The 71,622-nt window shown below is 42.1% G+C and overlaps 1 protein-coding gene and 3 long non-coding RNA genes across 7 annotated transcripts; 2 read left to right on the top strand and 2 right to left on the bottom strand.

Moving 5' to 3' along the window:
- The first annotated feature begins 30,912 nt into the window (after positions 1–30,912).
- Positions 30,913–49,908, top strand: LOC111927635 (uncharacterized). Its single transcript, XR_002863672.2, has 4 exons — positions 30,913–31,176; positions 33,914–34,048; positions 37,442–37,551; positions 49,837–49,908. It is a non-coding gene; the product is annotated as an uncharacterized LOC111927635 (long non-coding RNA).
- LOC147654987 (uncharacterized) lies at positions 39,993–40,391 on the bottom strand. Its single transcript, XR_015281187.1, has 2 exons — positions 40,313–40,391; positions 39,993–40,138 (listed from the first exon to the last, which is right to left on the bottom strand). It is a non-coding gene; the product is annotated as an uncharacterized LOC147654987 (long non-coding RNA).
- LOC147654986 (uncharacterized) lies at positions 46,136–55,121 on the bottom strand. Of its 4 annotated transcripts, none has more exons than XR_015281185.1 (3): positions 54,527–54,781; positions 52,007–52,219; positions 46,136–50,314 (listed from the first exon to the last, which is right to left on the bottom strand). It is a non-coding gene; the product is annotated as an uncharacterized LOC147654986 (long non-coding RNA). The 4 variants fall into 4 exon arrangements; XR_015281183.1 differs by lacking the exon at positions 54,527–54,781 and adding an exon at positions 55,031–55,121 and having other exon boundaries at positions 48,239–50,314; positions 52,007–52,216; XR_015281186.1 differs by having other exon boundaries at positions 48,239–50,314; positions 52,007–52,216; positions 54,527–54,807.
- A 51-nt stretch (positions 55,122–55,172) lies between these two features.
- Positions 55,173–68,057, top strand: CALM2 (calmodulin 2). The gene is made up of 6 exons (XM_086869856.1): positions 55,173–55,333; positions 59,634–59,664; positions 64,446–64,589; positions 64,661–64,767; positions 65,609–65,744; positions 67,152–68,057. The coding sequence occupies exons 1-6, from the start codon at positions 55,331–55,333 to the stop codon at positions 67,178–67,180; spliced, it is 450 nt and encodes a 149-aa protein (XP_086725982.1). The 5' UTR covers positions 55,173–55,330; the 3' UTR covers positions 67,181–68,057.
- Positions 68,058–71,622: the final 3,565 nt, after the last annotated feature.

The raw sequence follows: 71,622 nt of genomic DNA, 5'->3' as shown, positions 1-71,622 counted from the left end.
AAGTAGGCAGCTCGATTGAAAACCTGGAGGACAATGGTGATGATGCTATAATAAGACTGTGAACAAAAGCCATTTACTCTTGCTAGCACCAGTAAATGGGGGAAGAGGTTCTTGGGAGTTGGGTTTTTTTTTTAAGTCTTTTTTACAGTGAAAGAATATAAAGGTTAAGAAGAATGAGGCCCTGGAGCAAAGACAAATATGAGAATGAGTCAGAGCTTTCAGCAGGACCTGTCTCTGGCTGGGGTTTTCATTTTTGTGCTCAAAAAGGAATGCAGCATACAGAACAACTAATGAAATCAAACTTACATGCAAAGCAACTGAAGTGAGTGAATTTGATACATAGGATGTCTTAATTTTTTGATCTGCAAAATAAAATGTGACAAACTTTTAAAGAAACACAGTCATCCTTGTTTCAGTACTAATTGCTCTGTGGGAGGTGGAGCATAGATTAAATCATAGTCTCTGGATGTCAAGAGTCCATTTTTGAGTGCGACTGAGGTGATAATGAGGTTAAATTCCACATGGAAAATGGGTGATTCAAAGGAACTGAACTACAATGCTGCTTTCTGTACCATGTTCTGTGCCATGCTCAAAGGTCAGCCGGAACAGCAGACCTAGGAGAAAAGCAGCAAATGAAAGCCAGTTTCTCTTTGCCCTGATAGAGTAAGAAAGGAAACTTTGCCCTCTTCATCTCAGTTTGTCCACAGTGGCACTGTTTTAGCAAGAAAGATACAGGTACATAGAAATTTGGTGATTTACGTTTTTTTGTAACATGTAAAATTTTATTGTTGGTTTGCTGATGTGGACTCCATGTGCAGTGAGCTCCACATCTTTGCTAAGCCACAGTGAAGTCAGGAAGCTCTATAGTAATGTGGAAGTATCCTATACAGAGATATGTCACTATAGGGTTTTAAACACTGCATGACATATTTGCTGAACAACAAGCAGTTTTGTGTTTCAACATGTTTCAACAATATGACAAAGACTTCAAAAAATTACCCCCAACTTTAATTGCAAAGTAAGCGGTAATTGCTAAGAAGAGAAAAATTGAATTACTGCTTTCCTTCACTCCCATCAGCCACCAGCAGCTTCAACTTCCTCTCCCTCCAAGCTGTCTTAAAGGTAAAGCTACCCCATGACACTTGTGTGTTACCTTCTTAGTTGGCACGTCTCCAAAATCTGCTGATATAATGATAAATCTGAATTTTTAGAGAAAGCCATAAGTAAATCTAAATAATCTGCTTGGCTCAGCATTCCCACTCCAGTCAAATTCCATTCTGAAATGATGTATATAGAAGTAACTTGCATAGAGTGCAGCAAAGTGCTGCAACAATTTAAAAGGGGGAGGAAAACCCACAAGGCATGCTGAGCTGCTCTTTTCCAAATTACTGGTTAGTTGTTTGGGGTTTTTTTTCTGAAGCTGTTGGATTGGTTTCCTCTGTCGTTCCTTTCTCTGCCTGCTGGAGGATGAAATGAGCCCTGGTAAAGAGAGAGGTCTGTGGCTTTAAATCCTATTCTGTGGATCGAAGTGGATCTTCATTTGTGCTTAGAGTTTGTGCCAACCATCTCCCAAGAGAATTTCATTCATTAAAAAAAATACAGGTTTATTTCTCTGTTTTATGCATATTATATAATGTTCAGTCCCAACTATTGTTTAGTTTGAAAAAAAAACTTTTAGAAAAGTTTTGTTCTTCATTAACACCCAGAACTTAATTAGTGTTTGTGGATATATCATCTTTTATTTCCTCTTTAGCTCTATTTTATCCAATCCATATTATTTGGATGATTTTGCCATTTCCGTTCTTAAATTCTTGTTTTTCCACCAGGCACTGTGGTGTATGTGTGCGACCAAGCAGGATGGAGTTGCCAGGCACAGCCTCATGGGAAAAAAAATCCAATTTCCTGCCTTTTTCTTAACCAGTATGATGTTTGTAATAAAGAATTGGGTGAATAAAAATTCGGAAGAAAAGGTTTAAATAAAGTATGTGTAATTATAACTAATGAAAATATGGAATAAGGAATTCTCCTCCAGGTCGAGGTAGAATTCCTTTTCCAATGTCACGGATTGCAAAAGAACCCCCCAGATAACAAACCTCAGCAGGCTCATCAACTCGGAGGAAAGGACAGGACAAAGACCATCATAGAAACAAAAGAACTAGCCTGAAAGTCTACCTCCGGACCAAGACAACGCCCGGCCGATTTCGGCCAGAGACCATCAAGCAAGACAAAAGGGATGAGCCTCAGGAAAATGGTCGTTGCCTGAATTGAACACCACATCCGCCAAACCTATGCTAAAGTAACTCAATCAAGAAGGACAAAGAAGAGACTACTCCTCCGAGATATCCATCGGCACTAGCCCGGATCCCTCGACTCTGCTGTGATGAAATATGTTAAAATACATACAGACTCACTTTGCATTTGAGGAGACTCTGCCCGGACACTTACTGACTCAATGTTCTAGGCCGGGAAATCCATTCACCCGACAATCAGGGACACTTGGTGAATGGAAACTGGTTGGAATTCTAGCCTGGGGACATAAAATCCCTATAAAAACCCAGGCCAAAGAACCCTCAGATGTGGATTTGGGAACACCTATACCTTGCGTATAGACCCTGTCCACCCAGCGCTGCGCTGTCCATTTATTGTGGTTTTTCCTCGCTGTTTTGCTGTTTTGTAAATTTATAATAAATTTATCTTTTTTTATCTTTAATCTGCCGTTGCATTTATAACAGATTGGTGCCGTGACTCGGATCGGAAGAAACTGTGGGAGAATCTCGCTGTCCAGGGGGGTACCCCCACTGATTTCAGCGGCCTGGGGAGCAGAGACCCTCCGCAGTTCGCTCCGATTGCCGAACCAAATTTAGGCTGAGGAAAAAACCATAATAAAGAGGAAACGGATCCGGAGAGCTCGGGAAAGCGAGGAGCCTTCGGGAAAGCCGCCGCTTGGTAGCTCTTAAAAAGTCATACGTGCACGAAGACGCCCTCGCAGGAAATTGCTGTAAGTACTGTGAGGTTGAGCGGGTGATCGGGCGAGTTTGTGAGAGACGTGACCTGGTCACGAAGCGAGTGTGGACTTCAAGGCCACGTTTCCATCCTCCCGCGAGGGAATTGGCCGGCCGCGAAGGAAGCGATTCTGTGTGAAAAAAGAGTCTCTCTTTCCTTACTCGTAAAGCCTGAGGCTAAAGGGAGTCTCAGGGGACCGATCAAAGAGGGGCTGAGAGAGGAAGGGACGTCCAGTCGAGCTCTGGAACTGGTAAACTCTCTCAGCCAAAAGATTTAGAAAGTCGGAACACTGAGAAAACCCCGGTACAGCAAACCGAGAGGTAAGTATTGGTGCGATCTAGGACTTTCGGAAGCGAAAAAGAAAGACGAACACAACGCAGAGCAGGTAAGAATCGTAAGAAAATGGGGCAGAGAAAAAGTAGAGTGCAAAAACTAGATAACGAGAAAAGCCCATCAGAGGAACCAAAACAAATGCTAGACATCCCACCAGAGAGTCCTTTAGGGTGGATGTTGAGAAATTGGGAAAGTTGTCCCGAAAAACGAGGGAAATCCAAAGCAAAAATGATTTATTACTGTGCCGAGATTTGGGGAGGACAGGAATTAAGGAACTGTCTCACTTAGCCAGTATTGGGAACATTTGATAGATGGATGTGCAGAGAATTACTCGCACACGTAGAGAAAAAGGTCTCGTCAGACGCTGAGGAGAAAGAATATGCCAAACTCTGGTTAAATACCAGAGTGCGGCTGTTTCCAGTGAAACAGAAAAACGAACATAAAACAGAGACCTGGGAACCCCTGGATCACTTACCCCCTCCGTACCGCGGGCCAGTAGAGCCTCCGGTGATGGACCAAGTAGTACCGTCAGCACCCGAGGGTTCCATGGGGCAACTGGCAGAAGCACGCTCCCCTCAACCACTGGGAGTGGTGCCGGAAACCCTCACTACCCCCCCACCTGCAGAAAACCCAGCCACCGCACCCTCTCTGGAGTCGGTGTTGGCGCAAGGATGGGGTTTACCCCCTCCACAAATCCCGGTCCGGCCACCACAGCTGGGACCACCGAAAGTATCAGAAGAAAACCCTCTGAGTCACCTAGCTGCGGCAGACATTCCGCCAGCAATGAGGGGAAAACCTCCCGCAAACTCCAGTTCCCCTCCTGCAAGCAGGACTCGGTGGAAATCAAAAATAGGGAATGGAGAATGGGGAGAGACAGAAAATGGGCATCGAATGTTCCCTCTCAGGGAAGTGCCAACCGCCCCCGGAATAACTGGATTTGTAAACGTGCCCCTTAACTCAGGGGATGTACGAGCATTCAAGAAAGAAATGGGGTGACTGCTAGATGACCCATTTGGGGTGGCCGAAAAGTTAGATGATTTTCTAGGAAGTAGTATTTACACCTACGAAGATCTCATGGCCATCCTGAGATCCCTGTTTAGCCAGGAGGAGAGAGAAATGATTAAGCAGGCGGGCATCAGAGATTGGGAAAGGCATCACCCGCAGGGAACACCCGGTGACCAAAAGTGGCCGAGTGTGAGCCCGAGTTGGAGTGCCCAGACCGAGGAAGGAAGAAGAAGCATGATAGATTTAAGGAATATCATCATGCAGGGGATAAGAGAGGCGGTCCCCAGGGGACAGAACATTAGCAAAGTATTTGGGGAATGTCAAGGAAAGGAAGAATCCCCTACCGAATGGTTAGAAAGGTTGCGGAGAAGTCTGCAGATTTACTCCGGGACTGATCCCAGTTCCCCGGTGGGGGAGGTCCTGCTTAAAACGCAGTTTGTGGCTAAATCATGGGAGGACATTAGGAAGAAACTTGAGAAAATTGATGGATGGCAGGAGAAGAGTCTCCAAGAGCTTCTAAGGGAAGCTCAAAAGGTTTATATGAGGAGAGAAGACGAAAAACAGAAACTTCAAGCCAAAATATTAGTGGCTGCAGTAAAAGAAGTTCAAAAACAAGAACAGAAACAGGGTAAACCGATACCTAAGAAACAAAAGGGATCTCAGAAGGAGGAAACTCCTCGAAAGGATCCTCCAGAGTGTTTCTACTGTAAGAAAGTAGGACACATAAAAAGGGATTGCAGGAAACGAATGAAAGATGAACAAATATTTAAAGAAGATTAGGGAAGTCTTGGGCTCTTTCAAATGGGGACAGTAACAGCAAAAGAGCCCTTGATAAAATTGAAGGTAGGTCCCCACCGCCAGGAAGTGAGTTTCCTGGTTGATACCGGGGCTGAGAGAAGCACCCTGCAGAAGTTGCCTATAGGGTGTGAAACGAGTAAAGAAAAAGTAATTGTAATTGGCGCAAAGGGAGATCCATTTAAAGTCTCGGTAATCAAGGAGGTGGAAATCGAGTCGGAAAATAAGATATGTTTAGGAAATTTGTTGCTTGTGGAAGAAGTAGACTACAATCTATTAGGAAGAGATATGATCATAGCTTTAGGAATAAATATCGTTGTGAAAGATTCAGAATTAGTAGTAAAGGTGTTACATTTGACTTCAAAAGATGAAAAAGAAATCGACCCCCGAGTATGGCACTCAAAAGGGGAAGTGGGAAAATTAGATATTGCTCCCATCAAAATTGAAATTGAAAATCCAGAGAATCCGATAAGGATCCGACAATACCCCATCCCAGCCGAAGGGAGGAAGGGTTTGAAATTAATAATTGACGAGCTGCTCAAAGGAGGCACCCTCGAGCCCTGCATGTCCCCACATAACACCCCCATCCTGGCAGTAAAGAAAGCCGATGGGAACTTCCGATTGGTTCAGGACTTAAGAGCTGTAAATGCTAGAACCCGAACCAGGTTTCCGGTGGTAGCAAATCCTTACACTCTACTAAACAGACTCTCACCAGAGGATGTATGGTATAGTGTAATTGATTTAAAAGATGCATTCTGGACATGTCCTTTGGATGAAGGGAGTAGGAATATTTTCGCTTTCCAGTGGGAGGACCCAGATACCAATCGAAATCAGCAATTGCGGTGGACGGTCCTTCCACAAGGATTCGTCGAATCTCCGAACTTGTTCGGACAAGCCTTAGAGCAACTACTCACTCAATTCACTCCAGAAGAAGGAACAAAACTATTACAATATGTAGACGATTTGCTAATCGCCGGAATCACGGAGGAGCAGGTGAAGAAATGTACCATTTCCCTGCTGAGTTTTCTGGGACAAAAAGGGTTGAAAGTATCTAAATCCAAGCTGCAATTCACAGAGCCCGAAGTAAAATATCTTGGACATTGGATATCGCAAGGGAAAAAGAAATTAGATCCCGAGAGGGTGGTGGGAATTCCTGAACTTCCTGCCCCACAAACCAAGAGACAAATTAGGCAATTTTTAGGGCTCATGGGATATTGCAGACAGTGGATTGAAGGATACAGCGAGAAGGTGAAATTTCTGTATGAAAGGCTAAATACAGATCGATTAAAATGGACAGGGCAAGACGAAATTAAATTTCAGGAACTAAAGAATGCCCTCGTCACTGCTCCAGTTCTAACATTACCAGACATAAGTAAAGAGTTTCAACTGTTTGTTGATATAAGTGGACAAACAGCACAGGGAGTTTTGACCCAGGAATGGGCAGAAAAGAAGAAACCCATAGGGTTTTTGTCCAAAATCCTAGATCCAGTCAGTCAGGGCTGGCCTACGTGTCTACAAGCAATTGTGGCAGTAGCACTGTTGGTTGGGGAAGCCAAAAAGGTAACGTTTGGAGCTCCCCTGATAGTTTATACCCCACATGACGTAAGAAACATCTTACAGCAAAAAGCAGAGAAATGGTTGACAGATTCAAGGCTTCTGAAATATGAAGCCATGTTAATCAGCTCGCCAGGACTGGAATTAAGGACGACCTCTGCACAAAACCCTGCGCAATTTTTGTATGGGGAGCCAACGGGAAAGCTACTACACAATTGTATTGAGGCAGTAGAATTACAGACTAAAGTAAGACCCGATCTGGAGGATCAGGAATTGGAAGGAGGAGAAAAATGGTTTATCGATGGTTCCTCGAGAATGATAGAGGGAAAACGTAAATCAGGATATGCCATCATAAACGGCATAACAGGACAGACTGTAGAATCGGGTCCCCTAAAGGCAAATTGGTCAGCACAGGCATGTGAACTCTTTGCTCTCCTAAAAGCCGTTAAAGGCTTGAAGGGAAAAAGGGGAACCATTTATACAGATTCGAGGTATGCATTTGAGATAGTGCATACCTTCGGGAAAATTTGGGAAGAAAAGGGTCTGATCAACACTAAAGGAAAAGGATTGATACATGAGGAAATAATTAAACAAATTTTAGAAGCGGTCAGAGAGCCACAGGAGATATCTGTGGTTCATGTAAAAGGACACCAGACCGGACGACAATTCCATACAAGGGGAAACAATTTAGCGGATAAAGAGGCGAAAAAAGCGGCATTGTTAACCGTAAGTATTTCTGAGCTAGTCTCAAGGGAACCTCCAGAGGTTTCAGTGCTTCCTTCGGAAAAGGAGCAAGAAAACTTCAAAAAGGTAGGTGGACATTTCAAAGAGGGTAAATGGTGGTTACCTGACGGGAGGGAGTTGGTCCCGAAAGGGATAGCAAAAGGAATACTCAAAAGACTACATGCACAAACCCATTGGGGAACCAGGGCATTGGCGGAACAATTTTTAAAATTCTTCGGGTATAAAGGAATCTTCGAGCTCGCAAAGCAAGAGGTACAGGGATGTGTGATATGCCAAAAGGTAAACAGAGCGAATTTTCGGCAAACCAATTGGGGAGGTCGGCCACTCTCATACCGACCATTTGAAAGAATCCAAGTGGATTTCACAGAATTACCAAAGATTGGTAGAAACAAATATTTGTTAGTTATAGTAGATAAATTGACACATTGGGTAGAGGCCTTTCCCAGAGCTAAGGCTACGGCCCAAACAGTGTCTAAAATTCTACTGGAAGAAATAATTCCTAGATATGGTATTGTAGACCATATTGATTCGGACCAGGGCACACATTTTACCTCAAAAACTATCAAACAGTTGTCCGATGCATTAGGGATCAGATGGCAATATCATACTCCTTGGCACCCTCAGAGCTCGGGGCAAGTAGAAAGGATGAATCAGACGTTAAAATCACAAATATCCAAATTGACAATTGAAACAAAAATGTCCTGGATCAAATGTCTCCCCTTGGCATTGCTGAATATAAGAACCATGCCGAACTCAGAAACAGGACTGTCCCCCTTTGAAATGTTGTATGGAATGCCGTACAAGCATGGTATGCCGGTTGAACATCCTCAAACAGAGGATGTGCAACTCCAACCTTATCTCATTTCTATAAATAAAAACTTACAGGAGTTAAGGAGAAGAGGATTGATTCCTCAGAGCAGCACGTTGGGATTTCCGATCCACCAAATTCAACCAGGAGACAAGGTACTGATCAAAGTGTGGAAAGAGCAACCCCTCAGTCCTCACTGGGAAGGACCACTCCTCGTCCTCTTGACTACAGACACCGCGGTTCGCACGGCTGAGAAGGGTTGGACACACTCTTCCCGAGTGAAGAAAGTTTCGGTTCACGATCCCCCCGAGTGGAAAATTGTAACCCCTCCGGGAGAATTGAAAATCAGGCTTCAGCGGAACAGCAAATGAGCAGCGAAGACAGGATAAGTTGCACCAATTTTGAATGTTATTGTTTTCCTTTTGTACATTTTAAGTGTGCATATTGTAAACAAACATGGGTGACTCATTGTTTAGGGGGGCAAAAACCAAGAGGGTTGTGTGCCGCGTGTTACAAAGAGGAATTAGAACAGACCAACCTTTTTCTAGCACTTGCTACCCGGGTGGGCATCTTGGAACTCGACTCTCCGGAGTGGTTCCGATTTTTTTCAAAAGGGACTACGAGGCCATTTGGACTGTAAAGCGGAACCTCTAATAATTAAGTGCCACCGAAACGTAAAAGTACCGTGCAGGAGCGACACGATCAAGGCATCTCGGTGGGCAACCTTTAAAAGGAGGTTTGCCATCAGGACGTCAAGGGCCCCTGAAGACAGTCCTTGCTGCCGAGAAGATGGTTATCCCCGCCGTATGTTCCTGTACGGGTGGAGGGAATGGCAGAGGGATGCGATTGTGGGGAATCCTGACGATCCTGAACCTAGCCATGTGCTGGACTGAGAGAATGGGCCCCGAGGCACCTCCAGGGACGACCTCCCTGGGGAAGTGAGAGCAGTGCCAAACTGCCACAAGAACCGAGCCATTGATCACTTGCCCTCCGGAATTGCACGCAGGGGAATGCTGGGCAAATGATACCCGAATGGACCTGTGTATGCTGGAAAAGAAAATTTGGTGCTCCACCCTGGGGATAAGTACTGGAAAAAGGCAATCCCATATCACAGGGGGAAAAGAGGTCCAAGCGACCCATCTACGAAGTAAGAGAGAAATAGGAGGGGTTTCCCCAATCTCGGTCTGCGGGCAGTGTAATAAAACTGTCTGGATTGGAGGAAAGAAACAGTCGACATTCATTGCGTATCACAGAGTCACCCCCTTGTGTTACAATAAAGCAAACTTAAAATATTGTACCATGGGAGGGAAATTGTACTGGGAAGGGAGGAACCTGAAACACGAAACGAAAGTGTCATTCAGTAATGAACCTATAGTTTTGGATTTACTGAAAAATGACGATGACAGAGTGTGTCTACAGTTTGATCAGGTGATCTGTTTTGCAAAAGACGAGGATGGTTCAGACCCTGAAAATAAAATAAAACAATTGACTCTTGAACTAAAAAGACAGGAAATGGAAAATAAGAGAAAAAGACTCGAACAAGAGAGGTTAAACTCTCTCAGTGAGCAATATGAGCAATTAGAAAAACAATACGATAATTGGAAGCTACCTAGCCCTAATCAGAATCTATTTATAGATCTGATGCAGGAAATAGCTACCGAATTAGGATTAACTAATTGTTGGATATGTGGCGGCCTAAAATCAGCCGAAAGATGGCCATGGAAGGGAGAAGGATTAACCCCGGAACAATTACTTAAGTGGACAGGATTGAAATTATCCAAAACAACCCGGCGACCAGAGGGGTGGGTGATTGACAAAAGAATCATTGGAACTTTTTGCGTCAGTCGGGAAGGAAGGGAATTCACTGAGCTAGTTGGTTACACCCCGTGTGTAAAAACTCTCTCGGTAAATTCAGATAAAAAGACAAAAATCTGGCAGCCGGAATCACCCGAGGGCTATTGGAGCCAATCTCGGGAAAATAATTGCGAATGGGTAGATTTAATTGGTTTATGTTGGAACAAACAGGACGGGGCGAATCCCTTCCATGCCTTTCTCGGCCTGAGGGAATATTGGGAGGACCCGGCAAAACTTAACAGAGATTGGAAGGCACCGGATGGGATTTACTGGATATGCGGAAAGAAAGCATACAGTGAATTACCCAGAAATTGGAAGGGATCATGCACACTCGGAATAATTCGGCCTTTCTTCTTTACATTACCTAAAGATGAAAGTAGGTCTTTAGGTGCTCCCCTCTTTGAAACTCTAGCCCGACAAAAGAGGGAATTGAAACGGGAGCTACCAATAGCCGGAGGTAACCACAAATGGAAGGGGGAGGAATGGCCCGCCGAAAGGATCATACAATATTATGGACCGGCAACATGGGCAAATGATGGCAGTTGGGGATACAGGACCCCAATCTACCTCCTCAATCGGCTCATTAGGTTACAGGCTGTGGTAGAAGTTGTTTCAAACCACACTTCAGAAGCCCTGGAACTCCTAGCAAAACAACATTCTCAGATGAGAGCCTTTGTCTACCAAAACAGACTCGCTCTCGACTATTTGCTAGCTGAGGAGGGAGGAGTGTGTGGCAGATATAACGAGTCAGAGTGTTGCATGGAAATAGATGACTTCGGAGAAACTATAAAGGGTCTAGCTGCTGAAATAAAGAAAGTAGCCCATGTACCCGTCCAGAAATGGAATTCGATTTTACAAGCTTCTTGGTGGGATCAAATTTTTGGGCAAGGGGCATGGTGGAAAAAGCTAGTATTCTTTATAGGATGTTCAATTGCCGGAGTCATCTTCCTACCCTGCCTAATTCCTTGTCTGATCAGACTGATACATTCTGTCGTTCAATGCAGATTGCCTCTCTCCCAATAGACCCAGAAAAGGCACAAGGAAACGCTACCCTTCTTTCAAAAATCATGAAGTTAGAGGAAGAAAAAGAGAGTAGAAATGCGGTTAAAGCATTGAGAGAATTTGAAAACAAACATATGTTGTCCCCAGAAAATATAGAAGAGTCAGACAGAGAGGAAAGCGACATTATCTAAACCGGTATTCCTCTGAAAAAGTATGCAAACACGAATTTTTAATGTGGTCAAATTATTAGGTGGGGGACTGTAATAAAGAATTGGGTGAATAAAAATTCGGAAGAAAAGGTTTAAATAAAGTATGTGTAATTATAACTAATGAAAATATGGAATAAGGAATTCTCCTCCAGGTCGAGGTAGAATTCCTTTTCCAATGTCACGGATTGCAAAAGAACCCCCCAGATAACAAACCTCAGCAGGCTCATCAACTCGGAGGAAAAGACAGGACACAGGCCATCATAGAAACAAAAGAACTAGCCTGAAAGTCTACCTCCGGACCAAGACAACGCCCGGCCGATTTCGGCCAGAGACCATCAAGCAAGACAAAAGGGACGAGCCTCAGGAAAATGGTCGTTGCCTGAATTGAACACCACACCCGCCAAACCTATGCTAAAGTAACTCAATCAAGAAGGACAAAGAAGAGACTACTCCTCCGAGATATCCATCGGGCGCTAGCCCGGATCCCTCGACTCTGCTGTGATGAAATATGTTAAAATACATACAGACTCACTTTGCATTTGAGGAGACTCTGCCCGGACACTTACTGACTCAATGTTCTAGGCCAGGAAATCCATTCACCCGACAATCAGGGACACTTGGTGAATGGAAACTGGTTGGAATTCTAGCCTGGGGACATAAAATCCCTATAAAAACCCAGGCCAAAGAACCCTCAGACGTGGATTTGGGAACACCTATACCTTGCATATAGACCCTGTCCACCCAGCGCTGCGCTGTCCATTTATTGTGGTTTTTCCTCGCTGTTTTGCTGTTTTGTAAATTTATAATAAATTTATCTTTTTTTATCTTTAATCTGCCGTTGCATTTATAACAATGTTTTTTTCAGACAGATCCCTAAGTATTTTTTTTCTAAATTTCTCCTACAGTAACTTGTTCATACCAGGATCCATTCTGACAGGGACAGAAAATTCCAGGTAGGTATGGTCTATCTGCCATCAATGGGCCAAGGCCGTCCCACTCAAAAGTGCACAATCCCACACCAATTCTCATATGCTGTTCCACTTTCTTCCAAATTGTCTAGTCCAGAAAATATTTCCCAATAGCTCAAGGTCAAAAAGTGGAATGAAGTTTATAGCCAAGGCCAAAACTGAGAGAAACCAATGGGCCTTTTGTGCAGGAAATGTGAAATGCTGTGTGGTTCCTTCCCTGACTAATTATCCCTGCAACCCCAGTTGTGTGATCCCTTGTAAATGTTAAATATTTATATCTATACACACACACACATACTACTTTCCAACAGAAGTGATGAAATGTGAACTTTTGGGGGAATGTAGGCAGGCAAGCCTCTAAGACCTACTTGAGTAGTGCAGACAAAACTGACTCTCAAAATTCATGTTATCAGCTGTTTCATCTGCAGAAGCTTGATCTTTGTCCGAGGTAGGTTTTGAAATGTTACAGTAAATGTAGGGCTCTAACAGTGGTGCTGAGCTGATAAGCACAGAAACCAAAGAACTCAGCTTATCCAAAAAACCTAGCACAGGGCAAACAGCAAAAGTGGATGCTTCCCCACCCTGGACCCCTCCTGGTAGGGGAGACCATAGCTGCTTCCCTATTCCCAGTGGGCACTTTGCCTGCAGAACTGCTAGCAATAGAGTATTGACTCACTGCCACTCAAAATATCTCCATGCTGATGTTGCCCAGAACCCAAAAAATGCATTACCTCTGCATTAATTGAAATGTAGCTTTCATCAGCCCTTATAAACGTGCTCAACTGCAGTGTGAAAGCATTTGTTTCCAGCAGAGATCCTGATAACTAGTGAGATTCAGAAGTGCTGACTGACCTTTGATCATGGGCTTTCAGCTTGGCTTGCTGCCATGCTGGGAGGAGGAAAGGAAAGTTCTTCCTTATAAAAGCCAACTTCATGTCAGTGTCTCCTGTCAATATTTAGTTTGTTTAGCCTAAAACACAGGGCTTTGAAACTCCCTGTGTACTGAATTGCCTGTCTCCTTTCCTAGTGATACTCATAGCTCAGAAGTTATGCCTTCATTTTTAAACCATATGTGACTTAATTTTTGATGAATATTGCAGCTGCTGCTTTTCAAGTTTCCCTGTCTCGGAGCTTTCCCCTCATTTCACCTCAAAAACTGCCTTGATATTTTCCTCAAAGCTGTCAAAGTCAACTTTACCTCCTCCTTGGAACCTTCTTAGCCCCACTGTTCAGGGAACACCTAAACCTCCAACACCTTGTTGGATGCTGCCCAAGGCCAGCCCTGGCTGTACTCCCCCAAGGGCTGGCATGGGAAGAGCCAGCAACCCTGCAGGCTGCTGTATGCTTTTGCAGTCCTTGGACTTCTCAGAGAACCAGGACTCTCATGCCTGCAGCTCCTTCAGGATGCATTCCTGTTCATCCTCCCCTGGTGCTTTTTCTGGTCATTCTTCATGGCAGAAGGGTCAACTAACACCTGTTCAAATCTAGGTTTTAGATTGCTGTCTGCTATATGACCTGGTTCCTTCCCTGACTTTGGAGTGATTTGTGCAATCTGAGCTTGATTCCATGCATTTCTCTGAAATCACTCTGATTTATCCTGATTACGCAAAACCCCTGTAGCCCATATCACTGGTAATGTAGTTCAGTACTAGTGGAACAATAGCAGATAAGTATGTTTGGCTTCCACCACACCCAAAAACAATACAAAAATGAAAAATTGCTAACATCCACTAAGGCAAACTTTAAAAAATGAAATGTAGAAAAGGGAGCAGAGAGGCCACAATATTTAAAATAAATGCAAACTGAATACACAAGTTAATGCATCCCATGATCCACAATGGCAGCTGCCCACTTTGAACTTTCATGGTGCACTGCATTACTACAATAGTAAATAGGTAAATAACCACAACCTCAGGTCAATGGCCCATTCAGGAGTATGCTAATTTTATACTAAGCCATTGTTAACAGGCAGGATTTAATGGAAGTGACTTTTGTTGTCTCTCTCATCTCCTTTTGCCTTGTTAGAGGATCAGTTCAGTGTTTCTGGCACTTTTCTTGTTGAAAAATTCATCTCATCTTTAAATACTAAGAGGGATGCTGGCTGTTGTTTCTGTTGTTGTTCTCCTCCTCTGCTTTAGTTTCATGATTTCAGGTATTTGACAAGATCCATACCAGTAGATGTGCAGAGATGGGGGAAGGAGTGACTGAGTTAGCCCTGGGATGAGTTGAGAAATGTAATGATTTTGCATTTTTGCAAATATTTTTGCTATCAACTTTAATGGTATATATTGAATTTACTTAGTTGTAACACATTAAAAGACACTTTGCATTTTTCCTGAGACAGGGATTCTTTGGAAACCTGTGTCTGCAATTAGTTGATTATATACTGCTGATATATAGTTTTCTAGAGAGTGCCATATTTTGATCTGGTATGATACAGTTCTATTGACTTTACCACTGCTGCTTAATTTTTATAGTAGCATACCTAAGGGTTATTTTACATTGTACTTATGAGAAGAGGCTTGCAAAGATCACCTGGCTGGGAATCTACTCCCTTTGTGGCTCTTCCCTTGGATTTTGCCACCTGCTTTGTGTTATGGATCTGCTGAATGTGCATCAGGAAACATCAGAACAAGCAGCTTTACCACATGCCTGTTATCTCTGAGATCTTATGTGCCACAGCAATAGCAACCAAACTGTCAAGTCAGAGAGCCTCACTCTCAAGAAGGGAAAATTCAAGGATATTCAAATTCTGGATTTAGAATTATGTAATAGGTCAGTGAGCCTGTCGGAATCTAACATATTGCATATTTGTGTAATCTGGTGACTTCACGTTTTAAATGTGAGCTCACACCAGCTTTGTTCAGTAGCCCACCATGTTCTTTCATTGGGCTGAAATCCACCCCTGTGCCATCCTTGCCTAAGTGGGGTTTCTGAGCAGAGGCTGGAGTCTGACCCGGATTGTAATGCTTTAAGCTATGGTGAGGCTGTGGACTAAGAATCACTGCTCTTTTCAGCTAGCAAGAACATTTTGAAGGTCTGCAGCAAGAGAGCATTTTATGAGCCTCTGCTGAAATGAACACCAACAGATTGTAAATTGCCAAGTGCAGTGTAACTGAATCGGATCTCTGCCTTTTACAGACTGTAGTAATTGGAAATTGACCTTCTCTTAAATATATGCCACTCCAAGAATGGCTTCTTCTTGAAACTGTGATCTAATAATTTTTAAAAGCATAATTATGTATATATAATATATAATTATGAAAGAAGTAGTAGTATGGAGTCCCCTTCGTACTGGGGGAGAACAGTGAAGTGAAGTAGGGACTTTGGGAGCTTCCTGCTGTGTCACTAGTATTAGACACTAAGTCCTACACTGTAATTAACAGCTTAGCAAATATGAACTGAGTCCTTGAATAGCCATGGCCTGCAGCCCAAATATCAGTGCCCTGTTTGGGTCCAAGCAGGTGACCTACAGCAGGGTAGGATGGAAGCAGTCCTGGCTGACCCTTGGCAGGAGGAGCACCAGGCAGCTCCAGCAGTCCTGGATATACTCTGCACACCTCAATCCCAGTCCCTGGCTGAACATTGCCCTGCACAGTGCCTAAGCAGCTATATCTGTAATGCAGGGGAGGTCTAAAATTTGAAATTGGCCAGGAGACAAATTCCTGTTTGCTGCCTTTAAGATTCAGCTCTTGGGATGGAGGGCCTGAGAAGCTGCTTGCACCACAGCCTGGCAGCTCCAAAGAGGAGGCACAATTCAGCTTTGCAGCACACACTGCAGACCTGGGGCTTCCCTCCTCATGACAGTAGCCAGGAGGCCTGTTGGTCTTGCTTGTTGTCTATGGGGGTCAGTCCTTTCCAGTCCTCTTAGGTCATGGTGATGCAGGAAAATGGTTTCTAAGCAGGCTTAGGTGATGCAGGAAGATGATCTTTCATCATAGCTTGCTAAAATATGTTTCCTTGTCTTTTTATTCCTCTGTTAGCTCATTGTTTTGGTGTCTTGCATGCCTTAGTTTGCATATTACTTGGGCACACAGCTTCTTGGGAGTTGCTTTGTTCTAGTCCATGGGAGTTGCTGGTTCTGTGGCATACCTTTCTAATAGGTTGCTTTTGTTAGTGTGGCCCAGCCCCCATGGGAGCAGCTTTGTTACATAGTAGCAGGGAAGTAAGGGAAAGGGTACAGGAATGCCTCATAAGAACCTTTAAAACACTTCAGAAACTAGTAAGTAATTAACATTACTAATAACCATTGGAGTAAACAAGGGGTACAACAAACAAGGTTTACAAATGGGATAATGTTATAAATCTGTATTATGATATTGGCTTTTGCAAGTATTAGGATGAATATTATATGTTAAATACTTTTTGGCTATGTATGTACTTTTCCTCTTGCTAACAAGTTTTAAGCTTAAAGGAATTTCTAGTACAAAGCAAGGAAACTCCAACAGGCAAGACAATGGGAGGACCAAGCTGTTATCAGCAGCCAGGACCAGGCCGTTGGCAGTGGGGGAAAGATATGAAGCCCAGCTGCCCTCAAAGGAAGGATGAGAGGCCTAGACTTTTATCAACACTGACCATTTGTAGAAGAAAGGAAACCAAACTCAAAAATAATGATGATCAGCAAAAAAATAATGATAATCAGCGAAAATAAAAACCATACAGAGCATGTTCTAAATAGGCGGAACCAGGGAGGGGACATGCTAAATACTTCTTGAAAAAGTTTGAATATGCATTAAACCCTCACAGCAGGAGGGGATAAAAAGAGTGTTCCCAAAATACCAGGTGTGTTCCTGGCAACGCTCCAGGGCACCCAGCCTCTTTAACCCTTTGCTTTATTTCTTTTGTCTCCTAATTGTCTTTTTGTTTATATTAAACTTTTTATAATTTATTAAGTGAATCCCGTTTTTCACAGGTAAGAACATTAACTGTACATAACTAAACACAGTGTTTTAACCAGGGTGGATTTCTTGAGAGATTTTATTCATGACACAATGATTTATTTCCCTAATTTTTTGTTTTTGTATGTCTAGGAGATTTAAAGATAAGGTTGGAACTTACCAAACAGAGTAATACAGATGAAGTCTAGAACTGAACAATTACATTGTATTTTGTAATTTGTAGATTTGCTGTTTAAAGTGCACACTCCTTCCCCTTGTATGCCCCTTTTCTGTCTCAACATCCTTTATTTTGTGACAGATATTCTAGTTGCCTAGGTATTGATTAAAGATTTCACAGAAAGCCACAAACAGATTTGAGGCCTGGAATCTTTAGTAGAGAGCCTCAGTGGAGAGCTGGAAAGAAGCTTCATCAGAAAGATTACAAGCTGACTTGCTCAGTATAAAGTAACCCTCATGTATTGAAGTACAAAACACTCGCTCATGGTGAGAGACTTCTCCAGGTTTAAGCTGTTCAGGTATAAGCAGTTCATTACATGGGTAAAGAGAGGGAGAGACACATGTCCGCCACCAGCCTCGGCGTCCACGTGGTTGGGAGGGAGAAAGAGAGCGGGACGCGGAGAGCAGGAGAGGAGAGGTTAAGGAGGGGGAGGGAAGAAACAAGAGCAACAGAGGGTAAGAGCAGGGAAAAACCAAGAGCGTAAGGGAGGAAGAAACAAGAGAGCATGAGAGAGAGTGGGGAGAACCAGGGAGGCTTAGAAGAGAGGGGGAGGACAAGAGAGCGGTAAGAGGGGGAAAAACCAAGAGGGTAAGAGCAAAAGAATAAGAGAGGGAGAGAGAGAAAAACAAGAAAGCGAAGATCCTGTTAAAATACAATATATGTCTTTCTATAGTGAATGTTCTAAGTCCCAGTAACCAATCACTACGAGATACACCCACTAAAGAATTTACATACAGCCTATAAGAATTACTACTTTACCATACAGTGTTGCATTTCAAACTCTAAAAGCTTTACAAATTCTTCCCTTGCTGCTTGACCTTTGGATTCTCTATTTGCAGAAAGACATTGTTTCATCATCAGGGATTCTCCTTTAGCTAGCTAGGCTATTGTACTTTGGTCATATAGTAACTAGTACTCAGCATCTTAGGACTCAAAGCAAGCTTTCATTTCTACTTTGATTCTAGGCTTCATACCTTCAGAATCTTTTGTCAAACAATCATATTCATAAGGTTTCCCTGTTTCATCTTCCCCAACACTCATGGTAGGCTGTTACTACCAAAAAATTATTGAATGGCTCAAGGGAACATGTAGACAACATTCAAATTAGAAATTTGGCTTAATTTTGAAATTATTTTTATTACTAAAAAAAAAAGCTCCTAAGGAGTCATTGTTCATTGTCTTCTTAAGACAAGAATTTATATCTTTTCAGAAGACGTTTTAGCCAGATATTTGCTTAAATAGATAGTTATATGGTTCTTTATGGGGTTACTGAATTGAAATTAAATACATTGGAGATTAGAAAGGGTGATTGTAGTGGTCTATTCTTGCCTTTAACTCTCTCCCTTTATAACAGACTAATTCCTCACCTGCATGTGCCACGTAAGTGAATACTCAAAACTGGCTTTAGGTCTAAACCAGTGGCCATGAATGCTAGAAAATTCAGGATAGTATGGAGGGTAAGAACTGTGAACCTTTTTCCACATCTATCTACTTTTTTCCAAGGGAGGGAAGAAACACTCACAGTGCTTTTACATGGTGCTGTAGGTAGATGCTGGTTATCACCTTCTCCTTGTCCTTAAGTAACAACTTTAAAAAGTTGTTTTGTTGTCCTGGTTGTTGATAAGGCCATATCACCACTTCTGCTGTTGTGCATTGTGAGTAAAAGAAAATATTTTCATTATGAAGTACTTTAGAGGGTCACCATGGAAGAGGCTGATGACCACCTACTTGTTCAAAAGGCTGAGTCTCTTTTGTAGTTTCCAAGTAGCTCAAAGCTGCCATCCACCTGCTCTGTCTGCCACTCAGGATGATGGTGTTCTCAAATTTCCATTTCATGGACTGGGAAGTGCATGAGAATTTGGACTGTGAAGATAATTATTACCTGCAACTGCACACTGCCAAGATACAGATAACAAGTTGGGTTTCAGTTTCACATTTCTTCTTTGCTGTAACTATTTGGACTGGCTATGGCATTTTGCTCCATGTTTTTCCTTCATGAAATCAATCTGCTGGTATCTTCTTATTTAAAAAACATTTTACTTGCAAGTCCCCAAGTAGCCAATGTTTCCCCAACTCCCACATTTTTAAGGAAATACAGCTTGAATAGCCATTTATGCTGCATAGTGGTGTTTGAAAAAGTGGGAATGTGTTACTGCAGTCATAGGGAAGGAGATGAGACCAGGTATTGATCATTGCTTTCATTATCTCCGTTGAATGAGATAATGAAACCCCAGGAGTAAGATGGAGGTGTGCAAACCTCTAGCAGTTGGGTGGTTTTAGTGAGGCACCTGAAATTAGAAACCACTTTTAATAAGCACTGTATAAATAACATTAGTATAAAAGATTAAAGGAAGAGCACTGAAGGAATTTAAGGGCAGGAGGTTGATGGTTCTCGTTACAACACTCCTTCAGACCTGTGACCAAATCCCACCGTTTACCCTGCAGTAATACTCACTCTCCTGTGCCAGGACAGTTGTCTCTTTTGAAAGAGGTAAGTTTCACATATGTACCATATTTTAAGAATGAGTGACTGGCTTCAAGGAATCAGAGTTTCAGTTACATGTAGGTAATTCTGCTAGCTAATAAATATAGTTAGCACTAACTTCTTTATGGATATTCATAAGTGTCTGCACACACAATCTGAATGATTTTCTCTGCTTTTAACTATTTTATTTTTTTTCTGTGCTCATATCAGTGTTGGGATTCTCTTTTCTCTCAGAAAAGTAGAAGTAGCATTCTGCTTGCATATTTCTACCTCTGAATTCATAGCTTGGCTTCACCCAGAAGGTATTGACATAAATTATTTAATTTTATGTTTTGAGAGTTCCCTGTGATCATATAAACCACATTCCATTTGGAAGTGTTTTTTGTAATCAAATTTGCTTTTAGCTTTAAGCCATAAAGCTCTGTTGAATGCACTTGAATAGAGCATACTCTTTGAAGTAACTTTTTTGTTAAAAACCTTAAACCAGATCTGTTTAATAAATGTTCAGTGAACTTGATGTCTGCTGCTTCTGTGGTAGTGCAGTGTTGTGATATTCTATGGAAAGGCACACTGCAAGCAGTTTGGACCTGAGAGTGATTAGCAATCTGGAACACAAGTCAGGGGCTCTGCTGTGAATTCCTCTACAAAGCTGTTATGTGATCCTGAGGAAGTTGTATTGCCTGTTCATTCCTGCCTCTTTCCCATGCCTTATCTGCTGACAGTACTCTACTTAACATGTTTCCTTTGGGAGGTAGTAAATCGAGCATTTTAGGGTCCAAAACTAAATTTTCCAACTCATTTTATACTCATACCACTCTAGTTGGATTAGACAAGACATATAAAGAAGAATTTGGTCTGCACCTGTTGGTATCATATGTTCTGGACTAGACTTACAAAGGAATTATCTTGTGCATAAACAAGCCATAGACATATAACCTTGTGACCGTGTTTGCTCAATAATGTGGATTTGAAAATCCACCTTACTGCAGGCGTTGTGTTAAATATGTCTTGCTCTAAATTATCAAGCACATTCAAGTGGACAATTACAAGGTCCCATGAGAATATAAAATTTTACATCTTAAATACCATCAAATTCCTACATTTGATATTTATACTACAGACTGAAGGACTTTTTAGTTGGCCACTGACCAATTCTGCTCAGAAAATTAATTTTGAAGTACTGCATATTAATACTTTCTGTTTGTGTGTGTGGTAGGAGCTAATAGTTCCGTTTTGACTAACTATACTGTACATCTTGTGCTGCAAAGTAGTAATTGTGTTGATAAAGTTCCTCAGAAAAAAAAAATCCTTTAAAAATACTTTAAAAATCACATTGAATGACTTTAAAAATGCAAAAGTTTGCTTTTCCTCAAGTTTAATTACAGAAACCATCTAACTGCTTAGACCTCCCCCAGGTCAATCTTTCCCTAATAATGTATAAAGATTCTGTTTGGTATCTATGTAATATATGTGTGTGTGTGTGAATATTTGCTTATTTAAATTGTTCATGGGAAACCTTATCTTCCTTGTGTAATGTGACATGAAATATGGTCACCAACACACTCCAGTAGGCTGTGTAGGGGAGGCAAGGCATTGATAGTTGCTCTTTCTCTGAAATGAGGTGGTATGCACTGTATTAGTCCATATCTGCACAATCTGCCACAAAGAACACAAAGAGCTTCCTCTACAAAATGTATTTTACAGAGATTTCCATGGGGAAGGAACTATCTAAATACCTTAGGAGCTCTGGAATCAAACATATGGCAATTTTGAGATTTTTCAAACAGTGCTGTATTTGCTTCCTTTTGAAAGTGTAGCTGGATGATGCCTGTGTCTGTCTTTCAAACAAACAGCTATTCTGTCGAGCATTGCTGATCACCCGGGTGTGATTCAACAGCAGCATTCCTACTTGGGTCTGCTGTGCCATGCTGTAGCCAGTGATGGACTCTTCTGGCTGTGGTATCTTCCATCTTCTGATCAATGCCATCCCACTAAGCAAAGAGAAATACAACATTCATAGGAAGGGAGAATGCAAGGACCTATATCTCTTCTTCTCAGTGATGCCAGCAAACAATCAGGAATGCAGACACCAGGATTTTGATCGCCACTCTCCTTTTCTGTATGCTACACATGACCCAGCATCTAACAGAAAAAAAAGAAATCTCTTTTCTGATATCAGATCCTGTATTTCAAAATTAGGATCAAGTCCTGTTTCTGTGCCAGGCAGCTCCTAGCTAGCTGAAGAAGCTACCTCACTACTCCCACCTGTGTATCTTCTGTTATGAAACTAGGTAGATTTCTTTAATGGTCTCTTTAAATGAAAAAAAACCAATCTTCTCGGTCTCCTAGAGAGACTTTGACAGCTCAAACATCATTTTCCATGTAGGATTTAGCCAAGACATATAATCTGCCTGCAAAGGAGTGGAAACCTCAGGGTCTTAAAATGACCGTTAAATAATATCTACACACCTCAGTTTTTGCCTCAGATAAACATCTGTGGATGCTGCAGCTCCTATCATTTAGCAGCACAGTGAAGATCTGTATCAGAAATTTTATTATTGCACCACCTCAACTGAGCTGCAATTGCAGATTGAACAGGAAGGAAAACAAAGCTTCCTCTACATGTTTTGCAGGTCATACACTTTAAGTTTTGCAAGGATAAAATAAATGGGGGGCTGGCAGTGGGAAAGAGGGTATGAGGGTGTCAGCAGTTAGTGTAGCTGTAAGCTTGCTTTTTCTATGCATTTTAATAGAGATCTCCTGCTCACAGAAGCCTCTGTGGCTTGGCAATAGCCTCCTCTGTGCTGCCCCAGCCACAGCTCACCCTTTACTGCACATCTAGTACTGAAGGCTGGACCCTAGTTCCTTACACAGAGCCTTAACCTTGCCTTGCTCTTCCACCTCACAGCAGCCACTTTGTTTCCTTTCACTAACAGTCAGACATCATAAATTCTTTCCCTCTAAAGCCATTAAAACAGAACTGGCACCACCCCAAGTGGTTTCAGAAGTAACTGATTTAGATGCTGGAGTCTGCTGCAAGGCCAAAAATAACTCCCCATTTCTTCCTCCTTCATTGGTGAAAGTAGGAGAGAAAGTGGCCAATGACAGAGACACAAATCCCCCATAGGCATTGGAGACAAATCTATTTTGTGGCAGGAAAAAAAAAAAATAATGCTCCTGGAAAATATTTCTTTGCTCAGACCAATAGATACAGACCTGCTGCATGCAATATTGCTGAACCGATGGTATAATTTGAATGGTTCATGGACTACATAAAATGCATTACATAATTATATTTTTAAACACTGTCCCTAACTGTGCTGATGCACATAAAAGCTGTGTTTACAATGGACTGTGCACATGTAATTATTTTGTGGTACTAGCTCTGTGCATTTCCTTGATGGATGCTCCACAGTGCATGAAATTGTATCTTTTATCATAGATTCTTGAATCTATTCTTTGGCTATTTCAGCTTTAAATACTCTGTTGTCCTCACATAGGTAAACAGGACTGATGCCTGGAAGGTCTAAATTATAGCATCTGAGGGAACACCTTTAAGTCCTCTGGGAGCAGCAGAGAGGGAAACATGATCAGTGTTGGAGTTGAGGCACCTGGGTCACGGGAAGCACTGAGCAGCAGAGCCAGCTGCTCCTCCATGAGAGGCTTCCTGTGCTTCTCCTGGGGACAGAGCAAGGACCCTGCCCCTATTTGGCCTGAACAGATTCATCCTAGCCTGTTTAATGCTGCACCAACCCAGGCACTCTGTGGGACAGGGAGGCTCAATAATGCCTTAAGCCTGGTGACTGTGGGAGCAAAGGGGCTGTTGGCTGTTGATGTGGAGTTAAACAGAACATGGCCCAGTCTGCTGGGATCAAAGAACAGCTTTGATTTATCTTCCATTCTGTTTACAGCAAGCGAGCTCCTGGCATTTCACTGTGAGCTCTCCCTTCTGTTTTCCATACAGTTGTGGAATACCAAGCATTTCTTTATCCTAGTGCAGTAGTTGATGCATAGGATCCAGTGAAGAGTACAGTGGGATATTATTTTAGATATGTTCCTGTGTTCTTGAGTATTAATAATGCTCTGAAAACCAAGATGCTAGAAGGATTATTGATACATAACACAGTCCAAGAGTTTTGCCTGCCAAGCAATAGCACTTGGAAATAAACAGAGACAAAAAGTAATACAACATCCTGAAGAACAGCTTCAAAATGATTGAAGAGCAGCACTACAGCTGCACCTTTAACTTTTTTTTTTACTATTGCTGCAAAGAACAAGCACATTTTTATTGTCAATAAGCAAAATGGTTTGGCAACTTATGTCTAATCCCTGGCTAACCTTAGATATGAGACTCCACAAAGGAAATGAGGAATTTGTGGGAAACCATTTTTTAATGGCAGGTGTTTGGTTGGAAATCAGGTTTGCTTTCTGGTAGTAGATAACTTGAATTCCTTTGTTATCATTCCCTGCCCTTTTCAGTCCTGTGTTTAGTCATGGAAGCTGGAATCCTATGCTTCAGCAAGCACAGTTGTACCACATAAACTATTAATTGGTCTAATGCCAAAAGTGATCAAATTATTCCAAAGCAAATGGCCCAACTATTGGTAAACCAAGTTTTCCACCCTCACATGAATATGGGCTTCTCCTGTCATGGAAATTCTTCAGCTATGGATTGGCATGTGAAGTTTACATACCAGCTTCTAGCCTGCTGATGTATTTTGCACCAAAGTGTCAGGTGATGGAAGAACAATCTTTGGAGTGGAAAAAATGTGGAACTGCATAAGTTTCTTGTATGTTCATTTGCATAGCCTGCCTTTCATATAAACCTTATCCCTGCAAATGTATTGGTACTTGAAAAAGAGTCCTTGAATAACCTGCACAGAAGCTGAACCATCAGAAAGGTGTTGCTTTGGAAAAGCAAGCAGAGGAAGGTAGCAGAAGCAGTGCAGAGGAAACACTTTTGAAGTAAGCCCCCCTTGTATTGTTCATTTGTGTGTCCATCCTCTTTCTGCAGCACAAGGTGTTGTTACTTCATTAGAGACAACATGGCTTGTACATACGAGAAAAGGGTACATTTCTCACTGGATTGGACATACTTCTTTCTTGCTCACCTTACTGAAGTATGTGATTATTACCTTCTAAAAGGATTTATTTCCTTCTCCTCCCTTACTCTATTCTATCAGCTATCTAGGCCAAAATATGTTTTACAAATATGTGATCATCTTATACTAATCAACATAATTCCATGTGCTTTGATATAGAGCTACGACTTAAACCAGTGGAGGATCTAAGTCCTTAGTATTTTATGTAACATACATAAACCCCAAAATTTGTGATCAAAGAGGAAATATTTCTAGGTATAACATGCTTGCATTGTTACTCTTCCACATTAGTTACAGTTCTTTGCTGCAGCCACTTGTGCAAGACTTTTGTGTTTAACTTTATGTACATGGAGATAAGAGTTGCTCATCTTTTGCAAGACATTAGGTGTTGCATACAGATGAGAGTAGGAATCCACATTGAAGTTAGTGCAAGTTTTACAGTTCAACAGAAAAATACCATCCTCTTAAGACTACTGTTTGAACCCTGATCTTTGCCTTCTGTGTCTAAGTCACCAGAAGTTTCTGTTTCCAAAAGCAAAATAATGCTTTGAGAAGTCACAGTTCAGTGTAAATGATGTCATGGCTATAGGAGTTGAGGCATTGTCTTTGTTGTATTAAGTCCCTCTTGGAAATGTTCAGTATAGCCAGAAGGAAAACAGCACTTGTTTTACTGATTTTTTGAGCACTTTAATTCCATTCTTGCTATATTATAATCTGTAAGAAGCTTTTTCTTTTTTAATTCTATAAAGTTCTATCACTATATTATCTAAGCAGCTAAGTATTCAGATTATGTAAGTTGTACATAATAGGATGTCTGTAAAACTGCTACTTCCAGCTTTGGAAATTTCTATATTGCTCTTCTCTGGTGACTCAGCTAAAGATCTCCCATATGATCTAAGAGAATTTGTGGTAGGGTGGGATTTACACCCTTTGAAGGAATGTATCCTAGTCCTCAGGTATGACCACATCTGTAACCTTGCTCTCTTCCCACATCCCCTAGACTTTTCTGGGCAATCTTTAACCACTGATCAGTGGATGCATGCTGTAGTCCCTGCCATGCATTTAAGATCTGTCCTTCTAGGAATATTTACCTAATGTTTTCAAATAAAAAAATCCACCATTTGATTTGCACAGCAGGAGCATTTGCCTGTTGGACCAGATAGCAACCTCAATATGTACTTTCATGGTCTGTTTCTTCTAGAGGGTATTTTTGGCCCATAAGTGGTATTTAGAATATTTCTACTGGTACTATTTTTATGATATGTATCTTGTCATGGTGCATTGCTAACCATATGGCCAAGTACAGTGTATGCAGCTACATGGCAAGGTTTACTGCCCAGCAGACATGAGAAAGCATTTATTTTGAATAGATGTGTATTGAGGAAAAAGAGCATTCAGCTTCAAGGATACAGGCTTAGGACTTTTATTTTTTCTCTTGGTTCTCACTTGGTTTTAAATGAGGTTCAGCATCTCTCCCTTGGAATCTCACTGCAATAATGTGGGCTCAGAGCAGCTGTTTTTACTTTGCCTTGCTGATGACTGTCAGGAGATGAAATACGGAGGAGTAATTCTGCCTGGCTGCTACAGGTTGTATCACAGAATCACTGACTGGTAGGTCTCTGAGAATTGTTACTGATAGCTAGATTTTATCTTGGTAAGGGTAAGAGCTCATGAAACAGGATGGCTTAAGGAATGACTAATGAAAGCTTTATGATGAAACTTCTGTCCTAAGGTGTATCAACTGTGACCAAAAATAATAACCAGGGAGTTATTTGACAGTCTAGGGTGAGTGAGCAGATGCCCCGAGTCCAGCTTCTTGTAGAGATGTGTCTTCAATGTAAAATTCACTAGCTTAGCTTGTATCAATTAATATCAGTGGGGAAAGGCACAAATGGTGAACTATGCCATTACCCCTCAAGTGGCTTTGCCCCTTTAGAGCTGGGCTATTTAATGAGCAGATGATATTGCCATTATTTTGTGTTTTTCTCTTCTGTAAATAAATCCCTCCAGTCAGATGTATACACACTGCTTTGTGTGTTCACGCAGAAATGCAGTCTTCAGGTCTCTCAGGAACAGTTCCAGCTACTCAACTGGCACTACATTATCAATACAGGCATCATAATATCTAGGTGGGCCTCCTATGCAAAAGTCTTGGGCATTCCCCTGCCTGACTCTAATTTATGCCTCTATCAAAACATCTTTCTTCAGCTCCTCAGTCCCAGGCCCTGGAATTTGCAGTGTTTTACAAGTATCTTTGCTTTTCTTGTGACACCAGTAGCTTCTCTACAATCTGAAATCATTAGTCACACACCTAAGTCAATGTGGAGTTATCACCTACTGTTGTGACTTAGAAGTGCTCAGTAGAATTACCTCCTGCCTTCTTATGCCAGTGGTCACATTTTCTGTACAGCAACATCCGATTTCCCCATTTCTGCCATAATGCATCATTTTCCCTAGAGAAGAACAAACTCCCCCTTTTGGGCAGGGTACAAATGAGACTGGATTGCTCAAGGTGCAGGGGCATATAAAGGGGATATTTGCAAGTTTTGCTCTGGGCAGTCAAGAGATGAGATGGGGATCAGGGAAATCAGAGATTTAGCCTTGGTTCTGATAATGATTTTCTGTGTGGCCTTTGTAAGATCTTTCATGTTTCCACCTCATTTTTCTGAATCCTAAAATGGAGTTCAAAATCATCACTTCTCTAACACCTCCCTCTCCACACACACAGACACACACAGACACACACACACACACACACACACACAGATACAGAGTTGTGAGGAGGTTTAATGTTTATCTCAGAGGCTTTGAACAGTATCATATATCCAGGCAGTATATACTATAGTATACAGCATTTAGACCCCAGAATGAGCTTTAGAAAAACAGTAAAGAAAACAACATTTATATTTTAATAATATTAATCATAAATTTGGGATCAGAACAGGATAAGTGATTAACAAACCTGCAAAACAAGTATTTATTTCATTGGCTCGAACTGCTTTCTAGTTCTGTTTGTGTACATCAAAGTGAAGTTCAGTCTTTTTAAATGAGTCACAGGACTGGAAGAACAAAAATATTTGATGGTAACATATAGCAGCAAAACAATTACTCTTTTTATTCTGACAGGCAACATAACCAGAATAGCAAGTTAGAGCAAGAGGTCTAGGCTGGCAGTTTCTTTGCAGATATCAGGGATTTTTAGATATGCTTACAAGACAGTGAAACAGAACTGAAATGTCAGAAAAATTAAAAAATAACACTAGATTAAACAATAAAAGCAAGAATGCCAGTTAGGATACAGCTTTTTACATTTATAAAGGTGCTACTGATCAGTGAGTCCATGCAGTATTCTCACACAGCGCAGCCTTGTCTAGCAGCTTTCTGTACCTTTATCCAGAGGAGACTCCTTTCCACCCTGCTTGCTGCATTGCACCACTGACTTAGTGAAGACATCATCCTCGTAAGGATGCTCTTCTAACTCACCTCTGAAATCTGCTTGCTTTTATCTTCTGACAATTAGGTTTAAATGTGCTGCAGTAAAGTACTCATCCTTAGCAGTTGTATGGCTTTTTAAGTGATAAACTGCATTAGCAAATTTCTTATTAGATAATCTATCAAATGAGGTCATACATAATCTTAGCAGTCTCATCTTGATTTATAGCATGATCACAGCAAATTATGCATACCAAACCAGCATGCTGGCTGTCAAAATCAGGAATTTTCACTCTGCTAAAGAAATTGTTTCCAGGCTGGCCCAGTGGCCTACCAGTAGCACTGTACATCACCACCTTGCCCAGTTTGCAGGACAGCCCTCAAGCTCACCCCTCACCTCTTATTAGGACTGATGAAAGTTGGAGGTGGTAGGCTAAATCCTTGCTTCATACTGCACAACGATAATCCTTACTGGTGTTTATTCTGACAGGTTCTGTTCATACTCCCCTTAAGTAAGAACATAGGATCGCTAGGAAGGGTAAGCTTATACATGGGGAAACTGTGTCTGCAGGGTGCTGATCTGGTCCCTGGCTCCCTTCTGTGTTCCCAAGGGAATGAAAAAGCAAGTTGGAGTGAATCATCAGGCAGCATTGCGCATGACTGTATCAGAGTCTGCTTCCCAGTCTGGGCTGCTCAGGCCAGCAGAGGCTTGGTTGCCTGCACCCACCAGCACTGGAGGGGGCAGCGCTCCATCTCCTGCCATCTGCATTGGGGAGCCATGGCACCTGCCTCGCTACCAGCACACGTGAGGAATTGAGGGAAAAAGGTGAAGAAGCTTCAGGACCAAATGCAGCTTCTGAATGGTCTTTTGCAGTCCCTGAACAGCTAGTGGTGTTGCACTGTTGCTCACCGCACCCAGGGTCTAGTTCCCACTCTGCAAGTAAATTGCTCCTGGGATCCTGAAGGGACACAATTCCTATCCCCTGGCTTCAAATTTCTGCAGATAACACTTAATCCATTAAGATATATCTGTATCTACAATGGGGGGGCACAATAAACGATCTGATCTTGCCTTTTTCTCCACCTTCTCTCACCTCATATTGCTGTTTCTAGTGTTTAAGCTGTGTGAAATGGCAAGTCTATGTGTCATCTGCATGGCTCTGAGTAAGTTATGTCTTTCCCACTGGAATTGTGGCCAAAGCCTGGCCTTGAAGGACCAAGCATGATGGAACAAGATGTGTTCCTCAGCATTCCAGGTATCTGCCCCTAAACTGTAAAATAAAAACTAAATGAAAATCTGATAAAAATTTCCCCAGGGAATGTTAGATCTTAGAGGCCTAACTATCACTACATGAAAACTTCTTGAAACAATTAGTACATAGATCTCCATGTTGTCTCCACAATAATATTCTTGGAGTGAGAAGCTGGAAAAAATCAAAATGACTTATCAAAATGAGCAAAGAAAGGGCATCCTTTCAGTGGATGGCACTATTGTTTTCCACATACTCTGGTAATTTTGCCCAATCCTACCGAATGAGCTTTTCATCCATATATTTGTGTGTGTTTCTGTTCATGCATATCTGTCATGAGTAAAATCTACTGTATCTTCAGTTGACAAGCTGTGTTTGACAAATTGCAGCAGGGTTTGTGGAAAGAATTTCATGACCCAGGCTAAGAGTAGAGTATGGGACTTCCCTCCAGAGCTCATCAGCCAGAACAGCAGCAGCACTGCCTCCCCATGCTGGTATCAATACCAGTCTGGAATTCCTCTTCTCTCCCCTCCTTTTACCCCTGCCAGGGTGACTGAAGATGCAACAGAGAGGATGATGAGAAGGGGCTTGTTTCTTCAGTTCTTCAGTTTTACACTGAAAATTCGGTGAGTTATGGAGCTACCCAGGGTTGTGCCAGTCCTGTAGTGAGGCTGTGCCACTGGATGGAGAGGCAGGAGAGAGAATAGGCAGGAGAGAGAGCTGGCTGCAGAATGGGTGAATGGAACCCCCCAAGCAGTTGAAGATAAGTGCTGGGGGAGGGCAAAGGGCTCTGCAGACACCCTACCAGGCCCCACAGCATCACCTTGCAAACAGAATCCTCTCCCCTGGGTCTGCACTGCAAGGGCACATCCCGCTGAGCAGCACTGACTGAAACCAGAGCTGGAAGCAGGGCAGAAAGTCTCCTTTGGTGCAGGGGGTACTGGTCTCCCTGAGCACCCTGCCCAGTCCTTGGACAGAGACCCTCAGGTAGGCAGGGAAGGGGGCACTGCACCATCTCCCACTTTGCCTCTGTGAGGGTCCCTGGGGGAGCAGCTGTGGCACCCCTGGCTCCGTGGGGTGATGGGCCCCCCCAGCAGCCCCGGGTTGGCCGTTCCTTCTGTAGACCTGCCTCTGCAGAGGTGTTCACAGCCATTGGCACGGGCACTGCAGCGCCGGTTGCCTGGCAGCAGGAACGCGCATCCTCTTCTCCATGACAAACATCATCTCCATCGACCCAGAGCACCTCCCGTTTCAAATGTCTGCCCAAGCCAGAAAGCTTAGCAAGGGGAAATGTAGCTCATCAAACTGAAACGATGAAATCTCGTTTCTTCACTGGGATAGTGCTGGGACCCTTGCATTGATCAGCTGCCCCATAGGTGAATTCATCCAGCACCACAAGGAGAATTCCGTGTGCTTGGCCATTCAGCCCGGATTAGCACTAAGAGAACAAGCTCCCTTAAAGAAACACGTGCTAATTACATGAATATTTAGCTTTGTACAAAACTGTCAGAGGAAAAGTAAGTGAGAAGTTAAGCCCCAGGTCTGCCTTTTTGTGTCTGGGTTTTTAGGTCCTGCTGAAAATACACCAACGTGTGATGTGCTGAAAGAATGCAAAGCATTGGATCTGATCAGGAGCACAGCGTTGAGTCTCTGTGCCTTACAAAGCATGTGCACTGTGTTTATCTGTGTGCTGTTGCATCCAGCTGCTGTGCTGTAGGAATTCAGCTGCTGATACTGCAGCAATCACAGGATGATGAATTTGAGAGACACAGAAACCACCAACTTCAGAGACATCCATCTTCCTTAAAAGAAAGCAAGCCATTATGAGTCAGGCAGATTATCTGCCAGCAGCCCACTGAAAAGAGCTGTCTTCTGCAGAAGGGTGGAGGATGAGAGGATTCCTGATGAGTGCAGCACGAGTGAGGGCACAGGCTGGCAATGGAAGGGGAGAACACAGCAGCTTCAATCTCCATGCCAGGGTGCCAGTGCTGTGCATGGAGCTCATAGGAGAAAACGTTAATGGGCTCTTTGCTCAGGAGACTGTGATGTACTGCAAGGATGTGGATTTTGGGTTGCTCAGGCTCTGGGAGAAGCTGTGTTTGACGGAAGTGCAAAGGTGCCTGAGCTTTGTACCACCACAGCTGACCACTGCATTATGGGGTGGGGTGGGGTGGATTCCTCTATGCTGGGGTGCAGTTATTTGTAGAGACAGAGAACAATGAGTCTCTCACTTCCTGTCTGCAAGAAGGCTGAAATTGGTGTGGCCTCAGTTATTTTCTTAGTCTACTTTGAAACTGAAGATTTGACTTGAGGAGGCTCAAGCTACAGGAAAGCATTCACACCAGGTGCAGAGGCAGTTCCCTTCTGACATGCCATGACCTGAGAATAAGTATCCTGCCATCAAGGAGCTTCAGCTTTATCCTCAGCAATATCAGCATCAGCCCACCCCACCTTTCTGTGGCTCAAGGGAGGCAAAGCCAGGGCAAAATGAGAGTGGCAGACACCAGTTGCAGGGAGGCATCTGGCAGAGGAGCATGGCAGCTCATCCATTTTCAGGAAGAAGGAAATCCTTGGTGGGTGATGCAGGAGAGAAGCATCACCCTATCTGCATCTATCAGGGGTAGAGCTGTTGAGGTTGGAGGAGGGTGGGAGGAAGGGCTGCTATTTAATTGCCAGCCCTGGTTCTATCTGCAAATAGGAGGCCAAGCTGTCACTGGTGTACAAAGTAGCAGATGGCCTAATTGTGAGACTTTTCCCTTGCAAGAGCAAAATGCTATGCTGTTTTTAACATCTTTGCCTAGAGCTGGCTTCTGATACAACCAAGATACATTGTGAAAGAAATGTGCTCTAATGATAATCAGGAGAAAACTATGCTTGAAGTGAGATTTGAAAGATCATTATTATGGCCTATTGCTGTTAGTCACACATCCCAAAAGCTGATCTGACTAAAAGAGCTTCCCAAAGCATCTTCTGCTTGACAGAACATCTGGAAATTATTCCATCATTATGTCACCATGTCTTGCTTTAGAACCCCCAGGACACTATCTGTGTATGCACACCATTTCTTCACTCTTTGTGGCAGAAAATAATTCTCTCCAGCTTCTGATTTTTCTCATGCAGCTTCAGCAGGTTTTGTGAAGTTTCTTGTCTTGGCCATTTTGCTGGAGAGCACAGGGCTTCCTTCCCCAGAGACAGCTAGGAAGCATGGTCACCTCATCTCTCCTTGGGTGCCTGTAAGAGCTCAGAGATCTGCAGAGCTCCAGGCCTGCAGACAGAGATAGCAGTGCAATGTCACACTAATATCAGGTGCTTGAAACTTTATATTGAAGGTGCAGGGTTGTTACTGGTGAGTCATTATGGCAGGTGCATTTTGTCAACTTCAGCTCTGGTCTGAAATCAGGGGAGAGGGCAGTACTTCTCCCAGCTAGCTCAGGTTTGCAGAGAAAACTCTAGTAAGCACTTGTGTGGAGAGAAAACTTTGACTAACCTGTAAATCTGCTTAATGTCACTTATCAGTGAGGGCAAAACCTAGGGCAAGGATCACCTTGAAATGGAATCAAGTGAATGCTCTGTTTGAGGACATCAGCCCTTGATTTTTTTGCAGGCCACTGACCATATTTTTTAGGACTTTTGCCTGCTGTGTATAGCACGTGCTGTCTCTTTCTGACAGGCCTTTAAACTTTATGATGTCTGTTGGGATATTCTGGTAATAAAAGGGCTTTAATGGGTTATCTGTAAGCTTTGTCTCCTAAGTATGGGGATGTACTAAATCTTTTTTAAATCTACCTTTCCCTTACTGTCCATCTTCAAAAGACTCTTATCCATGCAGTAGATGCCTATGCTGCTGCAGTCTGTCCTTCCCATCCTCTCTTCTTTCTTCCTGTTTGCTCAAAAGTCTCCTGCTAAAAATCCCCCAGCTGTGACACACCAGCCCATCTCTCAGATCCCACTGATTTCATGTCTCTCTCAGTCTCCATGTAAATCTCCCTATCTTTCCCTTCAATGTCCTCTGTAAGTTACTTTGCCTTTAATCTCATTCTTCCCACTTCTCTTCTTCTCCTAGTCATCTCTTTCTGCTCATTTTATCTTGTTCTTGGGTGGTTCAATCTTGCTTTTTTTCTTCATACTCCTCAGACACCTCAATCCATCTCCCATTTTCTGTTCACCAAACACTTTTCTTCTTGTTCTGTCAACTCTACCTTAAATCTCTTTTTCCTCTTTGCTGGCACTAACACACCACATGCCCTCATGCAGAGTCATCTGAACTGCTGTCCCATGTGGTTTTCCTGGAGTGCATGTCCTTCACACCAGGAATTTGTGGTTCTCCTACAGTGCACACCCCACAAGGATACAAACACACAAGGGTCTTTTGAAGAACAGCAGTTGTTGGTAAGTAACCATGCATTATTAATCCCATTGCTTACATGACACACAGAAAACTTTCTCTAGCTAGCTAATAAGAGGAATCTTTTCTGTTGCTGTGAAGGCACACTTTGAATGCTCCAACTAGGAAAATGCATAAAATTTAGTGTTATTTAAACTTAGAGTGACTGAAACTTCCTATAGGTGGCAAAGACATATGAGTGACATAAGGAGCAGTCTATTAGAAGAGGTTTAGGGTCTCACTTCTACATTGTTTTGCACCAGCACATCATCAGTGGCTGCATTCAAGTTGCCTTTAACATCTTTACATTCCTGCACATGACAAATAATAGGGACTAGCTCCCACAGAGCAAAGGAAATACAATAACAAGTGTCTCACATCCATTTCTCAAATGTCATCAAATAGCTTTTATTCATGGCATAGCACAAGTGTCAGCCAACTGGCAAAGGCAGCCTGTATTAAAAATGCTGGGGATTATTCATGTCAACAGACACAAAAGAGCTTTTCTCAGTCAGTGGATCTGCACTAGAAGTGGTATGAAAATGCAGCAGATTCTGTACAGTAATCTCAAATCTGAATAACTTTAGAAGGAGACCATCAGCAGATTGCCATTTCTAAGTTCAGTTTAAAAATTAATCTAGCACAGTTAGACAAGAGCTTGGATAGGTGAGAGGTTTAACTGTGTGGTTAGATAGAAAAGGCTATACCATAAAGATGGTATCTAGAAAGACTGAGGTGATACTTTTTAAAAAATGCTTAGATTGAAGATGGTCTGAAGGTTGTGAGCTGATGGTGGCTCTTCAGGTTTGCTTCTGATTACCCAATTATCTGTTAGGTCCTTAGCCTGTTTGATTGCAGGCATATCCTGCACTGTTCCAAGTATAATTTCTGTGGGCCATGTGATTTGTCTTTTATGGCTGAGGTGCAATTTAGAAATGGATGAATTCTTTCTCCTTTTAAAAGATTAAAAGTTAACAGCCATGTTTAGCCCAGTTTAACTGAAAATAATGTTTATTAAATGATTGAGACTTTTAATAGGAAAAAAATAAAATGGGCACAAGCAGTAAGATTGCTTATCTTTAAAAACATCACGTAAAGGTGGAAAAGGATAGAGGTTTCAGATGTCTCAGGTTAACTATTAAGGACAATTCCCTGATTAGTATTTTGAGTCCCACTGTATTTGCAGAAGACTACTATATTCTGTCATTTTGTATTTTGAAATGGTTGCTTTTAAAACATATGGCCTGCTTCTTTTTCTGCTTGATTATTTTTGACTAATTTAGTTGTCTGAACACTGTGATGTTATGTGGACATGAAATCAGGAACAATTTAAGTGGAAAATAAAAAATGAAGCCCTATGCAAGTCATCATGGGTAAGGTGACCTGATCTGCTCTGACACAGATCTATGTTCCACTTATGCTTTGGAAAACTTTGGATACTGTATTTTGTCAGAACCTAATTTCTGTACAAATGTGTGATGCAGAAGAAACCCAACCAGCAAAACCCTCAGATGAATCCCATGACATCTCCTTGATAACATATAGATGCACAGTCTGTTACATAGATCCTTACTGGCAGACTGACTGCTTCTAGCTTTTTCCCACTCTGAGCTGAAAGGCAGACTGACCAACAGGCTGCAGAGGATGTTGCTGGGATTTAAATGTGGAAGCTGAAGATCATGTTTCATTCAGGGTAAACAGAGGCAAATGGAGCAGCCTGACAGAAGAGGTGAGCCTTGCACCACAGCTTCCCTTGCTGAGGCTGCTCTGTCAAGAAAAGGAATGGGCACTGGGAGGTTCAACTGAGTCTGAAAATTCATGTGGAGGACCTTTGCAGAGCTCTGAAAGTCTTGCCAAAAGCTTGTCAGTGTGATTTACTAGCATAATGAGATAAGAATGGGAGGTAATTTGGGTTAATAAGTTATCCTGAGAGGGGCTTTTTTTCCTGCATATGTAGGAGAGAGTGATCCAGTCCTCTCTCCCTGGTGAAGAACTCTGAACTCTGTGGCAAGAGGTTTTCTTTCCACTCCCTGGCAATGTGCAGGAGACCAGGGGGCCAGGCCAGTGGCATGTTTCATGTCAAATCCAACCGTAAATGTGGCTGTGTCATTTACTTGCTTCCAGCACAGTCAGGAGCATGTCCCTACGGCTGCCCTGGAGGGCAAGGAGTGACCCTGGGCAGCTGCAAACACTGTTCTGCATCTGCCCTGGACACTGCTGCTGCAGGGCCCCAGCTCCAGGTGCACCTGAGTTCCAGAAGCATAGGAAGGACACAGTGGCTGGGGTAGCAGAGCAGCAATGGACTGAGTAAATGCCCCCTCCTGGCTTTCTTCCTAGCCTGTCCTTTTCCCTGCTCCATCCTCCCGTGCCAGAGTGGGTGACAGGACTTCACTGAAGGGGAGTGGCCTCACCATGGCAGTGGCAGCCGGCCACGCGCACAACCGCTCCCACAAAGCAGCTGAAGTGCTGTAATTTCATACTCCAGCTGACTGTGCAGCAACTCATTTGTCTGCCTGTCCCCGGCCTAGGGGTGGCCCTGGCTGCCACAGGCATTCCCAGTGCAGTCGGTGGAGCTGTATTAATGTTTGCAGTGTTTGGGAAACATTCCTACTGCAAATGGGGTAGCGTGTATGTAACCACCTAAGTAAAGCACAGTTGGCCCTTTCATACTTCTGACTTTTGGATGGAGAAGACTTTTGGACTCCTTATAGCCTTCTAAGTAAGGCTCCTTTACCTCCACTCTGCTGCTCAGCTTTCCGAGGAACAGAGATAACAATATTGACCTTAGCAGAGCACTTTCCCATTTTTTTATGAGATATGCTACATAAAAACTGATTGTCAGGTTTTGTTCAGCTATAAAAAGCCCTTAACTTTGGGCATAGTATGTTATCAGCCATAAAAAAGCCCTTATGTTGATCTTTAGCATTTAGGGATAGAGCTTTGTTCTGCTTAGTTACTTATAATCTTTGGAGTGGTTTGGCCCAGGTTTGGTTGTGGGGGTTTTTTTGCTGCTTTCTATGTGCATATATATTGTGTACATATGGCTGACTTACTTCTGCTAGGGCCAAAGATAGGTTGGTTTGGCTTAATGTACAGACGTCAGCTGGCATCAGTCAAGTGACTGGCCTGTCATCTGCCATTCACCACATTTCCTGTGAAATATAAGGGAAGTTATTTTGTGAACAGACTAGAAACTGGGTAAAAACCCCACTGAATAAAGGACTATGGCCCCCTAGGAATAATCTGCCTTGGCTTCAACACCTATTCTATGAATGTTTTATGCTGACAGACAGAGCTTATCCATTCATTGCAAATAGCCTTTTCCTTTACCATAATAACACATATTTCCCTCTACGTAGCCTCTGAAGAAGAAAATTAATTCCTTTATTTGTCCATAGGTCAGTTGAAAGCTTTGTCCTGGACAGCAGGGTGCAAGGGTGGCAGTGTTGAGGAGCACCAGACTTCACGGAAGGTGGCATCTATGCACAATGGCACCCAGGAGCCTTAGGTAGGTTCCTGTTAAACAACATTTCTGGGGCAATTTCTAGCTGAGAATACCAAGAATTGCAGATAGACAAAAAGCCATCACAAACAACATTAGTTCAAAGTCACAGTCATAGAAGGAGCAGCAAAGCTAAGCCCTAAATAGTTCCCACAGCCTAATACTTATTGTTCCAAGAAGCTATGTCTGGAAATGCCAAAGGGCTGTATAAAATATGGAGAAGCCCTGGTGCTGGGCTGGGTGATACTGGAGGTCTCTTGCTACAGTCCGGGGAAGTGGCAGTAGTGGAGGTACAGCATTGACAACAGAGATGATTGAGTTTAGGGTGTTAACCATTCTTTGTCTTAACAGGTCACTGAAACAATTGGACCTGGGCAGGCTCCTTGTCAGGCTCTTCAGGAATGTGAACCCAGCAGCAGGGTGGTTTTGCTAGGGACTAATCTACCCATTCAGGCAGAGATCAGCTTGAAGGGAGTAATTTCCTTGGAGGGTAGAGGAGGGGCAAAAATAGAAGAGAGCCTAGCAGGCTCAGGTGTAGCTGGAGGAGGTCTCAGCAGTGTGACCCCAAACAAAATCTGAGGGAGGGATTTTGGGCACAGTGCTTTCAAGAAAGACATATAGAATTGCAAACAAAACCTCTTCTTTCTGATTTGGCCTTGGTTTTAAAAGTTCAAGGACAAAGAGCTTTGTGCATTCGGTGTTAATCAAGAGCATTGATATAACAAATTACCAACTCCATCAGCATTCTCATCCCAATGGAACCATCCCAAAATAACTCTCACCCCAAAATGATCGGGGCTGCATAACTGATATGGGCTGAAAATAATAATGGTTTACATATTTCTTAAAAAAGTTCTTATTTCAAGTAGAGTTAAAGGCAGTAAAGAGTTGGATAAGCTATTATTCTCCAATCAATTCAATATTTAAGTCTTAAAGAATGCTAATTTTAAATGAGATATTCTTCTGATCATTTCTACAATTGAAGGGATGCAAATTCACATTCATAATGAATGCTTTTTTAAAATATTTGCAGTAATCCAAATGATTCTATTTAATAGCAAGGACAGATTTGGTATCTAATTTTTGATAAGTGCTTTGCGTAGCATACTCCATACAGTTAAAATTTTTTGAGAACATTTATAGAAGACACAACTCCTTGGTAGAACAGTCCTGATTGGTCCTGATTCTCTGCAGGAGAAGCATGAACAGGCTTCTCCTGCAGAGCACCAGCCATGGTGCTAAAAGTTGCAAATTCCAGGTTCTTTGTCCTAATAATCTTTCGCTGCCTTGTTCTAATCTCCAGCATCACCTGCTCAGACTTTTAAGAAAAAGATGTAATCATAACATCTGTCTTCTCTTTTTAGTTTTCATTTCACCCTGTTGTCAGGTCTTACTTTGGTTGCCAAACTTCCTACCCAGTTCTACCCTCTCAAGTCGGGAAACAACTTCCTTCAGCCTTGTGAGGTTCATTTGATTAGCTTCCCATCCTCAAGATAATGAATTTAAAACACCATAATCTTTGGAAATTAAATGAAATCTTCAGTTCTCAGGACTGTACATCGAAAATCCTGGGAAAACAGTTTTGGAGGGATTTAGACCGATGCAAGTCAGTCTAATAAAATTCTTTAGAACAATGTAGGTGTTACATGGTAATTACATGCATTTAGAGTCAATGAGTTAGCATAAGAAATGCTATTTGTTTCTGTGCCTAATATAAATAACCGTCATTATTAACAGAATAGGGAGAAAGTCAAAAAACATGTCACAGATATGTTGGTGATAATGGGCTGTTCATAACAGGAATATTTTTGTGTATTCCGTGACGTAATGTATAAATATTTTAGTTAAGCAGAGTTTTAAGTCATATATAGCTTTCTTAAGATCTGTAAAAGATCAAGAATCAGATTTTCAGAAAAGCGGCAGTTGAGTGTAGTGCAGATGAGAAGCAACATTGTCCCCATGACACCTTCAGGTATCCTGAGCTGAAAGTTACAGCTAGCCAAGGTCACACAGAGTTAGAGGGCAGTGGTGTGCCTGCTAGCCACTACAGTGCTTTATCATGAATTATTACTGTTCAGATACTATGTTGCCTGCAGTTTGTAGATACTGAAAGAATTTTAAGAGGGACATAGTCAGAATTTCTCAGTGTAACACCAGAAACCAAGCATTTCACTTCTAACAGGCTTCAGAAAAAACACCCACTCTCCCTTCATTCCCTCTTTAAATAAGGGCTAAGATTTGTGTCTCATGGGATGTTGTGAGATTAATTTTTTCTTGTATGCATAAACTGTTTTGAAGGTGGAAACATTCAAATCTCACTTCACAACAGCTTTGCATTTACAGTACAAATGGAGCAGACCCCGTCTCTCCTCGGAAAGGAACAAACAGCTTGGAACTTGGCAAGTACTCTATCCAACTAGAAGAAACACAATTTTGCAGTCCATTGATTTCCATTTACAATGCCAAGTTTTATTTATTTTTTTTAATATCTATATGTCCCAACACCAACTTCCTTTGCCCCCTCCAACCCATTTAAAATGAAGCGTGACTGGCACGTGGTCCTCATTAGCTGAGAGAGATTTTGGATAAGGATCTGCAGAAAAACAAAACAGGGCCATTTTGGGAAAGCCTTGATGATGCAGCACGAAATTGTTTTCTCCTTAGGTGAGAGAGTTTAGGATTTCTGAGCATATTGGACTACTAAGCAGTTGCATGGACTATGTAGGGGGGCCTCATGCATACACAGATAGGGCCAAGAGTTACACACCTGCATCCTAGGTGCTGCTTTTATGACTCTTAACAAATAATGGTGGCAAATGCATGACTGTTACTTGGAGAAAGTTCAGTTGTCCTGTGTGACCTGCCCTGCACTCCAGTATGTGCTGACCAGCACAGTGCTGCAAGGCAGCAGGACAGAATCCTCCTGGTGTTGAAAGGCAGGTGCTGAGAGTGGATATTGGCTTGGGATCTTCTCCACAGAGCCTGCTTTGGGGCCTTTACACCAAGTGGGCATGCACCCTTCCAGCTTCCCTTCAGCTGCTCTATGGGCTGCTGTCGCTGTGACTGTGACTAAACAGTGCCTGCACTAATGAATGAGCAGAGGAGCCTGAGGCAGGAGGGTACAGATGGTGGTGTCTCACCCAGAGAAAGCAGGCTACTGCTGCTGCCACAGGCACCGGGAGAGAGTAGGGATTGCTAGGAGAGAGGAGGGAGAAGGGAGAAAGAGGGAGTAGCTACTGTTAAGGGGAACCATGCAGATACTCTCGAAACTGTTGGAAGAAGGAAAGTTCTGGCTGATAATAGAAAGTATGCACAATACTTAGGGGTTACAAAGAGAATTTGACCTATCAGTGAATTAAATGTGGGGAAATTTGCATTGTCACTGCTTACTCTGACTGGTGCTTATGGGTAAATGGAAGATCAGACTGTCAGGTTGTCAGCTCCTATGAGTCCTAACTTTCCCCTGAAAGGGAGATGGCCATTTTCCCAACCATGGCCCCAGTTCTTTCAGTTACAGCCAGTCAGGTTCCATGACATCAAATATTAATCTGTACAGAACCTGGCCTGTCTGAGTACATTTTATAACCAACAGCATATCAAATCATTTGGACCTGATGACATTCGCTCATTTATTGTCACATCAGTCAGTCACTTTAACCCAGATTCTCAGTCAATTCAAAGGAAAGAGAATGGCACTTCAGAGAACAGACTACTGCAAAAGTACTTTAAAAAAATGAACAGAAGGAAGGTAGGGCTGAACCCTGTCACAAAAGATTCCACCATAAAACTGGGAGAGTGTACAAGAAGCCTTAGATGACCTCACAGTGAGAAGCTGTGCTGCTGTTTTGCATACAGTTTCTCTGCAGGGGCAGGCCTTGGATCATCCCAAATCCAGTCTCTGGGCTCCCAGTTACCTAAGAGCCTTGGGCCTGATCTTTTTGCATAACAGCATCTATATTCATTTTATAACATAATTTCTGTCTGTATAACAGACATTTCTAATACTGTGAAAGCAAAGAAAGCTTGGAAATCAGATTTCCCCGGTGGAGCACGGGAAGACAGGGCCAAGGTACTGGTCTCTTCCAGTTTTCCTTGCCTGGCCACAACACCTCTGATGTGGCAGAGAGATGCTATTTCTGGAGGAACTCTGTGTCAGGCAGCTTCTGCCTATGCTTTCTCTACCATCCAGAATTTGCATGATACTTTGATCCACTTCTAGTTTAGCAAGGAAAAAGCAACTCTTAAGATAGTTAGCAGAGGGCTGAGCATACAAGCATTGCACACTAACAAAACCATTCCATTGAGCTGGGGGAGGGGGCAGGAAATGACAAAAATTAAAATAATTTTGCTCTTCTCTACACAAGCCTAGAGACAGTAAGAGAAAATTATAACTTGACCCAAAATCACTCAGAGGAAGCAAAGAAATAAAATTTAGGCTCAAGAAGATTTCTTCCTAATAACTTGAAGCAAAAGCCAGAGCATATTAACATATGAGGACTGGAGGGTTCAGAGAAATAGCTGGAAATTGCATGCCTACAGTCTTGGAGGAAAACATAGGATGTCCCTTAATTCAGTAATATAGCTGGTATGCCTCAAGAAAGGGAAGGTATTAGTATTGGCTCTGCTCCTAACCTTGTCATGTGCAGAATAGCTGGCTCAGGGGACAGGTAAGGAATACAAGGCAGCTTTTTAAATGGTCAAAGGGATTCTGCCAAGGAGTTTTCTTTCAGAAGGTGTTTCTGAGTGAGCTGGAGTGGGAGAAAGGATCAGAAGCCCAACATGATTGTTCTCAATTACAGAATTACTTGTTAGAGGCATAAGCTACCCCAGCTATGCACAATGGTGTACTTCAGGCTATTCTCTGAAAACTGGTAAGAAACTTTGGTATTTCCAAAATTGGGTACAAGTACCTGAGCCTGAGCTGTTTATATTTAAGAAGAAAAAGTTAGCAAATAAAGAAGGAGACCTAAACATGTTGCTTAAGGATGTCTCAGAGAACTCAAAGTGTCATGTGAAAAGTTCCTTGTATGGCAATAGAGCACAAAATCTAAATGAATTTCTAAGGATTAAATGTAATTACTGTCTGAAAGGATGGATAATCTTGCATCTGTTCTAGCAAGTGCTTGAACATGCATGTGGACACACAGACATCCACGGCCCATCTTAGTTGCTGGTTCCCTTGGGGCCACCTTCAGTTGCAAGGACAAAGGCAAAATAAGCCCAAGGATGGGAAGACCCTCTCAGTCCTTGGTATTTCCATTGCAGGAGTTTGCAGCATAGTAGTCAATGCAGCAGTTATTCTGCAAATGGAGAGCTCTGGTCTAGTGCTGTCAGTCTCATACCGGCTGTTCAAGAACACCTACATTCTGTTTAAAAATAGAATCGTAAGACCTGTGAATACAAATGGGCAGAAATTTTACTATTTAAAGGGGACTTCTGGAGAAACTGTGTCATATATTCAGCTCTTTCTAAAATGCCAATGGCACACAGGATTACTTGTTCTGCAGCCTCTGCTTTCTGTGTCCAGGCAGTAGATGGATCAGCCTCACATCCTGCATGGGACTACCCCTTCCCCCAACTGACTACCTCCTGCCATGCTCCATTTCACTACTGCTTAGGCAAAAGCATTTGCCAAAGTTGGGAAAGGACTGGAAATCACATGGGTTTGCAGCTGGAAGCCTTAATGTTTCCCTGAGTGATCAAAGCCAGTGGCTTGGGGATGAGCAGCAGGAAGTGCAGGAGCTGTGCTTGCTGCCTCCAAGGGATGCTCCAGCAAGGGAGAAGCAGCCAGAGGGAGAACATTGAAGGCCAATGCCATCCAGCCCAGCAGCACAGCTTTCTCAAGTTCTGGTGGCTTCAGACAAGTGAGATGAAGAATGTCACTTGTTCTGAGGAGTTGTGGAGGTGCGAGGGGAGCAGAGGGAAGGCAGGATGATGGAAGATGACAGTGGAAGCACTAGGCTGGGTCTGTGGTGTCACAGAGGTTCAGGTGCTCCCTTGACCAACCCTTTGCTCAGTGTATGTTGGCAGTTTTAGTGGGTGTTTGCACAGTTTTCAGCCTTCTGAAGAAATGAGATTACTTCCACTTATGCATTTCTGTTATTTAAGGGGGAAAGCAGGGTGTTTGAACAGGAATGAAGGCATCAATACCTGATATCCCTTTTGCCAGGTAAGCCATGAGCATGAATGGGATGTTCTGCCAGTCTCAAGGCATTAAATATTTCTGCTTTGACTTACACCAGCTCTGAGCTGTTGGTAGAAAAACCATTAGCTGCTTACATCCAGACACTAAGCCAAATCCTGGCTCCAGTGAGGCCAGTCATAAAGCTCAAACTGATTTCCGCAGCAATAGAAATTAGTCTCCTAGGCAGTGATCAAGGGGGAAGAGTTGGTGGCACTTTGCTATCACCTAACAATGCATGTTTATGTTAAATTCACCCAAGGTTGTGACATATCAAAAACTGGTGTGTGAGTGTGCATACAGCACCAGGGTATGGCAGTACAGCACTAGGAGACTTAGAATTGGTAGCTGCTGCAAGTGATTTCCAAACCTTCCTCCAAGTACAGATGACTATTTTAGGACCTGAGAGACATGGACATCCTGGCTCCCAGCTGTGCATGACTGACAGTGTCTTGTCTATCTCATATCGCTTAGTGCTGCAAATTTGTTCATTTAATTACTCAGCCAGACAGAAATATTAAACAGTGTTTCCAAATTCTTTATTATGGTATATGCTTTCCAGTAACTGCTTCACTTTTTCTCTGACAGCAGTGGGGGACAAACCCTCCCCCTGTGTTTTTATTGCCTGTAAGAGTAAACACCTCTTAGAAAGAGATTTTTTTCTTTATCCATTTTCTGTTTCCAGCTGCATTTACATTGGTCTCAAGAAAATGCACAAATTGCTGTAGATGCTCTTCAATGTCCATTTAGATTTTCCCCTTACTTTTAAGGAAATGTTCATGGACCATATTTTTTATTTCCTCTTTGCTTTTCATTTCTATATAATTTCCCATTGTGACCTTTTAGATACATTATTTTCAGATTCCATTCTGCACACATATTAAATAAGGTATATTTTGTTCTATTCTAGACCTAAATTTTACATTCACCATTAATCTTAACTTTAGACTACATAAGAAAGTCTGCAATTCAGAGTTCTGTCTGCTGTCCTGTGGTAATTCAAGTCTTAGATTTACTGTATTTGTCAACAGTAAATACTGTATCCATTTTTAGAGAATGATCCAATCTGCTTGTATTTCCTGATCTTTATACTCATTCCTTTGTTATGATATGCTTTTTGCCTCTTAATTGTTTCCATATGAAATGGCCCCAGAGTGGCTGTAATGAATAACAACTATTTCAAACTCTCAGGGCCTTGATAACAGCAGATAACCACGAGCTGTTTACTCCCTGGCTTCAGTAGCACTCCTTAAGGACAAGGAATAAGTTCTGTAGCATTGGTAAGTGAAAAACACCAAAGACCAAACATTGCAGGCAAAAGGCAGCTCAGTTAATGTGATTTCTGCCCTTTCAGCCAATAGTCTTGATCCCATTTTTAAGTTCTGAATACACATGAAATTTGATTTTCAGTATTGCTGAATAGCATTCAGAACCAACTTAGGTTCTCACCTATGAACTGTGTTTAAAATGTCTTTTTTCTAATAACTTGGAGGGGTCTCTTTTATGTTTTATGCACTGAAGCTGCTTTATTGAAGTATAAATCCGAGCCACTTCAATGAGGCAGAAAGCTCTGCTGGTTCTTCTGCACTTCATGGCTCAGTACAGGGCTAGATGCACTTAACTGGGAGGTGTGAAGAAGCATCCTGGAAGAGATGGAAACTAAATATATTCTGCTACAAGATTTCTTCCATTCCACTCTCCACCCTCAGATCACAGAGACTACAATGGCTTATGCAGGGTTTTACATATGCAGCTAATGGTGGACGGAGAAGAATGCCCATGGATAAAGAGCTTTAGCCCAGTACCAGCACAGCACACAGCCTGAAGTGATCCTGGGGTGAATTCTGAGGAAAAGCCTTTGCTGCCAAAGAGAGGTCCTACATGATTATTTTTAGGAAAGGGCTCCTGGCTAGAAGGACATCCTTTCCTACAGCTTTGATATAGGCCTCTGGACAAGGTGGAGAGGGGATATGATTTCATATAGACCCCCTGCACTTAGTGATTCCTCTTACTTAGCTCTTAGGGGCTTCCTAGTCCGGGGAGTTTATTTTGTTTCAAGCCACTTTCTGACAGCCAGCTGCGAGTGTGCCTCACACAGCTTGCAGGGCTGAAGTGCTGTGGTCCTCCCAAGGCCAGGTGCCTGTTGACACGCTTTCCATCTCTTCCGAGAGCATTGCCTTGTGTGTAAGGAGCCAAACTCCATACAAATACAAAAGAGCAAATAAGAGTTTCCTCTCATTTGTCCCTGATTTTATGCTTATAATTTCATTTCATTTTCACTAATTTCATTTGCATGAGAACAAAACCAGACCTCTAGTCTCTTGGTAGAAATCATTTTACAGGGCTCTCATTCAAACCAGAAGACCAAGCTGGAGTCTACTTTTCAGGCCCAAACCACGACAGCAGAAGTGACATGCAAAGTGGTTATTTTATTCTCACTCTATGTTTTTATATACGTTTATGTATGTTGAGTGTAGTGGGATGGGGGAAGAGAACAACAGCCAAGCAGTTTTCCCTCTTCTGCACGATTGTCTAGCTCACTGGTTTTATCTCCAGGTACACAAAAGGAAATTAAACCATTAGAAAAGGTACCTGTGAGCTGTAAACTCTGAGGGGAAAATATTACTGTTGGTTTGTCAGGTTTGTAGGTGAATTATTTATGTAGTTCAACAGATTTAATATTAATCACAGATGAAAGACACAAACATGCTTTGCAAACACACACAGTGTCCTCTCATTTACTTGAGAATGGGTCAACTTAAAATTGCTCCTGGACAGGCACAGATAATCAAGCAGGGAAGCAAAAATGAGGATCAAATGAAAGCAACACATATTACTTTTAAAAGTTTCAAATGAGTATGCTGCTGGAAGTGCCATAAAAGGTAACACAAAAGAGCCAGCTAAAAATCATGGCCCAAGTTCAATTTTTTGCAAGCAATCATAAATCTTAACTTCAGCAGCTTTGTGTTCATCTAGAGGCACTGGACAAGTGAAAAAAAGTTGACCTCATCATCATGTGAAGTTTCCTATTCCTGTCCTAAGTTGTCATTGGTAAAAGCCCGCAGCAAAAATTCCAGTTGTAAACAGTGGTGTGCTGCCAGTGTTTCAGCAAGGTTAGCCCACGTTTTTCCTCCCTGCAGCTGTAGCACAGCTTGTGCGTAAGGGGCTCCATGGCTCTAGAGGAGAGGGATGCAGACCAGCCCTCCAGGCCCTCTCTTCATTTCCTACTCTGATGAAACATACATGCCCTTTCTCAGGTGTAACTAAAGAGGGAGATGCTGTAATTTTGCAAATTTACTTTGTAAGTCCCTAGGTCTTGTTTCTGTGAAGATGCTCATGGAAATAGGAGCAAGAAGCCCTTACCCTCTCTTGAACCCCTTCCAACTGCACAGCACAAAGATGCATCTGCAGTTTTTACACCGTCATGACTCATTCTCAGAACTTGTGGCACTTGTCCATACAATCCTTCTGGGAGAGAGATGGGACACTTGATTTTTGGGTGGCTGATGGAGGACTGTATGAGTGATGTTGCAGCCCTTCCAGCAAGCAGATATCCCTGAAATATGGGGTGAAATTCAGCTCACCCGAAGATCTGTGGGTTAGACTTTGCTGTAGAGCTGAAGGACATGATGCAGCAGAACAATTAGTTCTGCTCCTTTCCAACACATCTGCCAAAGGCAGCAAGCACGTGCCTCAGCATGCAGCTCCCACTCTTACTTGCAGGATGGCTCCCTCAAATTTAGTTTTGGTTTAGGATTGGTGACTACTTATTAGCTGTCTCACTACCTGCCTGACAGTCTTCCTTAATGCAATTAGAAATGTCTCCAGAATGCATAGTAAGAGTCAATTGAATTTTTAAAGCATCAATGCAGACAATATACACGATGTGGAAAAATACACTTGGGATCTGGTAGCCCATGACTGAAACAGACAAAAAGAAAAAAGCTCTGGGTAAAGAAAATAAGAAAAAAGGAGCTTTGGAGAAAATTTCAGAGATAGCAACCTCCCTTTGAAACGTGTCTGTGTAGTCAGCATCTTGGAGAATCTTGAAAATGTTTGTATTTTTTTTCTTACTTTATATCCTTAAAAATATCCCACTCTCTTTCCCCCAGTCCTAGTAATATTGTTATTAAGCAACTGAAGAACCTCTTTTAAACAGTCGGAAAAAATGTGCTTGTAAAACTGTGCAAATACCTGTTTCCAAAAATAACTAAAAGGGCTGTGATTTCAGGGACACAAGTGATGCATTTTGAAATAGGACTAAATGTTTATTTACATGAGAGAGCATGATAGCTCTGGTCTACTGAGAAAATAATGGGCATTAAACCCTATCAAGTATTCAGTCCAGTGAATAAAAAGTAGATTAGAGTGATTTAGTGATCTACCTTTTCTTTTTGAGAAAAACAACTCACTCTGAGGCTGAGGAAAAGAATAACTATTTTGTTAACAACTTATCTCTTTTGATTTTAAAACTCTTAGGACTTCTTTTATGTAATGAAAGATAATGAGAAGCACAGCAAGAAGCAGGTTTATTTGCCCTACAGAAAAGTGTCAATCTAAAGGCAGATTGTCAGCTCCTTAACATGGTCTTCTCTGTGTCAATGAGTTGATGTAATGAGGCTTTAGAATGGTCCTACCCAGCCAATGGTGGATTTCCTTCGAGGCAGAGGGTGTCCCCAGAGGTAAGAAAGCTGTCCCATTTCCTCATGTGCCTTCACTACCCAGCGAAGGAGATGGCACGAGAGGGAAGAGGCAAACATATGCAGCCTGAACAGCAGAGGGCTGTGATACTTGCCTGCTCGAGCAGCTTGCACTAATTTGAGCAGCCCAAAGGTCAGGACTATTTATGCAGATAAAAGGTCAATGGCAAACTGGCATGTGGCTGCAGGCTATCTTGGTACGCACTTCACCCGAGGCACTGGTGCAGGCTTCTGATTCACAGTTTGTCTTTCTGCATGAACTTTCAGGCCAAGCTTTGGCTGGGAAAAAAAAATCTCTGCCATTGGAGTTGACACAGTTAGGATCCAGATGCAATTTTTTTTTTTTTTTTTTTTTTTTTTCTCAGGCTCATCTGTAGCTAAATCAACTCTTTGAATCATTTACAAAAGCAGCCAGATTCTGAACTCTTTGCTCAGTAATTTGCCCTCATGTTGGATAAACCCCTCTGAAACCATGCCTGAGTGCAGATAGAGGAAAAAGTAAGATGCTCAGGATGTCACCTGCTGAAAGAAACCCAGTGAAAAGCCTACTGAATTCAACAGAGGTGGATTCTTCAGCTGTCAGTGTGTGTGGACATAAATCTCTTTAAACATGCAGGATCTTAAAGCACAAGACTAAATGACAGGGTTCGAATTTCCAGAGCAGTTTCAGCTGAGGTGAAACAATGTCTATTTGGGTGAAAAAGGGAAGTAGATATATACTATGTTAATCTAGTTAGATTCTACACTGTATTTCAGATTTTACAGTCAAAAAGTGCTTCAGCCTTTGCTGTGGTGAAAATTAAAATATATTTTAACTTTCATTTCCAGCAGCTGTCTCTCTGCCTGCATTGGTTTTAAAGAAAATCCTTTTGACTTCTACTTGTAAATCAGTCCCATATGCCCTGGTCTCCAGAAGTATGCAAAATATTTTGTTGCATTTAATTACTCCAAAAAAAAGGCAATGGGAAAGCATCATTACATTGATTTTTTTTCACAGAGGTATTTGCACCATGCTCTAATTAAGGCTGCAGCAGTAACTCTATTATAACCAGTGCTTTGCTTCCCCTGGGATTTTTTTAATAGGAGTTACCTATTATTATCTTTTCTGTTTGTTAATAAAGAAAAACTGTGTTAGGATGACAACCTTACATGCAGAAAGCCACCAAAACTAGAAGTCTTCAGATGCAGAAAAGCATATTTTTCTCTATTCCTTCCTGTCTAAATGGAGAATTATAAAGTACTTCCTCGATCACTGTCTTCCTAGATCTTCACATGAGCAGAAGTTTAAACAGTTACTTGGATGCATTTTGTCAAGTTGTGATGATAATTACTGGGTGGTGCTTCTCACAGATGAAAGCTTCTGCACCACAGGTGGCAGAGCTGGTGACTCTTGATGACTTTCTCTTACAGCTCATCAAAGGAAAGAAAAAGAAGCCTTTGCAGAATCTGAAGATATTGTAATACATTCTGCAGTTTCCTGGATTTTATGCTGCCTCTTGTAAGTGTTACGATATTATTTCCAGTCCGTGGAAAACAGAACTGTACGAAAGATGATGACTGTGCGATTTCTCTTACCTTGGAGTAAATACAGGGTTTATGCTTTCCCTCCTGTTAAGGTATTTTGGAAAATGAAACACAGACAAAGCAAGATCTTGCTCAGAATTAGTGTGAGGGCCATCTATTCTGGTACTTCAAAAATACAGTTTAGAAATGGGATCTCTTACTGCCTCTGCCCGGGCAGCATTCTCATCTTCCAGAATGATACACTGGTGGGATGAAGTCCTAGAGCTAGGTTTTTCTCACAGGAGCACAGAAAATATGGCAGGTTTATGGACAGCGTTCCATTAGAAATCCTCTAAAGCAGCTGTTTATCTCTTTAAAATAAAATCTAAAAAAACAAAAAAACAAAAAAAACCAAAACCCGAAAAATTGTGAGTGCTATCAGCTTTTTACTCTTAATCCTAGTCTAGAGCCTATGATTAGTGAATGGTCACAATATAGTTAGTCAGTTTTAGGTCACCTGAATAAACTTTACAACATCTAGCCTCGAGGAGAGGAGCAGTATAATCCAAATAACAGAGCTCTGTATCCGCTGGCTACGAACCTGCCTGGCTCCTCAAGTGGGTCTGGTGCTCCGTGGAGAGCACCACACATACCAAGCTGCCTTGGTATTCCTGTTTGAATTACCTAAAAGCTGATTGGGATATGCCTGGGTCACCTTCAGCATTGACACAGCCATGGATAGAGTCTGAAAGCATGTAATGCAGTCCCTTCTGCCAGGTACTGCTCTTGTCTATGCACTTCCCACAGAAAGTGAAGTGTGGGAGGAATCACCTGTCCAAACTCCCTAGGGGAAGAAATGCCATCTCCATGATTTATGGGCATTATGCAGTCCAAGTGTGAGTGTTCCAAGGACCAGGCACACACGACAGGATAAAGCTTTCAACATTAAAGAAAAAAGTGCAGTTATTCCCACAACCATGTTTATATTAGAGGAAGTGTCTTCCATCCAACACAGTCAATTAACTTCTATTTTTTTTCTGTACACTGCTGCTATCTAGGTGTGGCAAGGGTAGCCTCTCAGTTCTCAGCATTCTGGGTTGTTTCATCAATAGATGCTCTCAGGATACCAGAAACCGAGATGTCTCATTTAGCACCTTAAAATTTTGTAGACAACCAAGTTTTTCCTTGCTGAGGGCTGAATGGGCCTACCAAATACATCTGTGTGGATAAATATTGACTTCCACCTTACTTTTATGCCCATAAAACTGGAATTGAGGATAAAGGCATTTCTCAGGGGGGCAGGTTCTCTGTTATAGAAAAGGCTGGAAAAAATCAGACCCATTATGGGAAAATTTCCACTAGTAATTTTCCTTGTGTATGAAGCAGTTAAATGCTAAGAGTTAATACTTGTGATAAGTAGAGAATTTTTTCCTTCTTATCTCAGAAATTCACTTATAAAATTTGCAGTTCATTTCTAATTAGGTTGTTCAAACTATTACAATAATCTTGAAGAAGCAGCTATAGCATTTTATACCATGGCACAGCATTCTGTATATATCAGTCCAAATGATCCACTGAAGTATTATTAAAACAACAGAACAAATTGCATTTACACAATATTAAATAAATCACAAAGAGTAACTGTGAAAATTGCTGGTATATACAGATCATCTAGCCTTGGAATTCAAATTGCTTTTCTAATTTGCTGGCCTAATCCTGAAACTGGACTTCTGTAAAACTCAATTTCTTTTTTGAGGGGGAGAAAGAAAAGCACACAACAAGATCACCAACATTGACAAATCTATTAAATTACATAGCAGATAGAGAAATTACCATGTTAAAAAGACCGAGCTGGTAGAACTATACCTGACCATTGCAACAGAGAAATTACCATCATTTCCCACTATTGCTCTGTCAGAGGTGTCAGAGTCGTAGCCTGAAGATGGGGCCGGTCATTTGGTGTATTTCCCCGCCTCTGGTGGCACATGCAGGTGCAGAGTGTCTGCTAGGCTGCTGAAAAGCAATTCTGCCTCTCTAAGCTACCTGAATGTACCTGAGGATCTGCTGGTTTACTTACCCGAGGTTGCCAACAACCTGTTTGTGCAAGGCGCAAATTCCCTCCTCTCCCATTAATTTCACCAGGGTGTTCATTTTAATGCTTAGTAATGCCACTGGAAGTGTTGGTGTAATTTCACGGGTAGTGTAATTGCAAGTTAACTTTGTGGCTGATCTCTTCAACAGATGGAAGTAGGGTGGAGGTGGTGATGAAACCCACAGGAAATGGGTGCTGCTGTAGGAAAATGCAGATGGAAAAAAGGAGACACATAAGAAGAAAGAAATGGAAGAGAGAGAGAGAGAGAGAGAGAAATGAGGGAATGAAACCAGGGGGCCTAAGAAACATACGGCAGAGGGAGGATGCTTTGAATGACCACTTCTTTAGAGAAAACTGAACGTAACTAAAAACAGTATGAAGAATTTCATATAAATTACAGATACCAAATCCTTTAAGGGACATACAGAAAAAACATACAGTATGGTAGTCAGGTTCTCTTGGACTCTTGCATTCAAGTCCCTGCTCCTCAGCAGACCCTTAGACTGTAATTAATGAGTCTACATCTTAGTCATGCTGTGGCCCTCATGTTTCCCAGAGCCTCCATGCTCGTGATGGCCAGTGGCAAACTCCAGTAACAGGACTCAGAATTTGCTGTCTCAATACAGCCCTTCCACATACTTCTCATCAAAACCCTCAGGACCAGTTTCACGGAAATGCAAATTTACAACATCTCAATAGATTCCTTGAGCCTGGGCACCTGAGCAATGTAGGTGTCACAATGTTTTGCCTCTCTGAGGTAATGTGAGGATAAAAGACAGACGCGCAGGAGAAGCCTTGGCATATCAGGCCCATCACCATGCGCCCGTGGGCATTCTGTTGCCAGGTTGACAAATCTAAGGTCTCCACATGAGATGGTTTTGCTCCACAAAATGCACTGGGGCTCTGCTCTGCTCCAGATTTGAGGATGTGACAGGCATACACTCTGAGCACTGCTATGCCACTTCTGTATGCCAAATCTAGAGCAGGTGATGAATTTTTGGTCAAGAACTTTTCTGTATGGATTCACACCTCTAGAAATGTAAAGAAGTTGGGAATGTCAGTGCAATCCTTAAAACTGAACCAAAACGGGCATTAGGGAGGAGGGAGATTCAACTGAAGCTCAGCTGTCTTTATCCAGAATAGCCTGACCACAGTCAGGGATTTGCTCCTGCTTCCTATGGCAGTGGTTGGAGGAGGCATGCATAACAATAACTTTGGCAGTCATTGCCTGCTCTGGGAAGTATTTTATTCATCTAGGTACACATTACACATTGAAAAAATATTATCAGAGTTTGAAAAGACAATCATTCAGATGTGCTTAATTTGTGGACTATAAATACAGGTATGGGAAAAGGAGGCCTAACAAACCAGTGCATCACAAAAGAGTAATTGCAAACAGATTTCAAGGCTGAAGGCCAGCTTTTAAGTATATGGTGGTGTTTTATGTATTGCCTATGACCACAAAGCAAGGAAGTGAGGATGAGGCACTGTACTTAATAAAGGGGTCCCTGATTATTTTAAGAAAATAGGCCTTCTTCTGGTTTTTTTTTCTTCCACTTTGTTTCTGAATTCAGTGAATACAAGATCATACTAAAAAGAAAACAGTTCTGAGAATATGAATTACAGTTCAGGGGGAAAACTCACATAATTTTTGTCTTATGAGTTTATTCATGTCAGTCCCCACCCAAGACCATTCTGTTTCTGTGGCCTATAAACCAAAGGCTGCAAAGAACTGAGATGTGTAAAACCTCTTTAGTGTGCAAAGTGAGAGCCATTGTTCTAGTTTGTGTAGTGACAGTGCACAGATAGGTATAAAAAACTATTTGTTTATATACTGTGTAAATATCAACTAAATCTTTCAGTAGGTATGGAAGTAGGTAATTTCTCATTGAAATGTGATTGGTACTGTGATTTGTGTTCAAACTAAGGTCACAAAATTCTGACTCAGGCCCCCAAAGTTTAATGATGTATTTATGGTCCCAAAAATTAGTGTTGTGGTTTTCACAGAGGACAGGTGGATCTGCTATCACTGAACTCAGCCAATACTGCAGCTCTATTGAATTATCTTTAAAAATACACGTGCAAGTTTGAAAATTGCACCTGGAGCCATTTGTCCAAGTGCATTTCATAGAAAACCCTTATAAGACTCCAGATTTTAGCTCAGAATTGCTGGCCACCTGTCATTAGGTGCAGGACCAGGGCATATGTGTTTCCTAAAAGGGAAAATGGGGGAGGAACAGGGAAAATGTCTAATTGGGGAGGTTTAGGTTGGACATGCGGAAGAATTTCATCACAGAAAGGGAGCTTAGACATTTGAATGGGCTGCCCAGGGAGGTGGTGGTAGAGTCACCGTTCCTGGAGGTGTTTAAGGAAAGCCTGGATGTGGCATTCGGTGCTATGGCCTAGTTACATGGTAGTGATAGGTCACGGGTTAGACTCGACGATCCCAGAGGTCTTTTCCAACCTTATTGATTTTATGAAACCCGTTCTTTTAAACAACGTTACCAAGCGACAAAGCATCTCTAGCTTGCAGCGCGAGGTGGGAATTTTTCTGGACTGTGCTCGATGCAGAGCGAATCTCATTTGGTAACTCTGTGGGTGAGGCTTTCCGGAGCACAGCACGGAGATAATGGCTCAAAACGCGGTGGCAAATGCGGTCCCAAGGACACGGCTGACGCCCTGGCCTGGGGGCCCTGGACGGCGCGGCAGCAGCCGCTCCGCGGGGTTGTGCGGCCGTTTCTGCCCTCACGCACTGCGGACGGGGGGAGGGGTGCCCGCCTTCCCAAGCCAGAGTGTGCATGTCCGAGTGACGCATTGCAGGTACGAACCCACCAATCAGCGCCCTCCTTACGGAGTTTCCCCCCCTCCACTTCGCTCCTCGATCTTTTCCTAAAATCCTCTTCCGCCCAGAGAAATAGTCCCTATACCCGGTCCCCACCTCCCTTCTCTACTTCCCCCCCGCCTTCCCCCTGCCCTTTCACAAGCGTTACTTCCCCCTATTTCTCGCACCTCGCTCTCTCCTTCCTGCGCCGGGGCTCTGGGGCAGAAGGAGCGGCACTCGGGGTGCGGGTGCCCTGCCGAGGAGGGCGCGAAGAGCCGGGACTCGTTTCTCGGCTCGGTTCACTGTCGGGGGAAGGGGAGGGGGAGGGAGCGGCGCGGAGCGATCTGGTCGGTGAGGCGGTTTATGAGGCGCCGGCGGCGGGCGGGTAGGACTCAGTGTGAGGCGAACCGTGCAGTGGGCAGGTTGCGCAGCCTGCGCCCCGTGCAGCCCTACGCTCCCACCGCACCCCGCAGCCAGGCCGGGCCACTATGGTGAGTCCCTGGGCATGGAGCAGCTGCAGGGTTCGGCGGGTGCTGCTGCGGTGCGGTGGGAGGGATGGGGGTGGCTGAATTCGGTGCGGGGGGGTTGGGGGTGTTTTGCTACTGGGGCGATGTCGCCTCCAGAAGGGTGTGGGGACAGATGAAGCTGTCCCTCGCCGCGGTCGACGGGCTTAGGCTGGGGCCGGGGGTCCCGCTCGGAGGCACCATTTGCATGGGAGGAAGTGGTGGTGGCGGCGGGTCGCGCCCGGGTCGCTTTCCCGCCCTGGGGCGTCGGTGCGGATTCAAATCCAAACGGCCCTTGGGTCGGCGGGAGCGTCGTGAGGCGGCGCCGGGCGTTGCCCGGGGGGAGCGACGGATAGCGGTCCCTCCTGGGAGGGGACTCGCGATCTTGGGAGGAGGGGGGAAAGGAGCTTGCCACGATGGCACTAGCTCTGCTATCTTAACTTCCTTCTCTCGACGTGTGCGGCTGAATGGGGCTCAGTGAGACAGCCTAATCTGTCTGGCTCGCTAGCGAGGTGTGCTTGGTCGTAATAATGCATTGCGGAGCCCTGCAGCTTCTGAGCAGCATGATGATGAGGGGCAGGCTGTGCCTCACTGCACCATCGCCCTCCTCGCTAGACCTGTTGTCAGCTCCCGTTAGAGCCCCTGTCGATTCCGTGGTACCGCCATGCTGTTAGTGGCTCTGTTGGACAAGGGATTCTTTGTGTTCTTTATTTTCCTTTTTAACAGTTTTTGCTTCCACTTTTAGTCATTGCAGAGGACAGTTCTGCCTTTTTAATACTGTTAGAGGTATGTTTAGAATTGTAATCCACAGTCGAAATAAAACGCATTTTGTGAAATCGGAGAATGGTTTCAAATTCAGTCTAAAGGATGTGGATTGAGCGTTTGTTGGTTTTTTAAAAATAAAAATAAGTGGATACTGAGAAACGTACTAAAAGGAGCAAATCTGGTGCAGAAGCAGCAGTAGTGACCACGTAGTGCTATCTGCATTAAGAGACGATGCAGTAGACTGAAATTGTCTTTTCATTCATTATGGGCTTATGAGGAATCAAATAACTGTCAGCTCATTCTGTCTAATGTGAACGATGGCTACTTAAAATTTGGCGATTTCTGAAATGCTATCTCTGGGCAAAGAGCATTGGTGAAGAGAAGCCTGAATTTTAGTATGAATTGTGAACTTATACAGGAAACCATCCATAAAGCAGGGGAAAAAAAAAGACAGTGAATGTAGCAGCAAAAGACTTTTACTGCATTTAGGCATAATCTGTACAGAACCAAAAACGGAGTATCTTCAAGTAAGGTCTGTGTAAAAATGGGTGTGTCCAGGAGACACAGTGACACTTTGAATGTGGTTATAGTTCATCCTGACAGACCAGCCTGGCTCAACCTGTGACTGTGCAATGTTGCCCATGATAGATAAAGCAGAATTATTTGCTTCCAAAGCAAGCTAACCTACCGCAAACCTAATTTTAGTCTGTGTGGTCTAATCTGGTGGTTGATTTTCGATTAATTCTGCCGGAACAAAAGTGTCCCTTCAGATCTGATGCCTGCGAAGTACACCGGGGAGCCAAATTTTAGAGGAAAATGGTGTCACCTGTGCTGCCGTTTGCTGGTAGCTCTCCATTGGGCAGCGTTGGCCAGCGCTGCAGAGAAGCTCTCAGCCTGGTTACCGCGTAGTAGATGCGGCTGTAATGGAGCGCTACCTCTAAAGGCTGCGTTTGCCACAGAAAGGGCCGCGCTCACAGCAGCCCCCTTGCTTTCCTAGGAGGTTTGTATTCTTTGTCAGGCCCTCCGCACAGTCTGGGGGTGGGGGATGGGAGCTGTTGCAGTGAAAATGAAAGTGCTGCAATATGAATCACAGAAAACGACGTCAAAGCTTTGGTGGCATCAAATGAAGGCGTCGGGTGGGTCTCGGCCACAGTAAGGGGCATATCAAACCTTCAGTCTTCCTCAAAGTCAGCATTTAACTGCCCGCTCTGGAAGTTGGTGAAGGTCTGCGCTCTGTCACGTGTATCGTGCACTATTATGAAGAACACCGGGAGGCCCCTCTAGGAAGGCCACAGTGGCCTCTTAAGTGGCAGGCATGGTTCCAGGCTGATAGCCCCCCACTTGGGTGGCACGGGAGGCAGGGAGCTGGCAGGCTCGCTGGCTCCGCCTTTTACTGCTGTTGCGCAGCAGTGCCTGCAGAGCCCAGCACTGCAGAGTACAGATGGTGTTTGTTCAGCCTTGCCCCTCCTCCCTGCTTATCTTTCAACAGCTCCATACCTGTGCCTTCTAATAAGCTTTGTGCCCTTCTCAGACACTGTACCTCTTACAGGTATTGTCAGACCTCATCCCAAATTCATGGTTAAGACGTGTTAAGTTGCTGGAAGAGTTTCTCTTTATAAAGAAAGGAAGAATTTGGGAGTGCTTAACAACTTACATACTGCTATGTCATGTCTCCATATAAAATTGCTTGCATAAAACCAGTATGTGATTCAACTTCTAACACATTTATACATATAAACTTATGGTAACCCATAAGTACTGACCTAAATAAAATAGATTCTTAACTGCTTAAATCAGTTTTCTGTGGATATAAGTATCTTATGGAAATGTAGCACATCGTTCTCTTCACTCAAACAATAAAAATGTAAGTAACATGCAAAGGTATGGTACTCATAAAAGGTATGAGTGTGTTAATGATATTCTCCAGACAAGTGAAAAATCTGTTAGGCTTCTGCTAAGTGACCAGCAGAGCACTTTTATCCCAAAGCTTAGTTTTGAATTGCTTATGTTCTCAGCAGTGCTGCTGCCATGCTAGTCTTCTTTAACAAAAAGTGGAACCTGCATGGGAATTCTTCCTACAGCATAAGTGAATCTGTAGCTGCTAATATGCATTGCCTGCTGTCTTAGAGGTTCCTCAGTAGTATGGTCTTGATTCTTGAAGTAAGTGAGCCCCAGCCATTCTGTGGCTTTTATCTTGGGCTGTTGCTGTATCGTGTGCATAGAGGGTTTTGTAAGCAGTTCAGCTTTTGTATGGTGGCTCGAGCAGCCACCTTCACTCATGTTACAGGAAGCGTAACCAGATGCTGGTAACTTAAAAGTTCACATGCAGTATAAAAATATAATTCAGATTGAATTTGGCAATGTAAAAATTGATAGGTATTGTAAACAAATTTTTCCAAGTCTTTCCCTGAGAGATGCTAATGCATATAGAGACTTTGGTGGGCATAGTTAATGACAGAAAACTTTTCAGTCAGTATTGCAGCCATTATAAAAAGGTTGCTGCTTAAATGGTCACAACAGGAACAAAGCTGAAAAAGCATTGGTGAATTTCAGCAGCGGATATATCTTGTTTTCTGTGTTTTGGTGTTTTTTTTCCTTCAGTAAAGGGTTTGAGAGGCTTCCCAGAAGGAAGTGTGTTACCTTGTTACTGCAACTCAACTCAAGCTATCCAGAATTTGCTTGAAGAATCAGCTCATTTGAGAACCTAGAGGATAGTAATTCTACAGTCCTCAAGCATCTTGGTGCTCCTTCAAGAGCAAAGATCATTTTGGGTTTGGCCTGAAAGACTGATGGTTTTCATTGCTATCAAATCTTAGTTAATTAAAAACTAGTGGGAGAGGAAAATGAGGTATAAACTGTAGCTTACTCAACTGATACAGAAATTGTCTTAGACCACAGAACCTTTCTCTAGTGTCCTTGTTACTTTAGGATGACTGAGTCAGTGTAGACAATGGTCTGAAAAAAGTGTAGACAGCTGTATGCTGCTGACATGACCAGTTTGGACTGAAGCTGGTATCTTGTCTTTTGCAGCTAGGTCTTGGACATGAAGCTTCATGTTAATCAGGGGTTGGTTTAATTCTAGTTAAGAGTATATTTTTGATTTTAGCTAGTCTGCCGTAAATTTGGTATTTGGAGGTTACTGCTGCATTACTGAGACCTAAAGTGCTTAGTGTTGAAGCTGAAGCTAGTAGTGTGCTGTGTAAATGAGTTTATAAAACCAGTCTGGTTTTAAAGGAACTTGTGTGCCTTGAGCTTGCTAGTGGTGCTTGGGTTATTGATTGATACAAGTGGTAATGTATTACTTGGCTGTTGGGATATTGCAGCGTCTGGAAAGGATGATAGGATGCCTGTTCTTACTTGGCATGCAATCCTGATGACTTTTGTGCTTTATTAGAACTGTTTCAGAATGCTGCAGATCAGTCCTGGATGAAGAACAGCTACCATACTCTGAGGCCTCTACAAGTCTGTCTTACTTTGCCTTGAACTTTTGCTACAATTATAATTATATTCTCTTTTATTGCAGGCTGATCAACTGACAGAAGAGCAGATTGCAGGTGAGGTTTTTATGTGTTGTGTTGCTACTCCTACTTGACCTGGCACATCTCTTAATCCAGTGACAGTCTGTGTTACACAAGATATTTAGCTTTCTTAGATACTGTAGTATGGTGGAATGTTTAATTTGTCACCTAGTTTTTAAATCTTCTATAAAAGCACTATGGATATAATGTTAATACAGTTAAGCAATCCTCACAGCTTTTCTGGCAAGACTGATGATTATTCTTCTCTCATGACTACAGAATTTTCCCAAGTGCATACTGAAAGGGGGGGTGTGGGACACAGGGGATGACAACAAATCTGGTGAAGGCTTGGAATCTGCAGTGCTTTTTTAACAGGATGCAAAAATAATTTACTTTGCTGTCTCCTGCCAGCAGAGATGCTTGAGTGGTTCTTGTTGATGACAGCAGAGATTGGCTTCATAGTGACAGCTCTTGATGTTCTGTATTTGGAACTGTGTTGTGTACTTGGACACAAGTGTTGTGTGTGTGCTGTTGTGATGGTCTGGCACTTCCTCTGAAATGCTTAAATAAATATGCATCTGTTATATTCTTGGTATTGTACCCCTAGCAATGGGTTATGTGCACTGACAGCCATCTACTGATGGCAATAACTTCTGGCTATCATGTGTGTTACTCATGCAGGCTGCACAAACTTACCTGTCTCATTGCTCTCAGTAGACTAATCTTAACTTGAATAATAGATGGAACTTAGAACTGCTAACACAGAATTAAGCTTTGCCATAGACATTCAAGAACTTGAAGGTTTTGATCTGACAAGTGTATAGTTTTAATAACAGGTCTTAATGTGCGTAACGGTTGTATGAAATTATTTTAGAGGATGTTTGGGTTCTGTTAATCTAATAGTACCGTGCCAAGCATACAAAGAACAGCCTCTGAGATACTGCTATTTAACTGTGGTGTAGCTCTTGAAGATACCGTATTAACCAGAAGTGTCATTTATGAGCTGGTGTATTTTTGGCATAATTGCCAAATCTGAAGTGTAAGAACATTCTTCTGTAGCTTTTAGACTTTAGAAGCTTGCTTTTACTCCAGGGAGACTAATTATGGTTTTGTGGAAAGTCCTTCGTCTATTTACTTGTTGCCATGGTACTTACTGTCTTACGGGTAAGCACAAACCAAATTTAGTTCAAGTTCGGAATATTTTTTTTTTTTTTTTTTTTTTTTTGTAGAAACTGGCCTATGTAGCTTAAGGATTTTGTGATCAGTTTAGTTAGAGCAGGCTTTTTTGTCACTGCTGTCTTTCCAATAATGGTTTGTTGTTCCAGTTGTTAATTGTAGAAGCTTTATTAGTTGATGTAGCTGATTATGGAATATAAACAGGAAGCTTATTAACACTACCTTGAGATAAATGCAAATTTTAGCTATTCAGTAATGAGCCATGTAGTCTTCAGAGGCAGAAGTAATTATTGATGAGGCAGTTGTACTGGAATAGAGGCTTTCAACTGCATGGAAGAAATAAAAGTATATCTTAGCCAGTGTAAAATGCCCTACCACTTTCAGGGCAGCTTTGATGTTTTGTTAAGCAAATGTATTTGCAAGTAAACCATGAACCTCAGATGTGAAGACATAAGCCCCGTGGTGGTGTGTGGAGGAATCATTCTCAGTACTGCTTAGGAAAGGTTGCATCTGCTTAGTTTTGCTGTTGAAGGCCAGTGGTCTTGCATGGGAAGACTCTTAGAGGTAAAACTTGTATGTTTTACAGAGACTAGCTTGAAAAACTTGAGCACCTAATTTGCATTCTAACTGAGCTTCCCTGGACATCAGTAGCTTTTGGTTTGAAGACAGTACACAGGAAATGGTCCTGCCCGGTAGCGACAACATTACCTTTCCTCAAGACCAGTACTTAAAGGAGCCACTTCCCCAGGGCTTAAATTCTTCCCCCTCTGCTATGAAGCTTCACAATACAATTGTTAAAGGTTCAGGATGTAATTTCCTGTGGAATGCATTGATCATATAGGACTGAAGCTTCTTGTCAGTGTAGCTAGGGGTGAAAACATTCTGAGATTTTGTTCATATGAAAGACTGATACTAAAAGCCAAGTAGCTACAGAACGTGAATGCTGGCTGCAGTTTCATTCAGTAAGAATTGAAGTTGCTGAATCAAAGGGGCTTTCTGTTTCGTTAAGTAATGTAATACAAAGGTAATGGGGTCAGGACCACCTGGGTGGTTGAAGGGGAGAGCAGCCTGAAAATGCTTTTGTCCTGAAGCCAACTGGTCTAGTGAGCTATCCTTCGCCTGGACTTCAGAGTTCTAAATGGGCTTTGTGTATAAGCAGGCCTATGTATGGTGTTCATAATCTTCTTCCTTTAGTGTCCTGTGGTTCTCCGTTGGGGATTTGACTGCAGCAGTAATTTAAAATTTGTCATAGTAGAATAGACATGTTTACATGTTGTGGTCCTGGTAGCTGTGAAGAGAACAATTAACATTCTCCTATAAAAATTCCAGACATAACTGGCTAAATGGTGTAGGAGTGGATATGGTAGTACTGGTTCACTGAACATATTACTAGGGCACTGAAAGCTGCAACTTCATTTGAAAAGGTGATGTGGTGTACAGATGCCTCAAGCTATGGTTAAAAGAACATTTTGAGCTAGGTTGTTAGAGTTCATATTGTTGTATTAGCCTGTCTTTCATGGGGCCTGGAAGTAGTCTTTTTCTCATGATACCAGGATGCTTTTCAGAAGAATGGGAAGGCTGAAATTTCACTTTGTAGCCTTAGAAGAGGGTTTTCATTTGCAGTGGTATGCTAGGTTGTTCTTGTTCTAGTCTAAACTGCACCTGCATAGGTTGTTACTCTTTTGTTCTAATTATTGGTGGTGGTCCGTAGAAGTGGTTAGAGAGGTATTTTAATGGTATTCTCAACTTGATTCAGCATTTCAAACAGGAATGTGCTGCTAATCTTTGACTTGCTTTATTTTCTTTATGTATAGCTGGTTGCTTCTTAGTCTGTTGCAACTTGGACTAAAAGAAGGGTAGTTGTCTTTTGAATGGTTCCTTCCAAGTGTTGAGAATACACCACTAAAATGTCTATCTTATAGAAAGCAAATTCATGAATTTTGCTTAATAATTAAGTGTTACCCTTTTTAGGCAGTGTCACTGCAGTACTTTGAAGCCTGCTTCATGTTTGGGTTAGTGATGGCTGACTTTCACATAAACAATGGAGTGGTAAACAGCTAAATGTTTCGAATAACACTTCAGCACTTGACTCTCCATGAAGATGCCACTTTCCACTTTTGAGGTTCTTCATGGTAAACTGTGAACTTCTTTACTAGGAAGAAAAAAAACCATTTTCTTCCATGGTGTTAGAAGTTAGTCCTAAGAAACCTGTTTGTTGCCTCCAAGATAACTGAAACTGAATCCCAAAGACCATTTGGGAGGAATTGTAGGTACAGGTTTTATCTGTTTCTGCTTTGTGATTTAAACATACTCACTTGAGACTGTTTCTACTAGTCCTGTGGTAGCCTTGCTCTGATTCTCATGGGCTAAACTGTGGTGATTGTTCTTTGAACACTTCAGACTGTTAAATGTAGAAGAGTAGTGAGTTTTTTTCCTGGATGGGATCTGATGTTATAGCTGTATTCATGAACTATAAAAATACTATTTTTGTAGCTGAATTTTTAACACTTGCCAGCTTGTACTCACCTCAAGGGTTTCAGAGTATGAAGTAAGGCTTTATTCAGGTCATGTGAAAACACAGCTTTTACTGTGACTAATTCTGGTCTGGGAGACCCACCATCTGGAAAGCTGGCTGCATGTATTGAAAAAAAACAATAGTTGGAAGTATCTCTGATGCAGGAGTACCCTTGGGCTGACAGGTTGTCCAGAGCCATCACCTCAAACAGTTTTCAAACAGCTGAAGTCTACAAGGGAATAGATAAGATGTGCATGCTTAACTGCCATCTGTGTATGGGCTACCACAGTCCATTGAGCTAGTTTAAGGTCTGTGGCCAAAGACAGATGGCATGGATTAAAACCAACTCCATTTTTGGACTGGACAATTAAACTTGTTATGCTTGTATTAATGTTCCTGGCTACAATACAGCCATTGTAGGTGGTTAAGAAGGGAGTGTTGAAGCACAGCAAAGCAGTCCTAGAGCTAGTCAGAAACATTTCTGTGAAGGATGTTTTAGGATACTGTAGGGCTGAAGTAGTTTTCTAAGCAGCTTTTTAAGACTCCAGTGACTTTCCTCCTTCAACAATTGTGGTAGCATACAATGTTCAGATACCTGTGTCCAGCAGGAGTTGCTTATATTGAGAAACTTGAGTATAGCTTGGTCTGATTATACCTTTTTTGGTTCGCTCATCTCCTCTCTTAGTAATAAAAGTGCTATTAAGCTGTTGCATATGTATTTTTAAAGTACCATTTTAAATTTTCTCATAGCAATTACGTATTTTATTTTAAGATGCAGTTTATACCAAGGATGTGGATCATTGTAGTTGCACATAGCTATTTCAGCTCCATATTAGGAATCCTTTTTCAAGACAGAGTAGCAAACATCTGAATACTTCAGAAGTGAATGACCTTCCATCTTAATTTAGGTCAACATGTGGTTGATCAGTAGACTGGTGGGTGTGCTTTCAGATGTTGATGCTGCCATACTGGCAGTGCAATTATAGCAGGATGAGCAGTATACCAAAATTTTCTTGCAAGATTGGTAGCGAATTTTGTAACTTGCAACAAGCAGTAGCTGGGATTTTTCTTACAATTTTTAACATTTCAAATCTTAGGGGATTAATTATTTTTTGATTTTGCACAGAATTCAAAGAAGCTTTTTCACTATTTGACAAGGATGGTGATGGTACTATAACTACAAAGGAGTTGGGGACAGTAATGAGATCACTTGGTCAAAACCCCACAGAAGCAGAGCTACAGGATATGATCAATGAAGTAGATGCTGACGGTAAGAACTTTATTAATAGTAATTTAATCAAGTGCCTAATCATGTTTTCTAACAAAGTAATTATCTTTCAGGCAATGGCACAATTGACTTTCCAGAGTTTCTGACAATGATGGCAAGAAAAATGAAAGATACAGATAGTGAAGAAGAAATTAGAGAAGCGTTCCGTGTCTTTGACAAGGTACTGTAATGTTGACCTGGAATATTTCTGTTAAGAAAACGTGATCTGATTGTAGTGTGCTTTCTCACAGATCTGAGGGGGTATCTGCAGCCCTGTCAATAGAGAAACTTCTAGGTTATCACTCTAAAGCTCAATCTACTGTGGTTGTATGAGAAGGTCAGATGACTTGCCAGGATAGTAATGAGTGACACAATTTAAGGTATTGCTTGCTGTGCTGCTGAAATACTTGCAGATGACTGGCAGGAAATTGTTTTACGTATTTAAAATGTTAATGTTTTAAGTCTTATATGTAGTCTTGCTAAGTAAATGGCTATAAGAGTCTAGAGTTACTCAGCTTACTTAAGGTAGACCTTGGAGCTGAAAACATGATGTGAGATGCTGTGGGGGGCAGGAAGGAAAACATCAGTTGAGTTGGTATGCACTAGTACTTCAATATTCAGTGTCCCAGTAAGTACTGGAATATGTAAAGGTCATCTCTGAAGGTCTTGCAGCTTTATGCTGGACTCCCATGAAACAGGCAAATGAGATAAGTAGCTTCTGTTCTAAGAAGTCACCACTTGAACCACAGTCACATGATGTAATAGGCATCTGTCACCTAAGAAGTTGCAGAACGTGGCAATTGCATTGTTTATTGTTTAAAATGTGTCAGAATAGGACAGTCAAAGACTATAAGATAACATTACAATGTCCAAAGACATTGGAGAATGCTGAACATATGCTAATAGTTCTTGTTTACCTTGTGCAGATGCTATGTTAACTTAACGTTCAGTTTGCTCTGCAATGTTCCTAAGTTAAGTCATTAGGCCTTAGTCTATTCCAGTGTTGCTTTTTCTCCTCCCAGGATGGTAATGGTTATATTAGTGCTGCAGAACTCCGTCATGTGATGACAAATCTGGGGGAGAAGCTAACAGATGAAGAAGTTGATGAAATGATTAGGGAAGCAGACATTGATGGTGATGGTCAAGTAAACTACGAAGGTAAGGAGTTGTAAATTGCTTGGTTTTGTGCAGCATTTCTCATGCTTGTTCTTGTGTGGGTGCTGATAGCCACACCAAGTTTAAATAGGGCAGTGTTAAATAGGACAATTTTCAGACAAGTTCATCTGAACACACAGTGTTCCTTTAAGCTAATGTTCAGTTAGTATGTACATTGTGTACCTCTCAGTGGGTTGAGTGTTATTGCTGCCTTTGTGCCAAAGGCAAAAAAGGACTATTCAACTGTACAGCGTAAGAATTAACTTCCAAATCTAATGATGGCTAATGACCATTAGAGTAAGTAAGCTGTCAGATGTTAGCATACTGTGCTGTTTTGTTTGCTAGTGTATCTGACGGTAGGATGTCACTCATCTGTCGTTAATGCTTTTTAAATTACTTAATCAAAAGGCTAAAGCCTCTGAAATAGGCAGCAATTTCAAGACCTTCAGAAGATGTTTTAAATATATTTATTTCACCTAAATCAGCTGCAACAGTATTTTCTTTCTATTTCTTCCTGACATTTAGCCATAAATTAAGTCATGCAAGCAGGAGTTCCTTTAGACAGTTGTTGGCAGCTAAGACACATGCTAAGCTTATTTTCATTTTGAATTTTTGAACATGTTACAGAAAATATCTAGGGTATTTTCAGATAGTGTCCATGCTGTTTCTGAGGCGTAGGTATGCCTTCCCTTTGAAGCCTTCTTGGTTGTGGCCTAAGGGTACGCAGGCATCTGAGAGTGAAAAGTAATTTTTTATGTACAAGGCTACTGCTTCATCACTTGGTTTACAAGTAGGCTTGTTCAGAGTCTGGCACTAGAGAGGGTCTGTGTCCCTATTGTTTACAGTTGCTCTTTCAAAACTTGAGCAACCAGTTAACTCCTTTTAGGTTCAGGTTTTCCTGTCGTTATTGTACCTGAAAGTAGGTTTCAACAAGATGAATGAAGAATCCTGTTTTGTGGGGGTCTAACTTAAAATGGTTTATGACTAAGCATTGAATCAGTTGCTTAAAGCCAGCCAGGCAAAATAAAATAGTAAGACTTAAACTGTTCCACTCTGGAAAATAGAAGTTCAAACTAACACAGTGTCTTGCTTGTACACTTACTTAGTTGATTCACACTTCAGTGTGATTTGTACTGATCTTTTAGTCATTCTTGGATATCTCGTCCCCATCTGTAAGTCTGTGGGCGGGGATAGGTAATGTTTGATTTTAGAAGTAAGTCCTTCTGCCATTAAAAAAAGGAGGAGCTTCGATGTGATTAGTGGAAAAGGGCACTGTCTTGAAGATGCTTTTTGAATATAACTGAAAGTGTAGTTTTGAAACAATGTTCAGCACTAGTAAGGCCACTTCTCAGATCTTGAAATTCAGATTTTTTTCCTTCAAATAACTCATGCAACTCTTTCCTTTTACAGAGTTTGTACAAATGATGACAGCGAAGTGAAGACGTTGTACAGAATGTGTTAAATTTCTTGTACAAAATTGTTTATTTGCCTTTTCTCTGTTTGTAACTTATCTGTAAAAGGTTTTTCCCTTACTGTCAAAAGATTATGCATGTATAGTAATTAGAAGGCCATTCCTCCATGTTTTTCTCCTTTATCTTACTGTCATTGTTCTGATTTTTGGAAAATTGATCGAAGTAACAAATGTTGCATGTGGCTTACTCTGGATATTTAAGCCCTTCTGCACATCTAAAGTCAGATTAAGTTGGTTAACTAAGGGAACATCTGGATTGTCTATTACAAATAGCTTTCTATAGGAAACTTAGGTATGACTAGTGTGACAAGTTATATAAAGTAAGCTAGGGTTTACCATGCATTAGCTGCCCCTTAAAGCAACATGCTGGTTCTAGTTCTTGAGTACATAGGAGTTTTTTCTATAGGTGTTTTTTCCCCTTTTTCTGATGGGAGGATAAGGACTCTTGCAGATTAACTGCAGGATAAAATGATGTGAATAGGGTATATCATATGGCTAATGCACTGTAAAAGTTATTCTCCTAGCTTACTTCACAGTAACTTGTTTGTGGCCATACCTGTAACATGTTGTTGAAATGTGGAGTCTTAACATTGTAGACAATTGACAGTCAACAATATGAAACTTAAGTTGCACTAATGCAAAACGGGTGATTTATCCAGGTACTCGTACACAAGTTTTTTTTGTACTGCTGGTCCTGTGCCAGAAAACATTTTCTCCTCTTGTTACTATGCTTTTTAAACTTTGTTTAGCCACCTATTTTCAAAAAAAAATCTGCTTATGGCACAATTTGCCTCAAATCCATTCCAAGTTGTATATTTGTTTTCCAATAAAAAAATTACAATTTACCCATACTGTTTCAATGTATCCTTGAATTATTTACAGGAATTGTTCAATGCAGTTGCTGCTCTGTGTTTCAGTATGTAGCAGTTTGGTTTGCTTATGCGATGGATTGGCTGTCTTAAAATAGCTTGGAAGGTGAAAACTTAGTCCTTAAACTCTGGCCCTTAATAGTATTGTTGACTTGAAGAAGCTTTCTTACTAGTAGTATAAAATGTATTTTACAGTCTTGTGTGGAGCTTGGTGCTTCAATAAACTTACCGTAGTGACTGGCTATGCCCACTATCTGTAGACCTTGTGAACTGGATGTTGACCTAGTTCAATAGTTGACCTAAAATTAAAATTCCTTGTTCAGACAACTAAACCTGTTTGCTTTCTTTTAATTATTTTGGAGTTTATTCCCTGTCAGCTGCTACATTGGGGTAACTTAGTCTCACACTTGGGCTTTTCTGAAACTGCTGTGTCTGAGTTGCAATTCAGGTTGCAGTCAGCTCAAAGTACAGAAGGAAAACATTCTCTTCCTCATTTGTTATTGAGCATGGTTGTGCTTCTAGTGCTAGTTTTTTGTTAAGGTTTAAACTATTTTTAAAGTAGAAGATAAATGTGGTTTCTACCAAAGACAAATCCAAGAACTCAAAAGAATGCCAGAGGCTGCTCATATGCCCATTTCCTCTCTACTGTCCTGGCAACCACTGCCTTGACTGTACATATGCTAAATGGTTAACTTGTTTGGGGATTCTGCTGGCCTGTAAACAAAGCATTGGCCTCTGCCTCTGCGTACCCTCACTGGTACAGCTGAGCAGTTACCTCATGTTTTAAAACTGTTCCAGTCACCTTTGATGTATTTATAATTGCAGTGCACATCTAAAATTAGGACAGGTGTTTAATCCAAATTCAGGAACACTTAAGTGTTTATGGTCACTGATCTTAAAGCTCTTCTCTCTGAGGACTAAGTTGAATAGCTCTATTGGTTTTCCAGAGGAGATTTGTCAAAAGTGTTTCAACAGCCAGCATCAGAATTCCTTAGAACTGTTGTTTGTGTGCTGGCAGTCTGATTCAGGAAGCTTATGCAGTCTAAATTTCCTAGCAGTTAGTTTGCCTTCTACAAAATAAGTAATCAAACTGACACTTCCTACCAGTCTTCATCCTGTGCTCTAAGAGCTTGGGGCAAGACACACTTACGATGGCACAGGTTGAGGAGAATTTTACAGAACCATCAGAGCAACCACTTGAGATTCTGAATTGCTGGATTACTGGAAGTCTCATTTTTATAGGTAAGTAATGCGAACAGGGATCTAACAAGAATTATGGTTTAGCCAGTCTGGTGCCTTGATTTTCAGTAGAGTGGGAATCACACTTAGCCCATTTGGTCTTCTGCTACAGATCAGCATGCATGTGGAAAGAGCTAAGGTGAAAAGGGGAGTACTTTCTCCACTGGGATATCAGAATATTGCAATATTCTGAGTTAAAAGGGACCCACACGGATCATGAAAGATTGCCTTAGCAAAGAGAATTGCCTTTGGTAAGATGAATGTGTGAGAAGGCCACTTTTATTTACAGTCACTTCAGCTGCTCCCTCCTTTGGGGTGTTTAGTCTCAGGAATCAAAGCTGCTGGTTTTGTGTAGGGTGAGTGTCCATGTTGCTGTTATGTAAATGACACTCCTGATCTCTAGGTCAGTAATAGAAGTCTTGCAGCCCTGTTTGCTTAATTCTTTAACTGCAGGATGGGAGTGGTAAATTTCAGTACTTTCTGCTAATGGAAGAACGTCTTCTGAGATAGTATGTCAAGTGTGGTAGAAGCTGATGGCATTGGTTATGAACCTTTTGTCTTAGGTGTGCTTGCAGGTACTTTTGCAATTGTGAAACAGGCCTTGGGTCACTCAAGGCAGTTTTCTGGATGTGTGTTAGGAGCACTGACGTTTCAAGTTCAGCTTTACAAGAGACAATTCATCGTGTCAAACAGGGTGGAGGTTCTCAAGTTCTGTTCCAGCTAAACCAAAAGCTTCTGTGGCACAACACTGCAGTAAAACAGCTGGTGGTGTTATAGTCCAAACTGGACATAGTGGTGGGGGAGGTAGTGGACCTAAAGACTTTTCCCTTACTGTGTAGGCCTAGGGTGTTGTCCTGCTGATCCCTCGTGAGAGGGAATGAAGACAGCCAGAGTGATCTTAGTAGCAAGGGTAGATGGGCATAGATTTGAAAATACTCTCCTTGAATAGGAGAAACACTTCTTTTACAGTAAGTGGTAAAATACAGGTGTGGAATCCTCCATGTGGATTTGAAACCCAGCTGATGATGTGCTGGGCAAATGTCTCCAGTTGCTTTGAGCAGGGAGTTGGACTAAGTGATCTCAAAGAGGTTTGTGCCAAGCTAAATGATTCCCATAAGTGTCCCTGCTAGCTTCCTGGGCTTACTGTTTTTTCCAACCCTACCTTCATCTAGAGATCCTTCCAGGGAAGGAGGAGGAACAGTTGCATGCCACAGCCCCTAAGTTTTAGAGTAGGTCTCTCTCATCCTAGTAGTGTTAGGAATCACCAGATAGGACTAAGACACTACCTCAAGGTTGTAGTTGAGCTGTCCTGAAAAAGCTTAGAAAAAAGTAATCAACTTGTGGCTATAGAGTTTCGATGGGGGAAATACATGGCTGGATGAGGAATAGTAGTAGCTGGTCAATTTGCACCCTGTTAGGATAACATTTAATAAATTAATGATAGCTAATGGCTAAAGGAGAAGGTTAGTGAAGATTTAAGGGCCTGCTAATAAGATCAGTCTAATTATTTGGGTAATCCTATAGCTTGGAAGGTAGATGAGCAGGTAATGCAGGAGTGCAGCTGATGGCCCCACTGTAGGCAATGTGCATTCGGTGTTTTGGCTTTCAGCAAGTCTAAAGACCGGGCTTTCAGGGCTAAGGCAGCTGCGTCTGCTGCTCTGGTGGAGTGGGCTGCTCTCAGAAATTGTTCACCAACAACTTGGGCACAATGAGTAGTAAAATTACTGCTTTCCTGCATTTATGTGTGTCACTTCTGTGACTATACTGTGTTTATTTGACTCAGTCCAGTTAAGAGAAAAACTGGTTTGCTAACTGTTGAGTAACTAAGGGGAGTTCCCATACTCTCCTTGCTGGCCATTCCTAGTGGGGGTGGGAAATGCTAGAGGCACTTGAAAATTTCTCATTCAAATACTGCTTTTAAAAATGGCTTTTCTATGGAGATCTTCATGCTGTAATGGACAATTAAGGAAGTTTAATTCCGTTTTTTAAATCAGACTTTTCAGTTAAAAACAAACTCTGCAGAACTTTTGTAAAATTAAGTCTTGAAAAGTAATCTTTTTTTACCTATGAGAATAGGAGGTATTTGAGATGGCAATGTATATTAGTATTCTGGAGGATGCAATGTGAATATAAAGAAAAAAAATGTCATCTTCAACCAAAAGGGACAATTCTGAAACTTGTGTACTACATTTTATACCTATGCTTAACGGAACCTTGGAAAGGAGATTGAATCATCTTTGGGACAGAGAAAGAAATGATGGAGAATTTGAGAGATCTCTTTTCTATTTATACATACCTTTAT

Source organism: Cyanistes caeruleus, chromosome 2 (genome assembly GCF_971803275.1).
Source record: "Cyanistes caeruleus chromosome 2, bCyaCae1.hap1.1, whole genome shotgun sequence".
Lineage (NCBI taxonomy): Eukaryota > Metazoa > Chordata > Aves > Passeriformes > Paridae > Cyanistes > Cyanistes caeruleus.
The sequence above is the reverse complement of the archived record's forward strand: the minus strand, read 5'-3'. Positions and strand labels throughout refer to the sequence as shown.

What these genes read in the sequence shown, in the direction of transcription:
- CALM2 (XM_086869856.1), top strand. An exon ending in GACAGAAGAGCAGATTGCAG is followed by an intron (nt 59,665 to 64,445) that starts GTGAGGTTTTTA and finishes GATTTTGCACAG; the next exon opens with AATTCAAAGAAGCTTTTTCA. An exon ending in CGTTCCGTGTCTTTGACAAG is followed by an intron (nt 64,768 to 65,608) that starts GTACTGTAATGT and finishes TTCTCCTCCCAG; the next exon opens with GATGGTAATGGTTATATTAG.